This window comes from Medicago truncatula, chromosome 7 (genome assembly GCF_003473485.1).
Source record: "Medicago truncatula cultivar Jemalong A17 chromosome 7, MtrunA17r5.0-ANR, whole genome shotgun sequence".
In the NCBI taxonomy this organism is placed as follows: Eukaryota; Viridiplantae; Streptophyta; class Magnoliopsida; order Fabales; family Fabaceae; genus Medicago; species Medicago truncatula.
In genome coordinates, this window is record NC_053048.1 from 28,117,004 (window position 1) to 28,188,856 (window position 71,853).

At 32.7% G+C, this 71,853-nt stretch overlaps 8 protein-coding genes across 9 annotated transcripts in view; 6 read left to right on the forward strand and 2 right to left on the reverse strand.

Annotated features, from left to right (window-relative positions):
• The first annotated feature begins 4,894 nt into the window (after positions 1 to 4,894).
• Positions 4,895 to 7,035, forward strand: LOC11415494 (UPF0481 protein At3g47200). Of its 2 annotated transcripts, none has more exons than XM_039827460.1 (2): positions 4,895 to 5,737; positions 6,399 to 7,035. In XM_039827460.1, exons 1-2 carry the CDS (start codon positions 5,006 to 5,008, stop codon positions 6,933 to 6,935), a joined length of 1,269 nt encoding a protein of 422 aa, XP_039683394.1. In that variant the 5' UTR covers positions 4,895 to 5,005; the 3' UTR covers positions 6,936 to 7,035. The 2 variants fall into 2 exon arrangements, with proteins under 2 accessions (XP_039683394.1, XP_003623010.2); XM_003622962.3 differs by having other exon boundaries at positions 4,899 to 5,737; positions 6,357 to 7,035.
• A 5,630-nt stretch (positions 7,036 to 12,665) lies between these two features.
• LOC11413442 (putative UPF0481 protein At3g02645) lies at positions 12,666 to 21,927 on the forward strand. The gene is made up of 2 exons (XM_003622965.3): positions 12,666 to 13,567; positions 21,107 to 21,927. Exons 1-2 carry the CDS (start codon positions 12,929 to 12,931, stop codon positions 21,719 to 21,721), a joined length of 1,254 nt encoding a protein of 417 aa, XP_003623013.2. The 5' UTR covers positions 12,666 to 12,928; the 3' UTR covers positions 21,722 to 21,927.
• Positions 21,928 to 27,975: 6,048 nt separating this feature from the next.
• LOC11410885 (UPF0481 protein At3g47200) lies at positions 27,976 to 29,790 on the forward strand. Its single transcript, XM_003622951.4, has 2 exons — positions 27,976 to 28,745; positions 28,967 to 29,790. The coding sequence occupies exons 1-2, from the start codon at positions 28,011 to 28,013 to the stop codon at positions 29,579 to 29,581; spliced, it is 1,350 nt and encodes a 449-aa protein (XP_003622999.2). The 5' UTR covers positions 27,976 to 28,010; the 3' UTR covers positions 29,582 to 29,790.
• A 7,751-nt stretch (positions 29,791 to 37,541) lies between these two features.
• LOC25498465 (uncharacterized) lies at positions 37,542 to 40,885 on the forward strand. Its single transcript, XM_039828348.1, has 2 exons — positions 37,542 to 38,318; positions 40,698 to 40,885. The coding sequence occupies exons 1-2, from the start codon at positions 37,554 to 37,556 to the stop codon at positions 40,734 to 40,736; spliced, it is 804 nt and encodes a 267-aa protein (XP_039684282.1). The 5' UTR covers positions 37,542 to 37,553; the 3' UTR covers positions 40,737 to 40,885.
• A 14,390-nt stretch (positions 40,886 to 55,275) lies between these two features.
• On the forward strand, positions 55,276 to 56,207 carry LOC25480575 (triphosphate tunnel metalloenzyme 3). The gene has a single exon (XM_013586963.3). The coding sequence runs from the start codon at positions 55,633 to 55,635 to the stop codon at positions 56,197 to 56,199; it is 567 nt and encodes a 188-aa protein (XP_013442417.1). The 5' UTR covers positions 55,276 to 55,632; the 3' UTR covers positions 56,200 to 56,207.
• A 10,973-nt stretch (positions 56,208 to 67,180) lies between these two features.
• On the forward strand, positions 67,181 to 69,236 carry LOC25480576 (UPF0481 protein At3g47200). Its single transcript, XM_013586964.3, has 2 exons — positions 67,181 to 68,153; positions 68,462 to 69,236. The coding sequence occupies exons 1-2, from the start codon at positions 67,344 to 67,346 to the stop codon at positions 69,215 to 69,217; spliced, it is 1,566 nt and encodes a 521-aa protein (XP_013442418.1). The 5' UTR covers positions 67,181 to 67,343; the 3' UTR covers positions 69,218 to 69,236.
• A 998-nt stretch (positions 69,237 to 70,234) lies between these two features.
• LOC112418176 (protein FAR1-RELATED SEQUENCE 4-like) lies at positions 70,235 to 71,396 on the reverse strand. Its single transcript, XM_024774466.2, has 2 exons — positions 70,591 to 71,396; positions 70,235 to 70,493 (listed from the first exon to the last, which is right to left on the reverse strand). The coding sequence occupies exons 1-2, from the start codon at positions 71,296 to 71,298 to the stop codon at positions 70,422 to 70,424; spliced, it is 780 nt and encodes a 259-aa protein (XP_024630234.2). The 5' UTR covers positions 71,299 to 71,396; the 3' UTR covers positions 70,235 to 70,421.
• A 6-nt stretch (positions 71,397 to 71,402) lies between these two features.
• The window catches only part of LOC120577048 (protein FAR-RED IMPAIRED RESPONSE 1-like), a 781-nt gene continuing 330 nt past the window's right edge, over positions 71,403 to 71,853 (reverse strand). The window contains exons 1-2 of the mRNA XM_039827950.1: positions 71,533 to 71,853; positions 71,403 to 71,441 (exon numbers count right to left, since the gene is read on the reverse strand). The exon at positions 71,533 to 71,853 is cut by the window's right edge and continues 330 nt beyond it. Coding sequence (XP_039683884.1) covers positions 71,403 to 71,441; positions 71,533 to 71,853 — 360 coding nt within the window. The remainder of the gene's footprint in view (positions 71,442 to 71,532) is intronic.

A 71,853-nucleotide genomic window follows, 5' to 3' on the forward strand; every position in this document is an offset into this window, starting at 1 on the left:
GGAGGGCTACTCTTTTACTTCGGTGATAATGTAAGAGGATGTGTAATCTTACATAAGATGTTCTGTTAGCATCTTGAGGTGACGACCTTTGAGGCGATTTGGTACCACATGCATATATGTGTCGTGTATAGGCGCATATCATATTGCCATGAGTCTTTGTTGTTGCACGTGAAGGATGATTGTTGTTGATAAGTGTGTTTGATGAATACATACTTGTGACATTTGGATTGATTGGTTGATGAATTGTGTCATAATTGAATATGTGACTTAATTAGTTTGTGCATTGGTGAAATTGTTGAATGATGTGATTTATGTGGATTGTGTATATGTACATTAGTGGATTTTGTTGATGGTTGTAAATAAATGATCTATGCTCTAATTGCATATCTTTTTTACTTGTGCTTATACACATTATGAATCTACTTAATGATAAATGTTTTGGTAATAGTGATGAGGTGAGAATTATATATGTGTATATACATATATGTTTTGGTGATTCCTTTGATAATGATAATTACTTGCTTATAACTTTGAAATGATTAATTATACTTGTTGAGTTATGTATGCTAAATGAAAAATAAGGTGAGTAATCCTTTCATTGATTAACTGTTGATAAATGATGAGCTTAGGTCGATGATTTGATTAGTGAGTGAATATGTTCCTATGCTGTGTTAGTAATTTGATAGCTTGAAATGTATGTGGTGGGGGATAATAATCATGTGATGCTAGTATTCTAGGAGGATGGTTATGTATATGTGCTATGCATGAATCCTTGAATGCCTATGTTTATTTATGTTGATTATGATTGATGTGAAGCTTACCCCCATTGGATCTGTAATGGACCGCCTACCTGTTTGTATGAATGGGTAGACTGCGTGCATGATTAGTTGCTTTTGGTGAGTTGCTTGGTGATTGCTTGGATAGCGGGAGCTATCTCCGTTATCGTCTCCGTAGAGTCTTAGGATAGACTCTGATCTAGGATGCCTGTCTGATGATTATTCTATATTGTTTATTCTGGATTTATTTATGTTGAGGAGAATTTCTATGATGATGTATTTGATCTCATGGCATGTATACTTTGAGGTGTATGGTTTATATCCGCTGCAACTGTTGAGAATTCTTATATATGCCTGATATTTGGATTTTGTTGATGGCGTGGCGTCTATTTCTTGAATATTTATATTATTCGCGTGTTTTATCGCTTTAATAGAAATAGGGCGTTACAGACTGTACATAGCTCATGTTGTGAAAGTGCCTCAAAATTGAAGAAATTGGAATCCTGGAAGCTGAAAATCGGTGGCCGATTTTCAGGGCACAGTGGCTGATTTTAACCTGTTTTATTTGAGCTTCAGGTTCGGCAAAAATCGGTGGCCAATTTGGAGCATTCAGTGACTGAATTTGACAGCAGAAAATAAAACAAAAAAATATTTTCGGGCTTAGATTTGTTTCAGTTTTATTGAGGATTCTTTTACTATAAATATAGATATTGTATCAATGTAAACCTTGAGATAGAGGGGGCTGAAACAAGGGTTTAGAAAGGCAACATCAAAACTAGGGTTTGTATAGAGTTTGTCTCTTGGCAACAAACACTAGGGTTTGAGGGTTGATTCACCTTGGGAAACACTATTAGGATTGAGTCTCTTGGTTACGAGAAGATATTGGGACTTTGGGTAGCATTAGGCGGGAGACGTATTCTTGTAACCCATTGATATATCTTTTGTAAGGTTACTTATCATATAGTGAAACAGTGGGCTGCTCTCTCCCCTAGACTAGGTTAATTTGGACCGAACTGGGACAACAAATTCTTGTGTTCTCTCTTCTTTTCTCCCGCTGTTTTCTACTTTTGGCTTGTGTTTATAATTGTTCCTTACACTTTGTTTTGGTTGCTTGATTATTCCTTGCTCCACAAATCAAGTTTGTTATCGGTGTGATTTTTCATCGAATTCACAACAATTGGCGCCCACCATGGGGCAAGGGTCAAAGAATAATCAAGTACCATGGGTTCGAAGTGGGATATTGAGAAGTTTACCGGAGATAACGATTTTGGGTTATGAAAGGTAAAGATGGAAGCGGTTTTAATACAACAAAAGTGTGAGAAAGCTTTGAAGGGTGAAGGTGCGTTACCCGGTCACCATGTCACGAGCGGAAAAGACCGAGATGGTGGACAAGGCCAAGAGTGCCATTGTCTTGTGCCTCGGGAATAAAGTTTTGAGAGAAGTAACGAAAGAACCAACCGCGACATCGATGTGGTCAAAGTTCGAATCTTTGTATTTTACAAAGTCTTTGGCTCATCGGCAGTTCCTAAAGCAACAACTTTACTCATTCAAGATGGTAGAGTCAAAGGCCATCATGGAGCTACTTGTGGAGTTCAACAAAATCATTGGTGATTTGGAGAACATTGAGGTGCGTCTTGAGGATGCGGGTACTCTGATGGCGTAGTGTTGTTTGGAGGATGAAGAAGGTGATGTGTCTCACCTTGAGAATGATGCCTAGTGGAGCGGTGGTCATCTGGAGAGACGCTAAACACTCAACATCATCCAGGAGACGCGGTGGTAAGAATACTCATGATCAGTTCGGAGAGGCGGAGGAACCAATACTCATGATCTACTTGTTAAGATGGAGTTTCAAGGTTGAAGACATAATGGGATATACACATTTTCTAGTTGAGGTAGAGTACACTCAGCGTGAGGTGGAGTTGAACACACCAGTAATGGTACGGCTATGGAGGACCTTGGGTGCTATGCTCTATGGTGAGCAAGGGATTTCTTCATGAAGACGGAAGATATTCCGAAGGTTGAAGAATGTATAGCACGACTTGCGGGATTACCCTAAAAAAAGGCCAAGGGTGATTGGATGCAAGGTGACCTTCAAGGAAGCGGAAGATGTTCTGTGTTGAAGATGTTATGGTGAATGCTTGTCGAACTACATAAAATTCCTAGTGTAGTTGGACTGCAAGGACTCTTCGAGAAGGCGGGAGACGTTCCGATGGCAGAAGAGGTTAAGGTGAATGCTTGTGGAACTACCTAAAATTCCTAGCGTAGTTGGACTGCAAGGACCTTCGAGAAGGCGGAAGACACTCCGATGGCTGAAGGGGTTAGGGTGTAAACTTGTGGAGCTACTTGGTGTGGTGGGAAGCAAGGGAAGGAGCAACATGGTGGTTGATGGTGTGGCATCATCACTAATTTAAAGTCAAGGTGGAGATTATTGTGAAAGTGCCTCAAAAATTAAGAAATTGGAATTCTGGAAGCTGAACATCGGTGGCCGATTTGTAGGGCATGGTGGCCGATTTTGACCTGTTTTATTTGAGCTTCAGGTTCGGAAAAAATTGGTGGCCGATTTTGAGCATTCAGTGGCCGATTTTGACAGCAGAAAATAAAATAGAAACGTATTTTCGGGCCTAGATTTGTTCCAGTTTAATTGAGGATTCTTTTACTATAAATATAGACATTGTATTAGTGTAAACCTTGAGATAGAGGGGGCTGAAACAAGGGTTTAGAAAGGCAACAACAAAACTAGGGTTTGTATAGAGTTTGTCTCTTGGTAACAAACACTAGGGTTTGAGGGTTGATTCATCTTGGGAAACACTATTAGGATTGAGTCTCTTGGTTACCGGAAGAGATTGGGACTTTGGGTAGAATTAGACGGGAGATTTATTCTTGTAACCCAATGATATCTCTTTTGTAAGGTTACTCATCATATAGTGAAACAGAGAGCTGCTCTCTCCCCCAGACTAGGTGAATTTGGACCGAACTGCTGGGTCAACAAATACTTTTTTGTTCTCTCTTCTTTTCTCTCGTTGTTTTCTACTTTTGGCTTGTGTTTATAATTGTTCCATACACTTTGTTTTTGTTGCATGATTATTCCTTGCTTCACACATCAAGCTTGTTATTGGTGTGGGTTTTCATCGAATTCACAACAGCTCAGTTTGTTAGAGGAACCAGGATAATCGCTTGGGTCAACTCTCTCTCTCTCTCTCTCTCTCTCTCTCTCTCTCACTCTCTCTAAACCTTAAACCTTAAACCCTAAACCCTAGGTTGATAGCTAAGAAAAAGGGGAGATATGTTCTTGAAGGAAAGGTTATACCAAGAAGCAGCGTTGGGGATAAGGTATACATAACTAGACTATCATTGACACCTTCAGATACTAGAATTCTTTTTAAATTTTAACATAGACAATTTCCTATAGTTGTACTTCAAATATGATGTGTTAAAGAAATTTTCTGATAACAAGAAGCAGCGTTGGGGAAAGATGTTTGCATTGATTGTACTTCAAGAAAATCGGGTTTAATAACGAGTACATCAAGAAAATCGGGTTTGATAACGAGTACATCAAGAAAATTGGGTTTGATACTCGTTATGATAACAAGAAGCAGCGTTGGGGAAAGGTGTTTGCATTGATTGTACTTCGAATATGATGTATAAAGAAATTTTCTGAAATGTGTAAACATGAGAAACTTCAAATATAATTGTATTTATTCTTATAACATTAAAATTATAAGTTGGGTATGTGCTATATAATTTTATTTTTGTCTACTACATTTACGATGTATATGACCCGTGCGGTAGTCAGGTAAACGTTCTAGTAAGGTTTCTAATCCCAAGGAGTTAAAAGCCAAGCAAGAAGTACCCAAAAAAAAAAAAATAAAAGAAGGAGAAGCCGCATGGCACACAGAGTTAAATTCTAGAATAGTAACAGCAAAGATCCAATTTCCATGAATTTTACTTTTCTTGTCCATTGAGTAAAGTGATAGACATTATATAGTTTGTTCTGAGGACAAGTTGCTTTAGTAGCAAAGAGGACAGGTATAAAAAATCTATTAAAGTGAAGTGTGAGATTTTTTTTTTAAGCAAGCATATTTACTTATCTTGTTTATTAGGTAAAGGTTTGAGAGCATGAAAAACTAAAGCACTACCCTGAGCCCATCAATATATAACTAGACATTTTGATTTATAATTTCGTTAAGTTTGAAAGATCAATATTCCTCAACCATTATTACATTGAATGAATGATGTCATCCCAAACTACCCTTGAAGAAAATATTGTGGAGCTACAAATATACATAGATACAAATCAAACACCCCAAAATTCACGACCAAAGATACAAAGGGTGCCACGGTATGTCAAAAATAGAACAAAATTTAAGGAGCATTACAGCCCCAAGTTTGTGTCAATAGGTCCTATCCATCATGGCAATACAGATCTAAAGTTAGGAGAGAAGTACAAGCTTATGTGGGCAGCAAAATACATCAAAAACACTGGAAGCATTCAAAAGGATCTATACAAAAAAATTGCTGATAACATTGATGAATTGAAGGGCCATTTTAGCGACGATGTTTTAACTTTAACCGGCGAGTCTCTTGAAGGCTATCATAGCCTTGAAGAAAAGTTATCATGGATGTTGTTCGTGGATGGATGTTCTTTGCTACATATCTTGGAGAAAACCATGCTTTATGAACCAGGGCACATGAATGTTAAGGTTGATCAACTGGTTCTTGTGATGATGGATGTGCTTTTGTTGGAGAATCAACTTCCTTATCAAGTACTCAAGCTATTGTGGAAAGATAGCAATGAGAGTGAATTGATAAAAATTATGACGAATTTCCTCGACTGTCATCATTGGGCCACACTAGATAATAAGAGAAGCCGGAGGTGGCAACTCAATCAAGATACAACAACAATACCCGCTCATCTTCTTGATCTTCAGCGTAATATCATCCTCATTAAATCTACACCCAAGGTATAATAGAAATCTTAGAGACAAAAGTAAAGTTTGTTTCTATTTTTTGTCTTATTAAAACTAACGACAAAATTTGAAACAGATTTTGCCTTTTTCCGTTTCTAAATTTGCTACGATTATTATAATTACCAAGTGGAGGATAGTAATTAGAGAGGATTAAACTTAAACTAAAATAAAATAATTAATACTACTTAGAAAAGATAAAATAACACTAGTTTTAAAATATTTTTCTTTTTCCGTTTCTAAATTTCATCACTATTTCAACTTTTCTTTTATTAGTTTAAGTTTACCTATAATTAATTTTCAACTTTTTGAAAGAAAAAAAAAACTGGCATACTTTCTACTTTTGGTATACTAACCTGTGGCCTTAATGCACATGTTACTATCTTCCATATTTTAATTACAAAGTGGAGGATAGGGATTAGAGAGGGGTGTGCATATATAATAGTGATTAGAGGGTTAAACTAAAATAACATAATAATACTACGTAGAAAAGATAAAATAACAATTGTTTTAAAATATTTTTTTCTTTACAAAATGTGGTATTTTATTACTGTAAGACGAATGAAATTTTAAAATTTTATTGTTATGATCCAATCCATTTCTGTTTAAAACATAGATTGAAAACTATAAAGCTAACAAGGAGAATTGGAGAATGAAGACGATATACATGAACATAAAAGATCTAAAAGCACTAGGAATAAGACTTAAGTCAAGCAAGACACGAAGGCCAAAAGACATAGATTTCACCGAAGGATGGTTCACTGCAGAACTAACTCTTCCTGAGATCGTTGTGGACGACACATCAGCCACTACTTTCCTCAACCTGATAGCATATGAGATGTGTCCAAATTTTGACAACGACTACGGAATTTGTTCTTTTGTAGCTTTTATGGACTCGCTCATCGACCATCCTGAAGATGTGAAGGTACTGAGATCAAAAGGAATTTTGCTCAATTCCCTTGGGAGTGATGAGGAAGTTGCCGAACTTTTCAATATCATAGGTACTGACTTGGTACCTAACCCAGAAACATATTTTGAAGTTAAAGCCAAAATGATTGATCATTACTATAAATACAGAACTGGGATAGTGCGGGGTTATTACACTTACTTCAGGATTGCTGCATTTATCGCCATTGCTCTTACTTTCATTCAGACAGTGTTTACAGTTTACCCGGCATTCAAAAAAGATGGTTAGTTATGACAATGTTGTTTTCGTTATGGCACTTCTCTATGGATTGTATACCTTCTTGAGTCTTAACAATGAGTATTTAAAAAATGAGGAGCGTCTTTTTTTTTTTTTTTTTTTTGTGCTATGTATAAGAATTGAAACATGAATTTTCATATTTCAACTTAATTTATTCAAATTATTATTCTCATAAACGATCTACATGTTTCTATATTGTTGAGATTTTGTTTAGATGAGTTATTTAATTTTGTGTTCATTGACATTTCAATAAGTGAATAGATCGAATGAGCTAATAAAACAAGTATATTAAAAGTATTACTAGACATGGGAACAAACAAATTAAAGTATTGGTTACGAAACAACCTGACAACAAAATTCAACTTAAATCTATTCACTAGTTATGAAAATGACAAACTTGATGAATCATTTCTTCATCAACTTCAGCACAACCTTCTTCACTTAGTTTTTTCTCTGTCTTTTCATCGCTTACAGAAGAAAAATGATTATATAATTCTAATATATACCTCTCATGGAAAATTGTACAAATAATTCATGAATGCAAGAAATGATTTCACTACAAGAAAATATGTGATTTGCACGCCCATTTTCGCAGTTCATTTCCAGCTGATTTCTCGCGAACAAGTTTAGCTAGAGATATGCTGCAGAATACCTATTGATTCGGCCGTAGCATAGATTGAGAGACAACATTGCTAGGGAAGTATTTCTTATTACATCCGTAGTAAAAAGAAACAAGTTCCTAGCAAATAATCAGTTGATATATAGCAAATAAGTATTGAAAAAGTATTTTCCATAGCAACATAACTAGGACATATCATAGCAATTTCGCAACAAAACCATAGCTATAATCTAACTAATTTGAAACAAACCATAGCGACATGACTAAAATTTATCGTAGCAAATCCACAACAAATCTATAGCTATAATCTAACTAATTTGCAAATAAAACCTAGCAATTTGGAAGTTTTCATCCAATTTTTTTTTTTTTGCTGTTTTTTTTTTTACTATATTAATTTAAGAAATTTATTACTAAATAATAATGTATATACATAGCTAAACATAACAAGCCAAATTTGCAGAAAATGCAAAGCTAAAATATCACCCTGATTTTAAATTATATTTTTAATAAATAAAAAATCCAACATTCCTAGTAATAGATGATCCTCTTGCATCCATGAACGAATTATGCTCCCTTGAATTCAGAACTGCCACAACCATTTTGAACATGAAAAAGGATAATGAATTAAAAATCCCCTCATCATTTTCTACTCTAGGATACTGTGTTGGAAATGACTGACTTCAACTCATGGCAATTCTCGTCTTTAGCTTCTGTCAAGAAAGAAGTGACCATCAACTCTTAGAAGTGGATAATATATAAGATCATCAGACATTATTTGAATACACTCCCAGGAAACATTCACAAAGCCTGTTGAAGTCAATCTTATGTCATCAAATTAGACGAGATGTGATAACAGATTAAATGTAAATGAATCCCTCTCCATTCTTAATTCCAATTTTTTGTGCTAATACTTTATAAGAAAGATGTTAGCTAAAATAGTTAGGCTTTGAAGAGAACGTTTATGGTTGTCGCTCATATGATATCTAACAAATATTGAACTGGACTAATATTGATGCTATCAAATCTTCATGTGCATAACGAATTTGTGTTACTTTCAACAAACAGTGTATGGTAGTCACATGATAGAAGAAAAATCGTTGATAGTGAGCACTTGTATGGATGTTAAAAAAGCTCACCTTTGCGGTCTCGTTTGGATTTCCATCTCTATCACCTCCTATCCAAATTCTAAACTTTATGGGAGTGCAAGTCAATGGAAGTGGCTTTCCAGTATGCTGCAAAATGGATAGATTGTATGACAAAAAAAATTTATAAAAAAATTACAGCTAATTGACCAAGAATTCAAGATGATAGGTACCTTCTTTAAAGCATTGCTGACACGACGTAAATAATGAGGAGCAACTTTCCAGAGTGACTGCTCCACTATATTCAAACTTGTGAGAAATAAAAATAAAACGAACAGTTCTTAATCTTACACGCCAAATTGTTATTATTTTCTTTTAATGTGAACCAGAAGAGCTGAGATATCCAATACTAGATCCTGAAGCAACTTACCAGCTCTAGCTTCATCAACTGGAGTGGTTTTTGGCGCCTAAGCTCATCTGTCTGCCGTATTGAAGTTAACTCGCTCACCTACCAAATCGCAATGACACAAGAGAATATAAGAAATATTTCCACTTAATAATTAAACATGAAGTCTCTATCCTCTCACAGTACGGTGGCTTTTTAGAGTGAAAATACAGTAGAGAAGAAATACTAGATCCTCAATCAGCATCTAAGATCAGGTCGATCGTTATAATCCAAAGGATGCTACATGTTGAGATGTGAAAGTAGTTACAGACAAATACTTATATTATCTTTGAATTTGAAAACTTCAATCCATTGAATTTTTTAATGGCCAAACAAAGTAAAATACTCAGCAATCCAAATGTGTTTGTACTGCAGTGTTTGTCGATTACTTTGTGTGGGATGAGCTTCTTCTAAAGACATCTTTGACAACTCTGAAGCTAACTGCTTCTCAATTAACTCAGCCATGTTCACTATACCTGCTTGCCTCATATTACATCCACTCTGCCAGAAACAAAAATAGAAACATCATTCACAATTACACAATTTTCACCTCTGTAGCATCGACACTTCTAATCAAAGGTGTGTCTGGTGTCTGTGTCAGTGCTTTGTAGATTTTCACATTTAGGGAAAAAAGTGAAACCCCATAAAAGGAAACAGAGCAATGTTTGCCATCACGGAGGAAGTTAAAAAATGGCGCCAACACTTGTTAGGCCGCCATTTCAGAATTTTCACCGATCAAAAGAGTCTACGTAGCCTTATGCCACAAACAATCCAGACACCAACACAACAAAAGAGGCTTACCGAGCTTTTAGGATTTTATTTTGAAATTCTCTACATTCCAGGGAGAGACAATAATGATGCACAGGCCCTTTTAGGCTTGATTTTGAAACAGAGCAAGGCATTCTATACTACAAGGGTCTTATTTAAAGCAGTGTAAAGGGGGAAGGGCATAACCATACAAACCAAGAGCAAGTGAAAGATATAAACCAGACATAAATGCACATAGAAATATAGTTGACCAAAAAATGTCATAAAAATGAAGTTATTTAATGGAGTAAATTGTAAGGAATGTTTAGCACAAATAAGCTACAAATAAGCTACTTATCCAAACAGACCCTAACTCAATAGTTCTCTAAAGTTTTATGCACCATAACAACAACTCATTAGATTGAAGATCATGGTGATCATCACAATAACCTGAGCTACTATTAGGGAATTAACTAGAGTTGTGGACTGGCATGGATAGACCATTCCGCTTGACTGTTCAAGTCAGGCCAGCTCAGCTCGTCTTCAGTCAACACTGGTGTGATTGTTCAAGTCAGACCAGCCAGTTCAGCTCGTCTTCAGTCAACACTAGTTTGATTGTTCAAGTCAGCCAGCTCAGCTCGTCTCATCTTCACTTTATACCACGTGTCATGTACAGATGATCAGCGCGTCTCGACTCCACGCGCCTGGTACGGATGAGTTGCACCCTAGTCCACGTGCGGCCATACAGAAAGCAGACAACCAATGGGAGGCTATGGATCACAACTTAATGGGCTTTGAATGATCAAAGAAAGACCCATTAGACCAACACTTTAATGAACATAAAAGGGGGACAATTTTATAGACTTATCTTAGATTGGCCAATGTAAAATTGTTCATGGAACAGCCTCTCTAATTGAGTCCAATGTTGAATGGAATGTGGTTCAAGCGTGGTGAACCACGTAAAGACATTTTTTGTTAGAGAATTTGCAAAGAACTTCAATCTCAAATTCTCATTGTTTGCAATATTTTCTTCAAAATATACAACTTTCCTCATTTGGAGGAACTAAAAAATTGTAATGAAGAAGGGTTATCGGGGCTTAGGAGGGTTTATATAAATTCTTCAAATTTAATATAAGTTGTTATAATATTTTTAAAATTAAAAATATATTAAATATAATCATTAATTTATCACTCTTTAATAAAAATACTCTTTTAAAAGATGTAAAAGATTTTTCAATTTTTCCCTATATTTCTATCCCTCCAAAACCTTTCCTTCCCCTCCTCTTCTAACTCCCAAACAAAATCTAAGTGTCTCTTAACCACAACGATCAGAAGGAAGTTACTAATCGAAAGATGGAAGTACACATAATCTACCTTAAATGACCCTCAACCACAATGCTCACAGACAATAGATCTTAAGCCTGGCGTTTAAATTGACAAGATATTTTGTGTAGTTTTTTTTTTGATTAATTGATTGATCTCACAAACAATGTTATTAAAATTAAAGCCACTAACACATTGCAGAGGAATCAACTAATTTCAATATATATATATATATATAGGATTGTAACTTACTTTCTTTTAAGAACATCAAAGAGTGAGTTAATTAGCATACTCCCACTTGAGGAATAAGTTAACAACCTTGATAACTTACTTTTTTACCAAAAAAAAACCAACTTCTATAATTTAAACCAACTGTAAACGGGGCGGAGCGACCCCGCTAGTCCAGTCATTACTAGAACTTTTAGCTTTTCCTGCGGATTTTTGTGTAAATTCCGCAGGAAACACATTTCCTGCAGATTTTGCGAAGGATTTAGGTTATCAGGTGAGATAATACCTTAGGATTTTAAGATCCGCAGGAAAGATATATCCGTATTAAAATGTGAAATTATCTGCAGGAAATGTGAAATTATTCACAGAATAGCAGTAACATTTTGTGATAAATTTTTTGCCTAGATTCTATAAAATTCCTGACTCCGCCACTTACTGTAAATGTAATGATTGTACAAAATCATGCACGTGTAACATATTTATTATTTATAAACTTACATGAAAAAACGTAAATATTTGTATGTATAAAAAATACGAGACTCATTAACGTCATCTTTATATTTAATAATGAGATCTTTATTATTCGGTAATATTTTGACATATTTCTAATCTACCATTTTATAATATTTTATAACAATTATTTCTTTGTTTCTATCATTAACATATTTTTTAACATTAATTTTTTCTTATTTTTCAATACAAGTAACAACCGCTCAGTAATGCCAAGAATCCCTCAGTAATTCAAGGTAGATTGGTCATTTACATTACTGACGGAATTATCTGTCAGTAAAGTTTTTGTCTAAGGTATTGAGGGTTTATTCCTTCAGTAGCGTTATTGAGGGTTTAAATGCCTCAGTAATGCAATTTTGAATTGGTTAGTAATTTGAGAAATTCTTGTAGTGATCGCAAATAACTTTATAATGTTTTCTTTTTTTGACGCATAAACGGTCTGTTGCAAGTTATTATATATTAAAACGTGATGCTTAGCCCGTGGAAAAACGTTAACTATGTTTCTTATCCTAAAGAATGAAAATCCAAGGAAGAATTAAAAGGAGAAGCCGCATGGCACACATGATTAAATTCTAGAACAGTAAAAGCAAATATCCCTTTTCCATGAATTTTACTTTTCTTCCCCATTGAGTTAAGTGGTGGACGTGTAGTTCGTTCCGAGAACAAGTTACTTTAGCAGTGAAGAGGACAGGTATAAAAATCATTTAAAGTGGAAGTGTAATATTTTAAGCAAGCATATTTACTTATCTTGTTCATTAGGTAAAGGTTTGAGAGCATGAAAATCTAAAGCACTACACTGAGCCCATATTATATTATATATGCATTAGGTAAAAGTTTCAACCATTATTATATTGAATGAATGATGGCATCCCAACCTACCCTTGTAAAAAAGGTTGTGGGGTTACAAATGGAGCTACAAAGGTACATAGATACAAATCCAACACCCGAAAGTTCACGACCAAAGATACAAAGGGTGCAAGAGTATCTCAGAAATAGAGAAAAATTTGAGAAGCATTAGACCCCGAGGTTGATGTCAAAAGGTCCTATCCATCATGGCAATAAATCTCTAAAGTTAGGAGAGAAGTACAAGCTTATGTGGGCAGCAAAATACATCAAAAACACTGGAAGCATTCAGAGGGATCTACACAAAAACATTGTTGATAACATTGATAAACTGAAGGGTCATTTTGATGACGATGTTTTAACATTGACCGGAAATTCTCTCGAAGGCTTTGATAGTCTTGAAGAAAAGCTATCGTGGATGTTGTTGGTGGATGGATGCTCTTTGCTTTATATCTTGGAGAAAGACAGGCTTGTTGAACCAGGGCCTATGGATATTAAGGTTGATCAACTAGCTATTGTGATGGTGGATGTGCTTTTGTTAGAGAATCAACTTCCTTATGAAGTACTCGAGCTATTGTGGAAAGATAACAACAAGAGTGAATTGATAAAAAGCACGACGAATTTCCTCGAGTGTCTCTGGGCCAGACCAGGTAAGTCACAGCCAGAGAAGGAGAAAGACGTGGTTCCAAATGAGTCACAGTTAGAGAAGGAGGATGACGAAGAAGGACAACACAATGTATCAATACCAAATGAATCACATTCGAAGACACCCACTCATCTTCTTGATCTTCAGCACAAAATGATCGCCACGGCATCTAAACCCAAGGTAAAATAGAATCTATTAACAATTAACAATATATAAAAATCGTAGTCCATTTAAATTTTATAATTGTCTTTTTTAAATTCATGATCTTTTTAATTTTATGTGTTTAATGGTTAGTTTTAAAAATATAAAACTAATTTGTGGCTTAATTATAACAAAAATAATTTATTATCCTCTCTTATGCCTTAAATATAGAAAAAATAGTTTTTTTTAACCTTTCTTATGTCATGGATTTAGGAAAACAGTTTATTCTTATATCTATTAATATTTTAATCTAACTAGTTTACATATAAAATAGGCTAAACTACACTTTTCGTCCCCTATGTTTCAAAATCTTGCAATTTTGGCCCCTTATTAAAAAAATGGCAAAAGTGATATTTTAAGAAAAATCATTAGTTTTCAAAATTAAAGTTGATATTTTAAGAAAAATCATTAGTTTTCAAAATTTTATCATATCGACTTTCACCTATTGGTACATACAATTTTTTTTATAGGGATGGTACATACAAATTTTCTTCCGTAGATTTAAGCACGTAAAATATGCAAGGAGTGGGACAAAAATATTAAATGTTGTTTCGCATATAAAATAGAATATATATTTAATAGAAACACTACATCTAGTAATATAATAATATTTCCAAAAAAAATCTACTACTAATATAATAATATAATAAAATTGCAATCCATCAAAATTTCATAGTTATCCTTGGTTAAACTAAATATTCCCTATATCACTAATTTTGTGGGCTTCACGATCACTTTTCTATTAAATATAATAAGAAAAAACAATGTATTATGACATAAATATTGGAAAACAATTTATATTCTCATCTTTTTTAATCTTTTAATCTGACTAATTTTTATTTTTTTTAAATAGAAACGCTAAATTAATGTTGATATTTTAAAATAATCATTAGTTTTTAAAATTTCAAAAAAGAAAAAAAATTCATATCGGACAGATAAAAAAATTCTTATATCGGTACATAAAATTTGATTTTTGGAGATATAAGCACATAAAATCTGCAATGAAAGCAATACAAATATTTTCTGGTGTTTTGTATAAACAATAAAAAATACTTAATAGAAACACTGCATTAATGTTGATATTTAAAAATAGTCACGGATTTTTTAAATTTTATCATATCGACTATCGCATAGCGGTACATGAAATTTTTCTTCTACATATACAAGCATATAAAATCCTCAACGAGTGGGGTATAAATATTTAATGGTGTTTTAAAAAAATTCATGAGTTTTCAAAAATTTATTATACTAACTTTCTCATTTATGTATACAAAAATTTGTTTCTGCATAAGGATGGCAAATCGGACCCGCCTACCCCGTTTAGGCCCGTCATATCTAAGCCTGCTTAAAAAGGAACGAGACGATCAAAGTCAAATTAGGTGACCCGAGTCAAAAACTTCAACTCAGCCCATCGAAAATAGCTGGTTAAACGAACTGGTCCGATGGGTTGGGCCCGTTTTCCCACCCCTATTTCTGAAGGTGAGAAAAACACAAGAAAGGGGGGGTTGAATTGTGTTGGCTTTTTCTACATTTTCTCCTAAGCTGAAAACACTGATCAGAAGCAGATAAAGTTCTACTTCTGAAGTGATGTTCAGGACTAGATTGCAGCGGAAGTAGTCCTGTCCCCCTTGAACTTCCAAGGAGAGTTCACTAAAATGTTATATCTGATTACAACTGCTCACTGCTAAACTTAGCAAGAGACTTCAAAATACTCAAGCACAACTGCAAGAGATTTCCTATGCTCCTGAACACAATCAAAAGACTTCTAATTCAAACAGAATTACACAGAAAATTGTTTGAGGTTGAACACTTGAAATACAATCAGTGGTGTTCACAATACAAATCAGATACAAACTCTTAAGACTCTAGAATTTCTAAGATATGAACTTTCATATGAAATTCTAAGTGAACTTTTGTTGTAGAGTCTTGTCATTCTCTAAGTCTTCACTCCTTTATATAGTGGTGTGAAAGAGACGTTGTGAATTGCCAGCACATCAAAATAGAGTCGTTCAAGCTTTGATCAATCACCGATGATCTTTTGCCTGATATGGTTATTGTCCTATGAAGGATCAATTTCAAATCCATTCCAAGTATGAAGGAACAATGTTGCAGGCAGAGCTGTTATTCTTGTCTTGTAGCAGAGACACAAACTGAGTAGTGGAGGTAGTGGTTGTACACTTCATACAATTGTACTTTGTCAACGCTCTTCAAAGAACAAGCATCCAATGCCTTCAAATCCTTTCAAAACAGTCGTTGCTTCACTCTTCTGGTCTTCTGCAATGCTTAGAAGAGATTAAAATCATTGAATAACTTTTGAAGCTTTAAGTCTTGCATCTCCTAATGAACTTCAGCTTCTGATGATATGCTTCTGATGACATCATCACTTCATGAGCACTTTGCTTCAGACGCTTCAAGCTTCTTTTATGTTGATTTCTTAACTCTCTTTTGTTCTTGCAAAACTCTTAAAGGGTAATATTAAACACATTTTGTTCTAACAATCTCCCCCTCTTTGATTCTTTCTTCTTCAAGTTTATCTTATTTGGAGGACTTGTATTCAAGCAGAAGTAGTTTCTGATCTAGAAGTTCTTTCTTCAGCTGCTTGTTTTCTCTTTATAGTGCAACATTTCTTTGCAACAAGTCTAGTTCAGTAGAAGCTAATTTGAAGTTAATCTTGTTCAGCAAAGTCAAATCCAATTCCTTGGGATGAATTCAGTAGCAGTTCTAGCTTCTAGACACAATGGTGTTCTCACAAGAGTCAACCTCTTCAACTTTACTGACAACCCCTTTTAGCCAGTCTTGAAGATTGTTCTGAGCAGTGTCTTGAGCATCCAAGCATGATCTCTGAAGTTCAGTCAAGACAAAATCCACTCTCTCCTTCAATCTTCTCCAATTCTTCACATAGTTGTCTTCATGCACCAGATTGTTCTTTGCCTGAACTAGCTTAATCAGCTCCTAAAAGAGATTCTCATACAAATCTGTTAGTATAGAAGAATCTAGAAACAGGGTGGGTGGAGAGGGTATATTTGTGGATATGGCAGGAGCACAAGCTTGAATGGCTTGGCTGGAAGATGAAGGTTGGTCATTTGTGGAGGATGCAGTTTGAATATTGGTCTCTGAAGGTTGATCAGGAACAGATGTTAAGACCATAAAGTATGAGTTAGATTGCTCAACCTCAACATCAGAATCTTTAGATGTGATCATAAAATCAGGTTCGCTGACCTTTTTAGAAGATGAAGGAGACTCAATATGATCAGAAAGGGTTTGTTCAGGAACAATTTGTTTAGGAACAAGGATATTTGGACAGGTGATTGAGGCTATTTGTAAGTTTGGTGCTTGTTGTTGGGGGCTTTCTACAGTAATTTCCTCAGAAATAACTCTAGAAGCTTTTTCTAGATTGGGCTCAACACCTGGTAATTCACCAGAGTAGTGACTGACCAGATTCTCCAAAACAGACGGTTCTGAAGTATGGGTGATTGAAGTGGGATGAGATGACGATGACTCATTGAGATTTGAAGACTCAACCTATGATTGGTGGTTTTATCATTGGTGGTTGAAAAGGATGATTTGCAGGTAGTCTTTCACAAACTTTGATTCTCATCTCAGACATTTCTCCTATGCTGTTTAGGATAGAGAGATACACAGACTCATAGGAAATCTTGTCAGCATGCTTTTTATGGAGTTTGGTGGATGGTGAAAGACCTTTGTTTAAGGTTGTATAGATTCTGCCTAGAGGAACATTATCATAGTCAGATGAAGTTGAGGAGGATGACAATGTGGTTGACAGAGAAAGAGGTGGAACTAGATTCTATTTCTATAACAGTAGCATTATGTGGAGAATCATGATTACCTCTTGAAGCTTCTGAATCACGAGCTTCTGAACAACCTGCATGTTCCTTCAGAACTTCTTCAGCAAGATCTTTCAACACTTCACAAGATGCTACCAGTTGTTGAAGATCCTCTGTAAGCTCAATCCCCAGTTGAGCAGCTTCAACAGTTGATTCTTTCATTAGTTGCTCAGCAGGAACTTTAATTTCCTTTGCTAACTCCAGGACCTTCTGAAGTGTAGCAGCATCTTCAGCCTTCTGTAGTTCTCTTGCTTCTTATCTCCCTTGTGACTAGATAGTAGTAGCTTTTATTTGATCTTCTTCTTCCATCACATAGTTTGCTACTTTCAGCTTCCTGACTTCTTGATTTATTTTCTTTTTAGGAACTAATTGAGCAGGTTGTGACTGTGATTAAGAAAAGCCAACTATCTTGCCACTTCTAGTTCTCTTATTCAGCACCTTATCAGCATCAAGGTCCTGAACTTCTTCTAGGATGGTTGGCACATTTGAATCAGTTGCTTTTTCCATAGGAGCAACTTGAGCTTTCTTGGCTTTCTTTGCCTTCTTCTTTTGAGGATCAGAAGCTTTCTCATCATCGTTAGCTTCCTTTTCTTCTTAGAAGCAACACGAAAAGCAACACCATACATGTTCTCTAGAACATCTTCCATCTTGATGGCTTCTCCTATTAACTCAAAATGTTTCATGATGTAGTTTACTCTCACATCCAGAGGGTCTTTCATGCATATAAGAGGAAAGTCTTCCATCAAGTTTGATACAACATCAGATTCTTTCAAGTATGTGTCCAGCTTCTTGTAATCATCTTTGCCAATTAACTTCATGTGCCTCAGAGTACTCCCATTGATTACTTTCCCTGTTACTGTACCAAGATCTTTATCATAGAAGATCTTTGTTTCACTCAATGCTTCCAAAATTCCTCCTTGATGAAGGATTTTAGAGATTAGTCTTCCATAGGGAATCCAGACTCTGTTGATTTTGGAACTGAACTTGAAGAAGCCATTGATGTTGAAGAAGTTTCAGGGTTCTAGGGTTCTGAGTGAGGAAGTTACGTTTTACTTCGCAGAGAATAAGTTGTGAAAAGAAGAAAGTGTAGGTTGTGAAGTGAGTAGTGTGTGATTTGTCTAAGTGTTTTGAGCAAAAACGTTTGCAATTCAGAAGGGGACAAATAAACACATCATTAATGACATTGGGGGCGCGAGATAGTACATTCAAAGCTGAAATTCATCATTGCTCTCTTAAGTTATACACCAATACAAATAAGCCATGTCAGAATAGAGTCGTTTGAGCTTTTATCAATCACCAATAATCTTTTGCCTGATATGGTTATTGTCCTATGAAGGATCAATTTCAAATCCATTCCAAGTATGAAGGAACAATGTTGCAGGCAGAGCTGTTATTCTTGTCTTGTAGCAGAGACACAAACTGAGTAGTTGAGGTACTGGTTGTACACTTCGTACAATTGTACTTTGTCAACGCTCTTCAAAGAACAAGCATCCAATGCCTTCAAATCATTTTGAAATAGTCGTTGCTTCACTCTTCTGGTCTTCTGCAATGCTTAGACGAGATTAAATCCATTGAACAACTTTTGAAGCTTTAAGTCTTGCATCTCTTGATGAACTTCAGCTTCTGGTGATCTTCAGCTTCTGATGAACTTGCTTATGATGACGTCATCACTTCAAGAGCACTTCTCTTCAAACGATTCAAGCTTCCTTTTTGTTGATTCCTTAACTCTCTTTTGTTCTTCCAGAACCTAATAAAGATACCAAATTTTTGTCTATGGTTCTGTACATTTGAACAAATATTAGCATATCCAATTAACAATTTTTAATATCTTGTTATCATCAAAACTCTTAAAGGGTAATGTTAAACACATTTTGTTCCAACAATCTCCCCCATTAGTATTTAAAATGTGCAATTGTTGTTAATCTAATTAACAAGTTGACTGTAAGGGTTTGAGGTTTGTAATCTCCCCCTAAGTCGAATAGTACTTTAAGGTGAGGTTTGTAAGCTCCCCCTGAGTTTTATCCAAGTTAATTAAATTCATCATTAGAAACAAAATACACTCAGAATAATCTCACATTAATAGATTAGAAGATAAAAAGAATGTCCTATTAATTTAACTTGATTAAAATTAAATTAATGGGGCTCAGAGCCTATAAATACTATACATATACTCCCCCTTTTGTCATCAACAAAAAGTATAAAAACTAAAGAGAAAAAGAAAGGGATGAGAAAAACATAGTGAGAAATTCTAATAAAAACATTTCACAAGCAAAATATTAGTTCAGTAGCACAAAAACTGTTCAGAAGCACATAATCATTGATCAGAAACAGTAATTCAGAAGTATATAAACATAAGTTCTGAAGCAGAAACATGCAAAGATACAGACAAAAGAAATAAACAAGTAAATGGTGTGCAACTAAGGCTTGGCTTGGTTTTGAAACATATAGTTGAATCTTTTGAAACATATGGTAATCACTTTTTTAAATAAATAGTTTAGTTTGTTTGGATACAACTATATAAAAGGATTTTTTGTTACAAAATTAGTTCAATCTTTTGAATCATATTTTCTCTCTCTAAAAAAATCTATTTTTTGATAAGCTTCTCCTAACAGCTTCTTAAAGCCCCGTTTCTTATAGTTTTTTTTTCATGAAAAAAATCAATTTTTAAAAAAAAATAATCACTTTTAAGAATTTTCATCCGTTTGTTACATAATTTTAAAAAAATCATAATCTAAAAAAAATTTAAAAACAGTTCAAATGAAAAGCTATTAAGAGCAGCTTCTCAAAAAAATATATTTTTTTGAGGAAAGGGAAAATATGGTTTAAAAGATTGTTCTAATTTTGTAACAAAAAATCTCTTTTATATAGTTGTATCAAACAAAGTAAATTATTTGTTTAAAAAAAGTGATTTTTATTGTGGTAAACAAACGTAAAATAGATTCTGATTTTTTATTAAATCTCTAAAATATAATCTCTTAATGATTTTATGTGAAAATCAATTTTATTTTAGTCCGTAACAAACATACCCTTATTTGAAGTTGTTTTTAGATATTTTTGAGATTCTGATTTAAAAAAAGAAAAACTATAATAAAAGGATGCAATATTTTTAATAGTGATTTTTTTCTTAAAATTTTTTAACAAACGGGCTCAAAATAAAAAGTTACTTATTAAAATAGTCATGAGTTTCCAAAATTTTATCATATCATCTTTCTTCAATATGTATATAAATTTTTTTTTATTCATATATAGCACATAAAAATCTACAGCATGTACAAATACAAACATTCAACGGTGTTTTGCGAAGAAAATAAAATTTATTTAATAGAAAAATAACCACATTAATTTTTATATTTTAAAAATATTTACGATTTTCAAAATTTAATCGTATATATATTGACTACATAAACATTTATTTTCACATAAAAATTTCAATGGATTTGAAATTAAAATATTAATTTTTTTAAAAAAATATTTCTTGATTTTGAATCCTATGTCCGATGCCACTCCTTAGCATTTACCTTTTTTTTGGGGGGTTATAACACTTTTTTTTTTTTTTAAATATTTTTCTTTGCAAATGTGATAATTATTACTGTACACAGGAAGTATAATTATGAATTTTTTTTACTATCTTAATAGTAAGATGATCCAATCCATTTCTGATAAAAACATGTAGACTAAAAGCAATGAAACTGCCGACATGAAAGGGAGTCAGGAGAAGAATAAGTTCGAGATGATTACATATAGGAACATACAAGATCTAAAAGCAGTAGGAATAAGACTTAAGTCAAGCAAGACACAAAGCCCAAGAGACATGGATTTCTGCGAAGGATGGTTCGCTGCGACACTGACTCTACCTGAGATCGTTGTGGACGACACATTAGCCTTTACTTATCTCAATCTGATAGCATATGAGATGTGTCCCGATTTTAAGAACGACTACGTAATTTGTTCTTATGTAGCTTTCATGGAGTCACTCATTGACCATCCTGAAGATGTGAAGGAATTGAGATCAAAACGGATTTTGCTCAATTGCCTTGGGAGTGATGAGGAAGTTGCCAAACTTTTCAATATCATAGGCACTGACTTGACGACTAACATAGACACATATTATGATGTTAGATGCAAAATAAATAAGCATTATAGTAACAGATACAAGACTTGGATAGCGAAGGGTTTTGAGAATCATTTCAGCAGTCCTTGGACCATTATTGCATTCAGTGCTGCGTCTATCGCCCTTGTTCTTACTCTCATTCAGACATTGTTTACGATTCACCCGGCTTGCAAATAAAGGAGATTCCCTATGACAATGTTGTTTTCCGTTATGGCACTCATCATACTTCTCTGGAATTTTAATAGGTTGAGTTTTTTTAATGAATAAATTTTAGGTTAAGTTTGTGTGTACGTCGTCATGACTATGAGTACTCAAAAATAAAGAGTGCCTTTTTCTGTGTTGTGTGTTGAATTGAAACATGAATAAATTAATATTCTCATTGATGATCTATGTGTTACTATATTGTTGCGATAATACTGATTTTGTTTAGATGAGTTGTTTAATATTGTATTCATCGACATCGTAATAAGTGAATAGACCAAATGAGTTAATGGGCCCGTTTGTTATAAAAAAAATTTAAAATATATTTTTGTTATAATTTTTTTAACAATTAAATTTTCAAGAAAAACTTCAATTGAAAAATTCGTTTGAATAGATTATTTTAAAATGTCATTCTATGTAATTCATCATTTTGTTACAAATTTTTTTGCATAATAAAATTTTGAAAAAAAAATGTCTAAAATAAAAGCTATTTCAAATAGCTTTTCATAGAAATCATTTTTGAAAGATGTCATGTTGATAAAATATACGATTTTTACTATGTAAAATCTGAAACAATTAATATTTAAATTAGTGAATGTCCCAATCTCTTTTTTAACTTATACCAAATGAGTTTAAAATTATTTCTACTATTTTTGATGAAATTTCCAAAACATCCATTTTTAGAAATAAAAAAAGAAATCTATTTTTTTTTTAAATCCAAAACAAACGGTCCCAATAAGACAAGCAATTAATCGCTTTAGTCTTTGAATTTGTAAGGAGTTGTGAGAAAAGTCTCTAAATGCAGCGAAATTGAAAAACAAAATATAAACTCTGTTACTCGATTTAGTCCCTAACATTAAATAGGTATGTTAATGATGACATGATATCTAATGAGGCAATATAACAACTGCGACGTAAGATTGTGACATAGCAAAGCTTAAACACGTGGCAAGGACTAAAATAAAGAAATAAAGAATATATTAATAATTAAGGGAATTTCTATGGTACACTCGCAAATTAAGGTGTACCGATACTCTCGTTTACATTTTTATAAATTAATTATCATTTTTTTATGAAAGAAATAGGTGTTTGTTGACATATATATTTTAGAAAATATCATTTTATAAGAAAAAACATCATTTCATTTTTTAGAAAAATCATACTAAATTTTTCTACATTTTATTGTAAATAATAATCAAAATTCTCTATTATGAGTAATAGGAATTCAGAAAAATCAAATTTTATTGTGTTGACGTTTTTGGTAAATAAGATTTAGTTATTATAATTATAGGTGATAGAATTTTTTTTTCTACAAAAAATGACTCATTTAACTATTAATTTAAGGATTTGGTGTACCAATACACTTAAATTGTTGGGTGTACCATAGAATTCGCCAAAATATTAAACCTAAATTTGATAAATAGAATGGTCATTTTAGTTCCTTATTTATGACTATACTTTCATTATGCTCCCTGAGTAATAAAAAAAATGGGCATAGTAGCCTCTGATTTATGACTATATATAATTTAATTATGGTCATGAGCTTCCAAATACCAATTTGAAGCAATCTATCAATGCAATTGAAATCAAATATTTGTTACAAAACATGTCTTTCCTAGCAAATACCATAGATAATACTCATTAATAATCTAAACACGAAGTAAAATCCAAACACCAAATTACATAGATTCATAGGAAAATATAAATTACGGAAAGACATTCATCTTGAAAAAAATCATTCATTTTCATGCTCATGCTTCCTCTAACGCCATGACCATAACCACTACATCTATTCATGTTGTGACCTTCAAGATCACAGCTTGGGCAATGCAAGGTTTAGTATGCCTTCTTAATTTTTGTTCTTTTAGAAGATGTTCCTTCGTCATTTATATATTTTCTTCTTGTTTTTTTGGGCCTTCCTGGACGCTTCCTGATTGGTGCGGGAACCGTTCTGAAATAGTCAGTTGGTTTCCAATATTCTTGACCTTCAGTAGGTCTGACACAAAAGTTGTATTTTGCTTCCAATGTGAGTCATCCATGATAATAATCTTCTGATTTTTCCCGAATCCATGCAATGGCTGAACATGCATGTTCACATGGCATGCCTAAACAAAATTAATAAAAAATAAAATATGTGTTATGCTTATAATTTCTAGTCAAACATAGATGAAATTATTTAAATTAAAGTTGTATTGTTTGATAGAATGTGAGATGTGGCAAATTATTTAAATTAATTTTGTATACTATAACGACAGAAACCATTTGAATCATATTATTTTGTTTGATTCATAGGTTTGAAAGGTAGCAAACCATGCACAACTCCTTTGACTGTAAGTTAATTTTTGATTAATTCTTATCTCACTCAACAAGATTTTTTTTTTAATGTTACATTACATCCCCAATATATAAGAGTCAATTTTGTAGCTTTGTGCTCTCATCATACCACAGTCACACATAAAGGAGCAAAACAAATAAATTATATGATACTCTTTGGTCTCATAATTCATTTTGCCTGAACCTTATACATGAGAATTCCAAGCATTTGAAACTTGAAACTGAAATTCCAAGCTTTATCTAATAAGACAAGTATATATTATAGGGTGGGTATTCACAAACATGACAACATCACAAAGTATTCTTTTTGTAAAAAAAAAACGCATAAATTTTTTTTTTTTGGAATGAAAAACGCATAATGTATTTGTTTACGAAATATCCTAACAACAAAATTCAACTCAAATCTAATCGCTAGCTATGAAAATACATACTTGATGAATAATTTCTTTATCAACTTCAACACAAGTATTTTTATTTTTTTTTCAAGGAAACTTCAGGATGAGCTTCACTTGGTTTTTTTTTTTCTTTTTTTTTCTGTCTTTTCCTCGATCACAAAGAAAAATTATTATATAATTATTCTAGACTCGCATATATACCTTTGGTCGAAAATTGTTTCAATGACTCATGAATGGAACAAATGATTTGTTTATCAAAATTATTTAAGTATGATACATGTTAAAAAATTTTGATAGCTAGTTACACACGATAGTTATTAGATTAAAGAATCTTCTAGATCTTCAATATATATCCATTTTTTTCAACTCGTTTCCGCATCATAATAAATCCGGGATAACCCAAAGAGTCTTGCCAACGATATATTTAATACAATTTGTAAATTTCTGGTTTACAATAATATATGTTTCCACTCCTTAAAAAAATAATATGTGCTTCCATTGCACTAATAATATAATATGTAAACTTCAGGTTTACAATAATATGTGATTCAATTGCACTAATATAAGTGTAGTATAAATCAAGAGATAAAGATATATATTTTTCACTACACTTATTTTCTTCAGAGTATATCTCTTAACATAAAGATAATTAACATTTTTTTTTCTTCTATATGATATGAATTTAGAATGATATACTTGAAACGGAATAAATTTTTATGAAATTAGTTTCATATAATGCTCTACTGGATATCATATAATGCATTCTCAATGCGTAATTCTATTACTCTGTATAACAATATATTTTCTCTTCTGGAACCTTCAATATTTTTTATTTATTTTTTAGCATCAAATGTAATAATAAAATTAGTTTCTTTGTATCACTCATCTAAACATTTTTATATTCTTTTGCATAAGAAATCTTTCAAACAACATCCAACAAAATATACCTAAAATTATTGTGCTCCTTAGTGAATCCAAATTCTAGGAGCAATACTTGCTCGAAACTTCGAAATAGTTTATGCATACTTTTTAGAAGGAATTTAAAATACAAATCTAATTTACAGTGATTCTGTCAACTAACAAGAATTCCATTTCAAAACAATATAGTTCGTAAATCTCAATTGTTTCAAAAATAGCAATAATATCAAATTCATAAGCACGGTACCTACTATTTCCTTAGAAAAAGAAATTATGTGGATCACAAATGAGTGTTGAATGTGCACAAAGATGATATAGATGACAATACCTCTTATTTATATGTCTTGTGAGAACTAGGCATGGCAATGGGGAGGGGTGGGGACGGGTTTTACCTTCCCCATCCCCATACCCGATTCTCATATACTTACCCGCTACCCTACCCATACTCAACGGGGATGAGAAATTGAATCCTATCCCCGTCCCCGACGGGTTCGGGTATCCCCGCCCCATCCCCGTCCCCGCATTGAATAATTTTTTTAATAAAAAATATAAGTTTTTTTGCATCCCGTAGATCAACAATAAGCTCACTTTCACATTTGTTAGACAAAATTATTTAGTTGATCCTTTAAATATAAATGGTAGTTTTTATTAACATGACAATTATCAAACAAAATAACATAACATATCAACATAAAGTAGTTTTTTACATTTGGGACGGGTTGGGGTATGGGTTCGGGGTGGGTACCTATATACCCGTTACCCGTCCCATACCCGTGTTTCGAGATCGGGGAAAACCCATACTCATACCCAAACCCAGTCAAAACGGGAAAAATCCGTCAAATTGGGTTTGGTTCGGGCGGGTAACCACGGATATGGGTTTTGTTGCCATGCCTAATGAGAACTCATTAGTAGCAAAAATCATAATCATCATAAGTCATAAAAAACTTTTGCAATCTTCACGTGTATCATATTAATGATAATCTCTGTTATATCAATTCTTGACATTATTTTCCCAATTTTGCTACTTTGGGAGCATATTCAATTGACAATATTTTTTTTTGTTCAACTTATACTAAGATCAAATAGATCTGGTTCTTTGAGAACTCATCCACAAACCTCTATCGACAATGACAAAGGAAAATCATGATATTTTTATTTTGCAATATTTCACAAATGCTTGATGGTAAATTATCAGTTCTTCTAGAACCATATCTCAAATCTTCATAATAAATAAAATTCATTCTTTGAGGAATCCTTCAGAGATGCAATTTAATATTAAATTTTAGTTCTTCAGAACTATCTCTCAAATCTTCATAAAGAATGATCGAGAAAATTCCTTGTTTGAGCGATCCTTCAAAGATTCTTTAATATTACAAGAAAATTAGTTCTTCAAGAACTATATTACATGTGATCTTCATATCAAGAAAAATTCTTTCCTTGCACAATCTTTCAGGAATACTTAATATTAAATTATTCAAAAACTTCTTATGATTTCAATCTTAAAGGAACTATATTACTAGAATTTTTTTCCCGAAATATTAAGAGCCTCAAAATCAAGTTTTGTAAGGTTCGACATAATGAGTACTATAATAAAAGTTTAAACAAGTTCGATAATATAAAAAGTAATTGGATAAAATTTGAGTTAATCATTTCTAACTCGGCCGGCCTCAATTGAAGAATATAGGGAAAATTAAAGTATTGATACTGATCACCAACTAGTTTTCCAAATACAAGGAACCTATGAGTGTAACATTGTTGAATAATTCATACAAAATTTGGAGTTTGATTGACCATACGCACACTCCCATTGAGTCTCTAACTAGTATAAAACCGGTTAACTTCCTATGTCTTATGCACCAACACTAATATTAATATCACTTCTTAAAATGGCTAATTCTTTTTTCTTGTCCTTACTAGTGGTATTCCACGCTGCTCTTATGCTTGTCCCATTGAGTTTTTTTTTTTTTTTTTTTTTTTTTAAAATTGCTATGGCCGTTAAGTGTCGATAAAACCTCGGCAAATAACTACCGCTGGTTAGGTTCCACGACAATTAACTATCAATGGGGACATTTTGATCATTTACGAGTATTTTCAATCTTATTAAGTGTGTGAACATCAATTTTCATGATGCTTAGCCCGTGGAAAAACGTTAATAAAGTTTCAAGAGAAATTCTTAGATGGGAATGTAAGTAACATGTCAGTATTTACAAACAACCAATAAAACATTACACCTCATTTAATTTATTAAAAAAATAAAAAATAAAATAAAGATGAAACATGTCCTCCTTATTGCTTGCTCTTCTTCCGCCATTATTTTTTTGAGGAATTAATACTGACACAGTTAAATTAAATTCGCCAAGATCCTGTTTCCGAGAATTTTACTTTTCTTGTACATTGAGTAAAGTGATGGACATTATATATTTGTTCTGAGGACAAGTTACTTTAGTAACAAAGAGGACAGGTATAAAAAATATATTAAGCAAGCATATTTAGTTATCTTGTTCATTAGGTAAAGGTTTGAGAATGAAAAACTAAAGCACTACGCTGAGCCCATATTATATAATACTATATAAAACGCATTTTGATTTATATTCCTCAACCATTATTATATTGAATGAATGATGGCATCCCAAACTATTAAAGAAAAATTTGTCGAGTTAAAAAATTCAAAGCAAACACCTCCAAATGCACGACCAAAGATACAAAGGGTGCAAGAGTATCTCAGAAGTAGAAAAAACTTTGAGCAGCATTACTCACCCAAGTTAGTGTCGATAGGTCCTATCCATCATGACAATCCAACTCTGAAGTTAGGAGAGAAGTACAAGCTTATGTGGGCAGCAAAATACATAGAAAACACCGGACTTATTCCAGAGGAACTACACAAAAAGATTGCAGATAACATTGATGAACTGAAGGGTCGTTTTAGCGATGATGTTTTAACTCTAACCGGAAACTCTCTTCAAGGCTTTGAGTGCCTTGATGAAAAGCTGTCGTGGATATTGTTCATGGATGGATGTTCTTTGCTCCATATCTTGGATAACATTATGTACCTACTGCCGATGAATATTAAGGTTGATCAACTGGCTCTTGTGAGGGAGGATGTGCTTTTGTTGGAGAATCAACTGCCTTATGAAGTACTCAAGCTTTTGTGGAAAGATGAAGATGAGAGTGGATTAATAAAAAGCATGAGGAGTTTTCACAACTGTATTTATTTTGTAGGGTCAGAGGCAGAGAAAGAGAAGGAGGGAAATGGAGAACATAGTGTATCAATACCAAATGAGTCACAGTCAGAAACACCCACACATCTTCTTGATCTTCAACGTAAAATCATCCTCACCACATCTAATTCCAAGGTACATTAGAATTAACAATAAAATGTACTAAAATAAATTGAAATAACAAAAGAAATTAGAGACAAAAAATATTTGGTTACACAATTAGAAAGGGAGTTTGTCTTTGTTCGGTTTCTAAATAATCTTTCCTTTGCAAAATATATTTATTATTGTATAGAGGAAGTATAATTTTGAATTTTTTTTATCATCATATGATCCAATCCATTTCTGATTAAACATAGAAAAAAATCAATGAAGCTAAAATCAGAGAATGGAGATGGAAGAATTCCGAGGAAAACATCCCGATTACATACAGGGGCATAGAAGATCTAAGAGCAGTAGGAATAAGACTTAAGGCAAGCGCAACAGGGAGGCCAACAGACGTAGATTTCACTGCAGGATGGTTTACTGCAAAACTGACTATTCCTGTAATCTATGTGAACAACCTTGCAGCCTCTACTTTACTCAACCTGATAGCATATGAGATGTGTCCAGATTTTGACAACGACTGTGGGATCTGTTCTTATGTAGCTTTGATGGACTCACTCATCGACCATCCGGAAGATGTGAAGGTATTGAGATCAAAAGGGATTTTGTGCACGGTTTGGAGTGATGAGGAAGTTGCCAGTCTTTTCAATATCATAGGTACTGACTTGGTAGCTAACATAGACAAATATTTTTATGTCCAACTGAAATTACGTGAGCATTACTTTAATAAATACAAGACTTGGATAGCGCTGGGTTTTCGTACTTACTTAAACAATCCTTGGGCCGTTATTGCCTTCCTTGCTGCTTTTACTGCCCTTGCTCTTACTTTCATTCAGACATGGTTTACAGTTCACCCGGCTAACAAATAAAGGTGCTTCGTTATGACAATGTTGTTTTCGTTATGGCATTCATCACTTCTCTGTGGATTTTTAATAGGTTGAGTTTTTTATATGAATAAATTTTAGGTTAAGTTTGTGTGTACGTCGCCATGACTATGAGTACTAATAAATAAATAGTGACTTTTTCTTTGTGCTGAGCGTTTCAATTGAAAACATGAATAAATTAATATTCTCATTGATGATCTACTGTTACTCTATTGGTGCGATTATTTTGATTTTGTTAGATGAGTTATTTAATATTGTGTTTATCGACATTGCAATAAGTGACTAGACCAAATGAGTTAATAAGACAATTATATATTATAGGGTATTCATAGACATGACAACACACAAAGTATACTCGTTTAGGAAATAAGCTAACAACAAAATTCAACTCAAATCTAATCACTACAAGTTATAAAAATGATAATATTTTTAGGTTAAATATGTTTTTGGTCCGTATAAATATATAAACTATTCTGCAAAATTTTGTTAAAATATAAATTCTATGGATTCAGAGTCGAAGAATTATTTTACAGAGACTAAAACGAAAAGTTTGTATATTTACAAGAAACAAAAACATATATATTTAAGCATTTCATTATCAACTTCCGCAAAGAGGTTTTTTTTTTGTTAAATATGTTTTTGATTCCTATAAAAATACCAACTTTTTTACTTTGGTCCCTCTAAAATTTTCCTTCGACATTTAGTCATTATAAAATTTTCAATCACACCTTTTGGTCCCTATTTTAAAATCAACTCATGTTTTTTTAATGAAATTGTGCAAAAATGTGTAAAATATTGTAAAAATCTCTTCCAATTATTTTTTTAACAAAACATGAAACAAATATGAATTTTAAACCATAAAAAATTCATATTTAATTCATGTTTTGTTAAAAAATTATAACTTTTTTTTAGAGAAATGCTTATAATATTATAAACTTTTATGCAAAATTTCATTCAAAAATATGAATTATACATACGAGTTTACTTAAAATGAGGGATAAAAAATGAAGATGGAAAACTTTTGGGAGACTATAAAGATCGACGAAAAGTTTTAGAGAGACTAAAACGAAAAGTTGATATATTTATTGGGACCAAAAATATATTTAACCCTTTTTTTTTTTACCGAAACTTTGGCACAAGCTTCTTCACTGTATGATTATATAATTCTAGACTCACACATATACTTAATGACACGTCATCTTACGTTATTCTTAGCATATTTTTCAATCATTTTTAGTAGGTTTTACCAGTATAACAGAAGAGTATTTAGAACAATTGCCTATGAGTTCGAGACATTTGTAATGTTTTCTATATTTGAATCTGTAATTCTATTCTTCCTGAAACATAGCAATTCTAGGGTGTTTTCTATATCAAATGCAATGACAACTCCAAATCTTCTTTTGGTTTGGTCGTTGCAAAATCTCAAAGTTGATGATCACGCTAAATTCTCTTTTAGTTTGATCATCGCAAATTTAAATATGAATACAATCAAACTCCCGTAATAAGTTTTTGCACAATCAATTTATTTTTGCTCGCATTTATCACAACAAAACATTTACCTTAAATTCAACAAAAAATCATTTTATGACCCAAAACTGCGTAGCTGTGAATTTTCAATCGCACTCATAGACACGTCCAAGCAATATACCACTTTTGTCAAGCACAATAATAACAAAAATATTCCCTCAGTTTAAAACCAAACCATTTTCATTTAAAAATCATATTTTAATTCGCATTTAATGATAAGAAGAAATAAATATTTTTGAAGTTAACAAAATCATGCACAAGCGATTCTCCATTAGGCTTATTTAACTTCTTAGAAACAAACAATTTTTTTGTTTTAAAGTATTTTTCCAACGTTTTCCCTATTTTAATAAACATCGCTTGCAACTTCATTGTACTTCATGCAATCCTCGAATTTTTAGACCGCTACACCTACTTATACTAATCCATGAGACTACTTTTTAACCTTTATGTTACCCTGTTAAGGGAATTACTATTACGAGTAATCATAACTCATTCATAAAATATACAAGACTATATAATAAAAGAGTCTTATTAATCAAAGTCCCCGGGACACTAGTTAAGAAAACAAAAAAGTAAATATTTACATTGAAAACATCATTCTTTACACTTCTTAAACTTTGATTATACAAATTCAAAGCATATACTATATTTGGTTCAGTTAACATTTTCCATTATAAAATTGCAACACATATTATTATCTTATTCATTTTACTTGCTATAGAAACTTGAGTGTACAGTCTAGAGTAACCCCTCTTCTGACATAGCAAGCCAGAAACACTTACAAATGCATGTCTTGTTACCAACAGGTCCGTCCAGAGTATACCGTTTGCATCTATCACACACAACTACATGTTGAATACAAGCAATTTTAAGACTCCATCAGCCAACAACTTAGGGGTAATTGTTTTGGACTAAGCCAAGCCAAGGCCCATATACCCTTGCGGACTGGGTCCACCCCCTCCCTTGCTTAACGCGTGAACGAACCATAATGTACACCTTCCCAAACTCTACTAAATCAGAGTCGGGTAGGCCAATCTAGATCTTCCAAATTTGATCTAAGGCTAACTCGTCATAATCAGCTCACAGGTGTCCACTAAGGACAATTTTCCGGGTAAAGGCTTGAGTGCTAGAACCCCTAGTTTCTTAATATAAAGGCTAACTCATAAGTGTCTCTTAACCACAACACTTGCTGACTTGACCATGGAATGTTTGTAGGTACACCACCTCCCTCCATAGAAAAAGGAAGTTACTGATTGAAAGAAGGAAGTACACACCATCTACCCCAAATGCCCCTCAACCACAGTGCTCTCAAACAATAGATCTCAAGTCTGGTAAACAATTAATGAGTTAGAGATACCTGCTCATCTTTTTGATCTTCAGCATAATATCCTCCTCACTACTTCTAATTCCAAGGTACAATAGAAATTAGAGATAAAAGTAAAAATTATATTGTTACTAAATTTGTCTTATTAAAATTTAGGCTTAATTGCTATTTTCGTCCCTTAACTAATTTTTTAGTATCGCTTTGGTCCCATAATTAATAAAAAGTCCGTTTAAGTCCTTTAAATATGTCTTCGTTACATAAATTGGTCCCTTCCGTTAATTTTATTAAAAAAAACGTTAACTCAAGCACACGTGTCATTTTTGCATTGGTTAGAATTTATATTCATCTTCTTCCAACTCACCTTCATCTTTTTCAACAAATCTTTTTTTTACCCAGAAGAATTTTTTTTTTTTTTACCTTTATCATATGAAATCCAAATCTAAACACTTTATTTTTTTCTCTTTTTCTTCATCTTCTTCCATCATCTTTTCATCATCATCAATAAAATTTCCAAGAAACACAGAAAATCAAAATAAAATAAAATTAAGTCTTATTCTTTAATTACTACACCATCAACACACACTTTTTCTTTATTGTATTTTCCCATCAAAACCATTTTGTAACAATAGGTAAACTTTCTCAATCACAACCATGCAATCTCATCATCAAGGTTATGAACACCAATTATATGTTTTGTTGTTGTTCTTGTCTTGAACCCCAATTTTCATTATTTGTTGATTTTTAACACAAACATGCAAACACAAAGCCAACATTAGCGTGCATCACAAAATCAACACACATCACACACAAATCTTCATTAACATTTTTTTCTTCAAATTTCAACCTTCTTCCATTCTTTATTTGTTGTTCCTCTTCTTTCTTCCTCTTTGTTCCTGTTCTCTTCTTCCAATCTTTCATAAAAAAACTCATTTTCGAATGCCAATCATTCATCATCAATAGCAATCCTTTCAAATTCCAATCTAAACCCATTTTTGGATCTAATCTAAATTCTTCCAAATCCCAATCTAAACCCATTTTGTTGTTGTTGTTGCTGTTGTGTTTTTGTTGGGGAGCAAATTTGGACCAGATTTATTGTGTTGTGTTGTTATTGCAACTTGATTTTCTTTTCCACAGATTGAACCAAAAAGAAGGAAATTTTCTGCAGATTTTTATTTCTGCAGATTTGAATGAACAACAAAACACATCAAAAAAACTTTACATTTATCATATGAAATCCAAATCTAAACCCTTTATCATGGTGATGGGTTTAGATCAGAAAATGAGTTTTTGTGAAGATTGATGATGATGATGAAGGGTTTAGATTGAATTTGAAAATGAATTTTTTTTTCTCCATTTTCTATTTCCATGCTTAAGAATCAATTTGTTTTCTTCCAATTTCAATTTCAAGGTTCGATTTTTTTTCTTCAGTTTTTTGTTTTGCTGGGTTTTTTTCATGAAGGTTGATGAGGAAGAAGATGAAGAAGTTGAATGAAGGTGATGACTTGTACAAACCCTAACAGTTTTTTAATAAAATTGACGGAAGGGACCAATTTATGTAACGGAGACATATTTAAAGGACTCAAACGGACTTTTTATTAATTATGGGACCAAAGCGATACCAAAAAATAAGTTAAGGGACAAAAATATCAATTCAGCCTAAAACTTAACAACAAAATTAGAAACAGATTTTTTGCCTTTTCCCGTTTCTAAATTTGCTACCATGTGGAGGATAGTAATTAGAGAGGGTTGCCATTAAAAGAAAAAGGTAATTAGAGAGGGTTAAACTAAAATAAATTAATTAATACTAGGTAGAAAGATAAAATAACACTAGTTTTAAAATAATTTTTCTTTGCAAAATGTAATGTTTATTATTGTAAGAGGAAATAAATTTTTAAATTTTATTGTTCTAATCCAATCCATTTCTGTTTAAAACATAGAATAAAACCAATGAAGCTAACAAAAAGAAATGGAGAAATAAGAGTTTAGATGTAAACGTCAAGATGATGACATACAGGAGCATAAAAGATCTAAGAAAAATAGGAATAAGACTTAAGTCTAGCAAGACACAAAGTCCAAGAGACATGGATTTCTCCGAAGGATGATTGGTTGCAAAACTGACATTACCTGAGATCGTTGTGGACGACACATCAGCTGCTACTTTCCTCAACTTAATAGCGTATGAGATGTGTCCAGATTTTAAGAACGACTATGGATTTTGTTCTTTTGCAGCTTTCATGGACTCACTCATTGAGCATCCTGAAGAAGTGAAGCTATTGAGATCAAAAGGGATTTTGCTCAATTCCCTTGGGAGTGATGAGGAAATTGCCGATCTTTTCAAAATCATAGGTACTGACTTGATACCTAATACTGAAACATACTTTGAAGTAAGAGCCAAAATAGATGAACATTACATGTGAATTCGAAGCATTTGAAACACGAGAATTTCAAGCATTTGAAACTTCAATTCCAAGCTTTATCTAATAAGACAAGTATATATTATAGGGTGGGTATTCATAGACATGATAACGCACAAAGTATTTTTTTTCAAAAATAAAAAGCACAAAAGTATTTATTTACGAAATAACTTAACAACAAAATTCAACTCAAATCTAATCACTAGCTATGAAAATGACAGACTTGATGATGATGAATAATTTCTTTATCAACTTCAGCACAAGCATTTTTTATTTTTTTAAGGAAACTTCAGCACAAGCTTCACTTAGTTTTTTTCCGGTCTTTTCCTCGATCACTGAAGAAGAAAAATGATTATATAATTGGAATATGGTTTCAATAATTCATGAATGGAACAAATGACTTATTTATCAAAATTATTTAAGTGTGGTACATGTTAAAAATTTATAATCAAATGCAATAAAATAGAGATGCGATTAAGTGCAATAGAAAAGCGGAGAAACGGGACTTCCCATCTTCCACTAGTAGAGCTTAAAAAAAAACTCAATTATTTTAAGGCTCCAATGGTTAGAAGTAGTAAGGTAACAATGACATATTTATAGATTTGATGAAATTAAGCGACTTCGTATATTTTACGAGAGCCAAAACTCTATATAGGTTGATATATGAGCTATAACAGATGTTCTTTGGCAAATGAGCACCTTCGATTGATGTCGACGATGATTGTGGAACAAAAAAAAATGACACAATCATGTAAAGGGATAATGCAAATTGACCTGGTGTATTCTTTATATTTGAGTATGGTGGAACATGAAAAAAAAAATTATTTGGAGAGCTCTATCATTTGCAATGTGCTCAAGAGGGAATATTATGTTGACCGTTGCTTCAAGCGGTATTGTAGCATTGCTCATACTTGGGGAAGAACAACACATTTGAGGTTTAATCTTACAATAATTGTTGATAAATTTTTAACTTGCGGCATACATCCCAAAAGTCCATTAGCCGAGCTGATTGTTAATACAAAGCTTATCATATGGGATGATGCACACATTTTTTTGAAGCTCTTGATCGTAGTTTAAGGGATATTCTTAGACATAAAAAACAACTATAGGTTGGAATTCCTTTTGGTGGAAAAGTTGTTGTGCTAGGTGGAGATTTTCGACAAATTCTTCCAGTTATACCCAAAGGAACAAGACAAGAAGTTGTTCATGCAAGCATTAATTCTTCGTATCTTTGGCATTATTATGAACTTTTAACACTAACAACTAATATGAGGCTCTTACATGATTATTCAAGTCATGACCTTCGTAAAAGAAAAGAATTAGGCGAGTGGGTCCTCAAAATTGGTGATGGGAGTATTGGGGAAGTGAATGATGAAGATATAAAGCTTCAAATTCCAGGTGATTTGCCTATTCACAACACAGGAGATCATATTGCATCTATTGTTGACTGCATATATCCATCTCTTTTACGTAACATGCATGATCCCTCGTTTTTCTAAGATAGAGTTATTTTGACACCTAAAATTGTCACTGTTGATGAGATTAATGATTATAATTTGTCTCTCATTCTTGGTGAAGAAAAGACATATTTGAGTTGTGATTCTTCTTGCTTAAGCCCATCAACGGTCAATAGGCCAGATGATATCCATACACCATAATTTTTTAACTCAATTAATTCTTCTAATCTCCAAAATAAAAAAGTAAATTTAAAGTTGGAGTTTATGTGATGTTATTGATAAATTTGAACCAAACGGCAGGCCTATGGAATAGAACTAGGATGATAAAAGATGGGAGATGTGTTCTTGAAGGAAAGGTGATAACATGAAGCAACATTGGCGATAAGGTATGGATGCCTAGGTTATCATTGACACCTTCTGATACATGAATTCCTTTTAAATTTTAACGTAGACAATTTCTTATATATAGGTGTATGTTATGCAATGACTATTAACAAAAATCAAGGACAATCACTCAAACAAATTGGCGTATATCTTCCACAACTCGTATTCTTGCATGGTAAACTGTGTATGTTGCAATATCATGAGTTACAATATTGGTCCGAAAATTTTGCTAATAGATGAAGGTGTTTGCATTTATAGTACTTTGAATGTAGTGTATAAAGAAATTTTTCGAAGAATGTGTAAACATGGGAAACTTCAAATATAATATTGTATTTATTATTATAACATTAAAATTATAAAATTGGTATGTACTATATAATTTTGCTTTTATCTACTACATCTACGGTGTATATGACCCATGCGGTAGCACGCACATGTCGATGATCTAGTTAGGTTTCTAATCCCAAGGAGTTAAAAGGCAAGCAAGAAGTACCAAACAAACAAAAAAAAAGTAAGAAATAGAAGAAGAAGAAGCTGCATGTGCATGGATTTAAATTCTAGAACAGTAAAAGCAAAGATCTTTTTTCCATGAATTTTACTTTTCTTGTCCATTGAGTAAAGCGGTGGACATATAGTTCGTTCCGAGGACAAGTTACTTTAGCAGTGAAGAGGACAAGTATAAAAATTTATTAAAGTCGAAATTTAAGATAGTTTTTTTAAGAAAGCAGATTTACTTAACTTGTTCATTAGGTAAAGGTTTGAGAGCATGAAAATTTAAAGCACTACACTGATCCCTTATAATCGTTAATTTTGAAAGATCAATATCCCTCAAATATTATATTGAATGAAGGATGGCATCCCAAACTATTAAAGAAAAATTTGTGGAGCTACAAAAATCAATGCAAACACCCCAAAATTCACGACCGAAGATACAAAGGGTGGTTGACCGTTTCAGAAATAGAACAAATTTTGAGAAGCATTACTCACCCAAGTTTGTGTCATTAGGTCCTATCCATCATGACAATCCAAATCTGAAGAAAGGAGAGAAGTACAAACTTATGTGGGCAGCAAAATACATAGAAAACACCAGACACATTCCAGAGGATCTACACAAAAAGATTGCAGATAACATTGATGAACTGAAGGGTCATTTTGACAACGATGTTTTAGCTTCAACCAGTTGGTCTCTTGAAGGCTTTGGTAGCCTTGAAGAAAAGCTATCGTGGATGTTGTTCGTGGATGGATGTTCTTTGCTTCATATCTTGGAGAGAGCCAAGCTTGATGAACCAGGGCAAATGAATATCAAGGTTGATCAACTTGTTCTTGTAATGATGGATGTGCTTTTGTTGGAGAATCAACTTCCTTATCAAGTACTCAAGCTATTGTGGAAAGATGAAGACCAGAGTGGATTGATAAAAAGCATGATGAATTTCCTCGCCTGTCATCATTGGGCCACACCAGATGAGTCACAGTCAGAGAAGAAGAAGGACATGGTTCCAAAAAGAAAAGCAGAAAGAGAGCATAGTTTATCAATACGAAATGAGTCACAGTTAGAGACACCCTTTCATCTTCTTGATCTTCAACGTAATATCATCCTCATTACATCTACAACCAAGGTACAACAGAAATATTAGAGAAAAAAATTAAAATTTGTCACTAAATTATTTGTCTTTAAAACTTAATGCAAAATTAATAAAATATTTTTCCTTTTTCCGTTTCTAAATTTCATCACTATTTCAACTTTTTTTGTATTAGTTAAAGTTTAACTATCATTAATTTTCAACTTTTTGAGAAATAAACTGACATAATTTTTAGGCTTAAATATGTAAATCGTCCCTGTAATTTGGCGTGTTTTTGATTTTCGTCCCTGTATCTTTTTTTGTTTTAAAACAATCCCTATAAGTTAATAACTTTTTGATTTTCGTCCCTCCCGTCAACTTCCGTTACAAAAACGCACATGTGGCAAACGGACGATGACGTGGTAGTGCCTGACGTGGCAGACGATGCTGACGTGGAAAACTTATTGATGAGTCACACAGTGAGAGGGACCAAAATCAAAAAACGAAATTTGTCGAAGGACCAAAGCCAAAAAAACAAAATTCGTGAAGGGACCAAAACCAAAACCAAAAAACGAAATTTGTAGATGAACTTGACTATTTCCAGGACCAAAACCAAAAAACGAAATTTGTAGAGGGACCAAAACCAAAAAACGAGGAGACGAAAAATTCAAATTTAATTACATTTCTTCATCTTTTTCCCACATCTTCTTCTTTATTACTATATATCATTGTCTTCATAAACTTCATCATCATCATCAACCAAACACAGAAATTCATCACTTCAAAATCCAAAAATCCATCAACTCAAAACAACAACAAACTCAATCCAACACATTCAATTATAACTTCTCTTTTATTTCTTCTCACAAACAACAAAATCAAATTAAACCAATATACCCACTGTTCAACGTGCAATCTAATTTCACACACTTTAAAATAAAACTTATCTCAATTCAACATTCCAACATATTTTTCAATTCTATTTATTATCCCTCTAGAACTTCAAATGAAAAGAATATTCATATCAAACTTGAACCTTTCTCTTACAATCCAATTTCACACAACAATCTTCCAAATCAATCGGAAATAAAGAACACGACCCAAATGTTCGAAACAAAAATGATGATATTAGAGTTCAAAGAATTGACGAAGAAAGCATTTGGAGTGACCAAGAAACAGCAGAGATGCGAGATCAATGATGAGACGAGAGTTGGTAATGAAAAAAAATCATTCTTTAGGTTTTTCAATTTGAGAATTTTGTGAATTTTTTCAATATTGGGAATTCGAGCATTCACAATGAGGATTTTGTTGTTATAATTTGATTTCGATATTATCAATAAAAGTTTAGTTGTGGATTTTAGTGTTGAGATGTCAATCTGACCATTGTCAATGGGAATTTTGTTTGGGTTTGTGAGAAGTTGTCTATTGAGAGTGAGATGATGATTTTGAGTTTTTTTTTAATCTCTTTTCTGAGTATTTTTTCCTGGGTTTTTTGATGAATTTATGAAGACAATGATGAAGATGTTAAAGAGGTGGAAGGAAGAAGATGAAGAAAGCTATTTTTTCTCGCTTTTTGGTTTTGGTCCCTTTACGAATTTTGTTTTTTTGGCTTTGGTCCCTCTACAAATTTCGTTTTTTGGTTTTGGTCCCTCTCACTGTGTGACTCATCAATAAGTTTGCCACGTCAGGCACTGCCACGTCATCCTCCGTTTGCCACATGTGCGTTTTTGTAACGGAAGTTGACGGGAGGGACGAAAATCAAAAAGTTATTAACTTACAGGGATTGTTTTAAAACAAAAAAAGATACAGGGACGAAAACCAAAAACACGCCAAATTACAGGAACGATTTACATATTTAAGCCTAATTTTTATATTTGGTATATTATGAACATGTGCCCTTAGTGCGCATGTTATTATTTTCCATATTTTAATTACAAAGTGGAGATAGTGATTAGAGAGGGGTGTGCATAATAGTGATTAGAGGGTTAAACTAAACTAAAATATTTAATACTAAGTATAAAGGATGAAATAACAACTGTTTTAAAATGTTTTTCTTTGCAAAATGTGATATTTTATTATTGCACGAGGAATGAAATTTTGAAATTTTAATGTTATGATCCAATTCGTTTCTGTTTGAAACATAGATTAAAAACAATGAAGCTAACAAAGAGAATATAAGTAAGAAGAGTCGAGATATTGAAAAGGTCAAGATGATATACACGAACATAAAAGATCTAAAAGCATTAGGAATAAGACTTAAGTCAAGCAAGACACGAAGGCCAAGAGACATAGATTTCTCCGAAGGATGGTTCACTGCTGAACTGACTCTTCCTGAGATCGTTGTGGACGACACTTCAGCCGCTACTTTCCTCAACCTGATTGCATATGAGATGTGTCCAGATTTTAACAACGACTATGGGTTTTGTTCTTTTGCAGCTTTTATGTGCTCGCTTATCAACCATCCTGAAGATGTGAAGGTACTGAGATCAAAAGGGATTTTGCTCAATTCCCTTGGGAGTGATGAGGAAGTTGCCGAACTTTTCAATATCATAGGTTCTGACTTGGTACCGAACTCAGAAACATATTTTGAAGTTAAAGCCAAAATGAATGATCATTACAATAAATACAAGACTTGGATAGTGCAGGGTTATTACAGTTACTTCAGCATCGCTGCATTTATAGCCCTTGCTCTTACTTTCATTCAGACAGTGTTTACAGTTTACCCGGCTTTCAAAAAAGATGGTTAGTTATGACAATGTTGTTTTTATTATGGCACTTCTCTATGGATTGTATACCTTCTTGAGTCTTAACAATGAGTATTTAAAAAATGAGGAGCGTCTTTTTCTTTGTGCTATGTTTAAGAATTGAAACATGAATTTTCATATATTAAGTTAATTTATTCAAATTATTATTCTTACAGACGATCTACGTATTTCTATATTGTTGAGATTATGTTGATTTTGTTTAGATGAGTTATTTAATCTTGTGTTTTATCGACATTGCAATAAGTGAATACACGAAATGAGTTAATAAGACAAGTATATCATAGGGTATTCATTCATAAACATGGCAACACACAAAGTATTTGTTACAAAATAAATAACCTAACAATAAAATACAATTATCACTATTTATGATAATGACAGACATGATGAATTATTTCTTCATCAACTTCAGCATTGTCTTTTCACATTTTATGTATGTAGTTGCACGTTTTTGTTTGTTTATTTGTTTTTTTTTTTTTGGGTGGTGATCGGGGTTTTAACCCCAGACCTTGTATATTTTATACATTATTCTTACGGTTTTTTCTAAATTACCTTTGAATAACGGTGGGTAATTTACCCATCAACCAATGAAAATGAGCAATTTATTTGTGGGGTCAAGATAGTTCATGAATATGTGCTTATGTGGCTAATGTGTATTGGTTGAGGTAAATTACCCATTATTTTTCATGGGTAGCCTAGTTGTCACCTATTCTTACCAACTGAGTTATGCTCACGAAAACTTATGGTTATTTGCTTATGTACATTTTAGAAGTGCACGTAGATAGTAAAACCCAAGGAAAATTATCAATAATTTTAGAGGTAAATTAAAATAATATTAGTATTTGTGTAATTTGTAATATGTTTATTGAAAATTCATATAACTTAGAGGTAATAAAAAAAGAAATTGCTCATATTATAACCCGATTTTCTTTTGTTGTGATGATATAACCCGTAAATTATAAAATAAACTATTAATATATATCTACAATATAAAATAAATAAATCATAAGAACCTTTTAAGTTGAAAAATTATCAAGAGCGCGTGTTTAGAATTAAAAGGTTTAACACCCTAAATTGATTTTCTAGAATATCATTTAGAGTGTTATATCTAATATCGGAAAACTGGAATTTTTTTGGTCGAAATACAAGGAAAATTAAAATTTGTCTTAATTACACAAGACAAGATGCAAATTATAGGGGATTATATGAAACAAATTCCATCAATAATCAAAAGAAACTAAATAAACTACTGCTTTAGTCCTCAACCTATAAGCTACTACAATCTTTATCTTCCTCACCTATTTATGTGTAACCTTAAATACAAATAGTGTCAGGTGAGACTAACTTGTCTCAAGAATTTCTACTACACCATAAGTGGCCTCTAATCATGTTAAGCCTAAAATATACTTTTTTTTTTCTTCACAAAGTAACATGCATGTTCAATAAACAATTCACATAAAGTATAGACGACGTTCAAGATAGAATGATTTAGGAATAATTAAGGTTGAACAAACAATTATTATCTTGTCAATTTTACATATGATATTGGATGTGAGACGCATCCAATGTTACCTTCTATATCCGAAATGCGTTAGGTATAGTAAATCAACTAGGGAGACAACCCGTGCGTTGCACGGGTTTGCTTAAATTTTGTAACATAAATGAAAAGAAAATGTTGGTAATTTTTTATTTTTAAAATAAGATTATTTTTGCAAAGGTTTATTTATTTATTTTGGAGTTGGGTTTGATGAAGCAAAAGCGCATTTGCATGCTATTAGATGTAAATTTGCCTTGATTTTAAGTAGTTAAGAATTAGAGATTATATGTTAAAGTTGTTTTATGTCATGATTTCAAGTAAAACGTGATTTACAGGCCGCCTATCTAAAGAGACACTAACCATATTTAAAAATTATTGTGTCTGAGTGGATAGAAATGAAAAGAATGAAAGTGTACTTGACAATAAAAAAATTAAATAAAGATTTAAGGTAAAAACTTAGATTTTACCTTGTAGGCCTATATTTTAAAGGTAAAACATTCAAAATTACCAATAGCATATGTTCTATCCTAAAAAGTTAGCATATATTCTATCAAAATTAAATAGTGACTTTTTTAAAATAAAAAAATAAAAAAATACGAACACATAAAAAGACAGTTTTTCACATTAAAAAAATTATAAAAGGAATTGAAAAAAAAAAAAAAAAAACACAACTCAAACCCTAAAAACATTAAAAATTTTAAATCATAAAATCCTTCTACCCAATCTGAACTCTGCATGTTATGATTGACAGTTTCCAAGGCTAAATCAATCCTTGATCCGTATTCACCATCATAAACGATGTCGGCGGTGTTATTGTCGTAGATTGCTCTCTGTTGATGTCGAGTGAACGAACCATGGTTCCACTACATAATTGTTGAGCACCGAGAAGAAGGTGATCTCAACATGTAATCATTGGTAAGAGCGAGAAATCCATCCCTTTTTTTATGAATCATTTCCCTCTTCTTTCTCTTTTGTTCTTCATTTGTGGGTTATTTTTCGTTGAGCTCTCACTTGAATCCATTACTGAGTTCGGCAACAATTGTCCTCCCACTATTGTTGTACACATGTTGTTCCTTGTAGCTCAATGAAGCTAGGCATATAACCCGTGCGTTGTAGAGATTTCAATAGAGTTATGTAACTTTTTTTAGAAGTTAAACATTATGTCAGTGTTTTTTCAAGAAGAATTTTAATTAGTTTACAATGAAGTTAGCTAAATATTAATAAGGAAAAATATGTCATTTATATTGGTCTTGATATGAGAGCAATAAGCACAAAGAGGCTTTGTCATACCCCAAATTTTGACCTAAGGTCCCACTGACACACGTCTCTGAACTCGGACCAGACTCACATTTCAGTGAAAAACTCGGCAGGGAGGTATTTTGAAATACCTCATAAAGTTCCGAATCGGACCTGTTATACCCTGTTTTTGGACCTAAAAATACTGGGCCCAATTTCATTTCAAACTTTGTCAATTATCAAATTTCAACTGCACAGTTCAAATTGTCTCTGCCTCGCAGTATTTTCAATCACAATTTTACCTATGTTTTTCTTGCATAAAATCTTTCGAAATGTCTTTACTTGTCTTGTAAGTCATTCAAAAGTGTCTCTGAATCATTACATTGCTTTTTCTACAGTTTATTTCAAAATTTGCAAAAAGTCATACAGAAGGGTATTTTGGTCATTTCCTGCAGTGGGACCCATTTTCATCCTTGTGACTGTCTCTGAGCCTTTTCAGATTGATTTTTAACGTTTCATCAGTAAGCCTTGTTAAATTCATTTCAAACTTGCATCTGAGTCAGTGTCAAGTCAATTTGAATCTGTTTAGGTCAATTTTAGCCCTAGGGGCATTTTGGTCATTTCACACAAAATTTTGGCATAGAGAGGTTACTTTGAAGTACCTCATTTAAGCCATTGGTTCGTTTTAGTCCGTTTTGTCAATTTTATTTTTGTTTCGCTTTACGTTTTGTCAAGTTACCAATTTTATTTCAATTTTATTTTTATTTTTGCATTTTGGTCCTCGAAGAGGTCCAAAATTGCATTCCAGTCCAGTTTTCTTTCCAATTTACATTTCAGTCCTTTTTGGTTAATTGCAGTTTAGTCCTTAAAGTTCTTATTTTTGCAGAAAGGTCCAAATTTCATTTTTTGTCCAAAGCCGTGCCATTTTTTTTTTCAAGTCCAGGTGTCCTTTTCTCATTGGTTCAGAAGCACACATGTCAAGCTATAAAAGGTGTACAGTGTCACGCAGAGCCATCAATCACACGCCAACTCATAAACACAAATCCAATTTTCTCTCTCTGGGCTATTGAATCAAAACAGAAAATCTCTCAAAATTTCTCAAGAACACCAAGAACAAAAACCCTAACCGTTTTCCAGAAACTCAAAAAGTTCATCAGAATCAATAATTTTTGGATCAATTCTCAGAGATTCTGTGGAATCTTCATCATCGAATTGATCATTTCTCTGCAATTCAAAACGCGAGCTCGCATTGAAGCAAGCTCAAGCGTTGATCACAGAGGGGAGATCAGAAGAGGGAAAGAAGCAAGGTTTACACCGGCGAAGAAGATGAAGAAGCAGAATCAGTGAAATCACCGGTTTATTTTCGGTCCAGCAACCAAATCAACAACACAGAAAACGAAGAATCGAGTGTTTCCGAAGAAATTCAACAGAATCTCCAATCAAAAACTTCAGGTAAAACTCAGAACAGAATTTCTTTTCAAAAAATAATATCATAGCTTAAACCTGTAAAAATCACGCAAGCAAACAGATCTAAAATTTCCAGAATTCAAAGATAAAACCGTAACCGTAAACACAAAACCTAGATCCATAAGGATCTAAGTTTTGAAAGCAAGAACAAGCATCAAAGAAGTAATAAACGACGAAACGATGTAGATCTTCAAGGATCTAAACGCTTTATTTCAAAAAGATCAAAAAAGATCAATTTCAAAACCGTACGAAATTTTCAGATCTACGTCGTTTCAAGCTGTGTTTGAGAAAATAATTGCTGGATTCGTGTTTAGGGTTAAAGGACGAATCAAAAGATGTGAAAATCTTTAAGTTCTGGAAATTTCAGGTCACCGGAGGTGCTAGGTCTCGCCGGAGAAGATGAAGTTTTCGGCGGACCTTCAAGGTCTCCGCCGTAGCTTCATCCTCACCGGCGGTGAGGTTCTAGAGAGAGGTGAGAGATGAGAGAAGAGAGAAGAGTTTAGAGAGAGAAAGGAGTGTAAAGAATGAAAAAACCGGTGCTGATGTACTTATATAGCCAGTGAACCGGACCGGTCCAGGACCGGTCCAATCTCCTTCATCCCTGGCCGTTGGATCTAGGGTTTCCTACCCTGGATCAATCCAACGTCTCCTGTGCAATCTGAGTTTTGTGTGTTGGGCTTTGGGTTGGGCTTAGGTTTCTTTTACGTTTTTGTTTATTTTCCTGCTATTTGCACCATATTTCTTTGCTGTTTGAACCCCTGCATGCTTAAATTTTCTCTAAAAAATCTCCAAAAATTATCACATGTTTCTTGATATATTTTCATGTCTTTTTTATATTTCTCAATGGTTTAAAAATGGTAAAAAAAAGCATGTGATATTTCTTGGTTAATTAGTGTGTTTAGACATAAACTTGTGCATTTTTTAGTAGCATATCCCTCATGAATTGTTGGCATGTGATTTGAACTTTTGGAATGCAATTTTGTGATAAATTTGTTGCTGATTACATGTTTGATTCGCTGCTTGTATGTCTCAATTTCATCTCCCTTCTTGGCTTGCAATTAGTATGCATTTTTGCTAGTAAATAAAGTGCCACAATATTTTGAAAGTGTGCTATAAACTTTAGCATCAAATATGTCCCATTTTTTTTCACATTATGGCACAAAACAAGACTTCTAAAAATGCCATAATGAAGGGATTATGGGTCATATCTATGCTAGAGCCTTATGACCATTCTCATGCACATTTTGTCACTTTATTAGTTTCTTTTATGTCTTTCCTCTTAATAATTTTTTTTTTGTGCACTTCTTTTATTCTATGCTTTATTTTACTAACTATTTCATCTCATGTGACACACATTTCATAGCATTTCACTACCTCCTCCACTTCCTTTAGCTTAGCATTTATTTTTGCAAGTTTTAATCCATTTGGTGATGTAATTTGTTATCATTGGTTTGTAGCTTGGCAAAGGGGCCGTAGAATGTATTTAGGCAATTTTTGTAATATGGACTATGGACACTATGGCGCACCGGCACGCACACACTCACCCTAGATGTATGCCTAGGATTGCATGTGTAGATGTATGGCTAGGATTGCATGGTTAGATGAATGCTTAGGTTTAAACACTTAGAGAAAATCCAACTTTTTTCCAAAAAATATGCAAACAAACTCGCTTCAAATATTTTTCATAAAAATGGAGTCAAAACTCCAACAACTTTTCACCTTTTATTTTCTTAATAAAATTCTCAAATAAATCTAATCATTTAGACTTTTTTGCAAAATCACTAAACAAACCCCCACTTTTTCATACTCTAATGCTCATGAAGCCTCTCAATCCCCTTCTTCAAAATCATTTTCAAAATTTAAAATCAAACAATTAAAACAAAAAAACAACAAGTCTTTTTAGCAAGAACTACGCCGGTTTTGATCCCGTAAAACGGTACGTAGGCAAGGGACTTTAACCCCTCCAAGCCGAAATAAAATCAAATCCTACTTCTTCTCACCCCCATTCTTCACTCAAATAAAACTTCTTTTCTTTCAATAAGTAGGCAATAAAAATAAAGCGTAGAAATCAACTTAGGAGAGCGGCTCTTATGGAGTACCATAATCGCTCCGGGTGCCTAACACCTTCCCGTAGCGAAAACGACCCCCGAACTTAGAATCTAAGGGTTTTTCTCAATTTTGCCCTTCCCAAGAAAAAAGAGAGATATCAACGGTCAAAAGGTTCAAGTCCAATTAATGGCTTGGCACCCAAAAACCATGATAACAGGACCTCCTTCTCTTAGTCCTCAATCATTTATTTCCATCTTTTATTTTCTTTTTTTTATTTTTTATTAATTAACTTTAATTTCGTTTTAAATCTTTTTTATTTTATCTAATCATTTAGTCCCCATCTTTTTATTTTATTGTTTATTTATTTTTTTCTTTTGTCCATAAGTCGGTCCAAGTTCACACGCATCGATCCAAACTCCCTGTCTCACGCGTTTCAATCAGGCTTTTCAATCCAAAGAACATAAAGCTTCTCATCATCCAAATCCTATTCCAACCCAATCCAGCTTTCACCAACTGCAGAAACTCAGGAACAGAATCACACTCCTCTCTCCATCCCAATCACCTAAATTCTGCGGATTTTTAACAAACCCTAGCCTCAGCCCAGCACTATAAATATAGAGCCTGCACAACGCAAGAATCACACAACAGAAGGAGGGGAAACGCACAGAGAAAGCAAACGCGTACAAGAAAGCAGAATCACACATCAAGTAGCCGGAGTCCAACCGACCGCGCCTTACAACATCAAAACCGTGACACAACAGCACCGGCAGCCGTTTCCAACATCAAGGAGACCGTGAAACGCTTCAATACAGGCCGATTCAACACCGTTCAAAAAAATCCGAATTAAAAAGGTATAAAAAATTTCTTCCCTTTTTAGATCTAGGTTGAACCGTGCCTGTTTTGAAAGTTTCAGACATAAAATTGGAACCAGAAGAAGGAATAGAGTAGGTTTAGAGAAAAAAAAAATAAAAAAATATAAGTTTAGGGTTCTGGCACGGTGGCGCCGCCGCACCGGCCGGCCAACCGCCGCCGGAACCCACCTTACCTCCGTCGGTGAAGATGAAGTTCCACCGGAAACTTCATAAGCAACCCAGAATTGAAGAACATTCATGAGGGAGAGATGAGAGAAATCTAGAGAGAAGAGAGAGGTTTTGAATGCTAGAGAGAGAAACAACATGTTAAAATGAAAAAACCAGCCACTGCCTATATATATCTAGGCTGAACCGTTTCAGCCATTGAACCGAACCGGACCAAAACCGTTTCCCTTTAAGCCCATGCGCCCGCTGCACCCAGTAGGCCCAATTCTCTTTCTGCTTGCTATTCTGCACACCCTTGAATACTGCTGCACCCCACCTTGTGATTGAACCCATTTTATTTTAAATTCTGCATGCATTTTAGAATTAATTATGTCATTTATTTCACAGCAAGGATATGAGAATGTATATATAGGTTTAATGTAAATTATTTATTTTTTCGTCATTTACTTTTCGCAGACCATAGCATGTATCTAGGTTTTAATGTAAATCATGCATGTGTGCGTGTGTGGGTGAATGCTCTACTTTTCTGCTTAGGTTATTACGTTTTATTTTCTTGCTCCGTTAGTTTAGCAATTATTCAAAAACAACGAAAACATGCAAATAACAAAAATCACAAAAAAAACATTTTTCATAATAAACCTTGATCCAAATCAAGTGATCGTCTTTTATTTTATTTCTTTCATAAATCAAAATTGCAATCAACTTTAAATCTACTTTAAGTCATTTTCTTTTAAACCTAAAAAATACAAACCAATTCTTATTTGCCACTTGGCTTTTCAATTTAAAACCTTTTTCAAAACTAATAAAAAACACACCACCAATCAAACGTCAATTTCTATCCCGAACTACGAGGTTTTGATCCTTCACGGGTACGTAGGCAGAGGACACTCGTCCTTCCAAACAATAAAAAATGTAGATAATTAGGTCTTTATATTTCCACTTTAATTCCTTCTTTTCAAAATAAGCAAGCAAGTTATAGCACAAAAAAGTAAATAAAACCAAGAGGTTCCCGTAGAGTACTACGGACATAAAAGGTGCTAATACCTTCCCTTTGTGTAACTAACCCCCGAACCCTAAATCTTTTCAAATAGGGGTAGTTTGAACTTTTTTCCCCTTTTTTTAAAAAAAATTAAATGTTCAGTCGTGAAATAATTAGTGAGTCAAAAGCTAATCAAATAGCCTTGATCTCCAAAAAATGACGCGACAGGCTTGAATATTATTTATTTTTTAGTACAAAGGATGGCCATTGCCCAATTATTTTTTTAATCTTTCTTATTTAACTAATTTTGTAAAGGATAAAACATATTAAGAAGTGTTACTTGAAATTACTTTTGTTATTATAGTTATTAGATAGAATAAGAAAGAGTGAGAGGTTATAAGATATGAGAAGATTTTTTTATATGTGAGAATGTTTTTTGAAAAAGGAATTACACTTGATGATCATTAAAACCCACTTTCAAATTCATCCAAGAGTTGTATTAGGTAATAGAGTTTTTGTTGGCTACTATATTAGATAGAATAATAGTCGTGAAACTTGTTTAGATCTTACACATTATGACAATATTTTCTGAAGAACAACCAAATTTAGTTTACAAAGAATTTAGCTAAATACTAATAAAAAAATGTGCAACATATATTGGTCTTGATATGAGAACGATAAGCTCAAAAAACCTTCGATATTAATTTTTTTAATCTTTTTTTTATATCCTTTTTTTAATCTATTCATTTACTCTTATTAAATTAATTTAATGAATGGTAAATAATAACAACAAATTTATTAAAAAAGGATGATAAGTTTTGTCACTTAAAATTGCTTTCATTCTCATAATTATTAGATAGATATATTAGATAGAATAAGAAAGGGTGAGAAGTTATACTATATTTTAAGAATATATTTTTAGAGGTGACACATATGCATAATTATAACTTCAGAATAATGAATGACTCAAGTTTAGTTTATGGGAAGGTCTTAGAGGTGCCACATCAACATCATCACAATTTTGCACCCAAATTTACTCTCAATTTTAAGAAACTCAATTGATGGAAAGTATGAATGTCAATCAATTCCATGGTCAAGGGTTAAATTTCCATGTTGCCGCGTTCAAATCATCAAAACATGACTTTGTCTCTCTAATTTCAGAAAGATCAAGAGCGTTCCATTAGAGTTTGAGTAGATATGTGCTTCTACGGTTAGTTACCGAGGCATTGATGCTTATTTTTTTTTGAAAGAATGCATTCATGCTAATAACTCTTTTAAGAAACTATTCAATTAAAAACATAACACACGGGCTTGGAATGAAAATGAATAAAAAATATTACTTTTTTAATGCATTTTTAATATGTTCCCTTTCACTTCTTTATTAGACTCTTGATCTTATAACAATGTTAAATAAAAAATAAAAACTTTAATTTCAATGAAAACAGCCACCTTTTCATATATGAAGTGCACTCTCAACAAAACCCTCCATTTTCTCAAAACTTACGTATGTGAAATCAAAGAAAGGATATTCATTAGAGAAAACAAAAAATTATAGAAATATACTGTTGGAACATGTGTGGAAATTGAGTTAAAAAGACTAAACACAAATTCCCATGTTGGGTAGAACTAGTGTTGTGTGAATTGAAAAAAGTGGAAATCCCACATCGGATGGAACACACACATTAGTAGTGTTTATATAGTGGGGGTGTACCTCTAAGAGGTACATAGTTATGTGAACGAAGTAAGCACTAGAGAAAAAATATATTGTTATATATTTTATTATATGGAAATGATAAATTAAATAATTAATTTAATCATTATTAGAAAGTGTTTTCTTAGTCCCCAAGTTTTGCTAAAAATATTTTGGAACGCAATCTAGAATATTTTTGGAATACAATCTGAAATATTTTGGTAAGCAATCTAATATATTTTAGTGCATAATCTGAAATATATTTTGATAGTCAATAATATATTTCTGTAGTCAATAATATATTCATGTATTGAATAATATAATTTGAGACTCAATTTGAGATATTTTTGTACTAGATCTAATATGAGAATTACTTGCTCCTAAAGTTTCTCACTTATTAGTTGTGAACTTTCTCTATAAATAGAGAGCTCACACAGTGCATTCCACACACCGAAATTCACAGTTGATGCTTCCTGTGTTTTTTCCTCTCTTCTCCCTCCTTCGACTTGTGTTGACAAGTTCTTCTCCTTTTTCTACTCCTTTCTGTCCCTTCGGAATTAAGAGTGTTCTTAAGACCATAGTCCCTTTTCGGTTTAATGTCCATTCGGAATTAAGAATGGTCTTAAGAGCATAGTCCCTTCGATAATTCATTCTCTTTGGAATAAATAATGTTTTAAGATCATAGTCCCTTTTCGGTATAATAAGAATGATCTTAAACATATATATTCTTCTTCAACTCATGGAGAAGTTAGATGTTAGAATGGTCGTAGCACCATATTTGAGTGGTTGAAATGCCTATTGATATTTGGAGAAGTTAAAAAATTAGAATGGTGGTAACACCATATTTGAGTGGTCTCAACACCATAACAGAGTGGTAACAATACCATATTAAAGTGGTTTCAGTATTATAGAGTGGTCTTAGTACCATATTTGGAGGTGTAATTCTCGAACGGTTTTCTACAGTGCAGTAGTTAATCGAACAGTTGTAGCTGGGCTTGTTTTATCCTGGAGGCGGCGTGGTTGATAGTCTGCCTTGCACAATTTTGGGCAGTGCCACGAAACGTCTTAAAGAGAGCGACCTGGTCGTGACTCAACCTAGTAACAACTTCGGTAGATAATAGAATTTGGAAATCCAAATACAACTGTTTGGAAATCCAAAAACAACATATACATATACGAAGCTTGAACAGAAAATCAGAACTATCAAAAAATGAAATGGAAGAAGAAAATGAGAAGCTTTGTAGTAAACTTGTGTGTGTAAGAGGATAGAATAAAAATATATTATAATGCATTCATTGCACAACTTGCATGAAGTGAAGTAAATGCAGTGCTTTTGCAAAAAGAAAATAAATATAGACATAAGCAATTATCATTACATTTCATAACGTTTCATTAACTAATCAAAATAACTTTTTAGTTTTTTTAATTTTTTCTTCTTCAGAAATATAAACTATTTGGTCAACCTAAAAGTAACTTGAGTCTCTATTAAGTCATAAAACCAATGAATAGCCAAGAGATGATAAGTAAGAAATAGAAAAGAAATATAATACCAAATTGAAAGGTACCATCCAATATTTTCTTAGAAAAATTAATGATGAACAACCATTTTTTATAAACTTCTTCATGAGTAACAATAGTGCAACAAAATAAAAAATAGAATAATTATCTATCCTATTTTTCTAATGCACATAAAAATTTTCCACATACACATTAAGGAATAAAAGAAAATATAAAAGAAAGTCGGAAAAATAGACTAACAAACATCATATAAAAAAAATAGAGCTTAAATATTTGACCAATCTAAAAGTAATTTGACTCCCTATCATGCCAAAGAAAAAATTAATAGTCAAGAGATGAAAAGTTAAAATGAGTGGAAAAAACAGTAAGACAATATTGAAGATGAACTAACCAATTGTTGCTTGAATGTGGTGATGAACAAAACCCAAAATTTGGTGCACAAAATCACATATTTATATACACAATGTTTCTCAATGACATGATAGTAAAAAACATGATATAAGATTAGAACATTTAGATAGCATGGTAGAGGAAAAGTGTAGAAAGATGGTTTGGTGTTATTGACATCAATAGTAGACATGGTGGAATGGTTTGGTGTTATTGACATCAATAGTAGACATGGTGGAAAAGTAAGAAAAAATGAGGTAAATGATAAAATTGATCATCAAATATTACAGAATGAGCAGAAAAGGAATGAGCAGAAAAGGAAAAGGAATATTTGTTATCATATAGGTGAAAGGGAAAAAGGGAAATATGGATGAGCTAAAATGTAACATCTTTTTAACCTTTATGTGGAAGAATGTAAACAGACAAATTCAATGGTGATGGTGTAAATATTATAACAAATAATCAATGTTTTTAAAAAATAGTAGTTGAAGGGGTTATAAGAATGAAGGATGTAAAAGTTCTGTTTTTTTTTTTAATTAAAATAATAATGTTCAGTTACATTTGGTTAACATTAATGTGTATATTCCTATTAAAAATAATAATGTTCTTTCTTATTAAGATTGCAATTGATTATTGTAACTCTTTTTATTTTTATCAAAACTATGATGTATAATGGATTGAGGAAGTGACACATAAGCAAAGTAGAAGAATGATCAAGAATAAAAGTTAAAAAGAGGGTCATTGGTGAGGTGACATGTAATCAAAATGTAGCTTAGAATACATATATATATATATATATATATATATATATATATATATATATATATATAGATAGATAGATATAGATATAGATATAGATACCCACCAACCCTAATCTCACATCTAATTATTAAGCTTTGGATCTTGTTTTTTAAAGATATTAAGCTTTGGATCTTAACTATCGGTTATATTGCATCTTAATTAATTTGAGACCACAACCGTTAATTAACCTTTACAAATATACATAATGACTATCTAACGATCATGATGCCCTTCATGAACTTGTCATCATCATATCTTTCAAATAAACATTTTTATTCATCCAAATATGGATATAATTTCAGTTTCAAGTGCTTATGTTCAACAAGGTTAAACCATTGTTCATTTATCAATGTCAATACTTGTCAAACTGTCTGGACAAACAACATATTCAAGAAAATAAATAATATATAATTCAATATTCGTCTATTTTGCAATATAATTTATTATTGGTTTAATTGCACTTTTGGACCTCTATCTTTTCAAAAGTTGCGGTTATGGACCCCTAATTAATTTAAATACAAAATAGTCCCCCTATGTTTTGATTCTTTGGCAGCGAGACTGTCCAGTGCTGGAACTGCCCACACCTGCTGCTACATCCGTGGGAATAGCAGAATTCCTTCCCTGCTCCAAGCTAACTGTCATACCTGAACTGTTATGAGTAGAAATTTTTGCCTGCGGGTTCCTCACAGCTGGGGAGTAGTTGTTAGCTAGCTGCCAATCTTCTAGCATCCGCACCGCACGCTCCGCCACTTGAGCCACTGTTTCTGAAACGTCTTGCGACAACTTTTGATTGCGGTACTTCCAAATACTCCAAATGGTAACAGCCAAGCGTTGTGAATCAGCAATTGATAAATCCTGCAGCAACTAGAAAACAATTTCACTTGCTGAATCCGTATGAAGCATCGCCCGGTTGACAAAATTCCACAAACCACTACGCTGCCAGACCTGCACAGCAAGAGAGCATTCGAAAAATACATGTTTCGAGTCCTCGTATAAACTCTCACAAGAAACACAGTTCGTCGGACAGTGTACCCCTTTGTCCTAGAGCCTTACACGCGTAGGAAAACAATCTCGACAAATACGCCAACATAAAGGTTTAACCTTCGGAAGACACTTCAGACGACAGATACCACTCCAATAACCTGGTTGTTGAAGATGTGACGTATCCACTAAGTCTGTCACACACAAACGATAAGAACTCTTCACCGAGTACAAATTTATTCAACTCACATTTAACTGTATACAAAGTATAGATGAGTGTTTTACGCGCCCTTCATCCTTTTTTTTTTTGGTCTAGCCCTTCATCCATTTTTGTTTTAAAGTATTTTTCCGAAATTTTCCCTATTTTAATAAATATTGGTGGCGACTTCATTGTACTTCAAAAAATCCTCGAATTTTTAGACCGCTCCACCTACTTATAATAATCCATGAGACTACTTTTTTCTTATTTAACCTTTGTGTTACCCCGGTTAAGGGAATTACTATTACGAGTAATTAATCATAATTCATAAAATATGCAACACTAATATAATAAAGGCTTAAATATGCTTTTCATCCCTGTAAATATAGACCATTTGATTTTTCATCTCTGAGTTTAGTAATCCTCCCATTTTGCCCCTGCAATTACTAATCATTTGAAAATTCGTCCTAATTAAAAAAAATTGCTGAGGTGGAGGGTAATTAGATACGTGGCATCTGGCGAATGGTTTTTTTTCAGGACACGTCAGCAGAAGGGGAGGGCAATGACATTTTTGCCCTTAATGAATCTGGACTCATGCGCAATGACCATTTTACCCCCTGCCTCCATCTTTTCTTCCCAATGAACCATGAGTTGACCAAATATCCAAAGCTCGTGACAACGCTACCGCCGCCGTTTCTCTCCTCTGTCAGTTTAATCGCACCGAAATGGAAGTGGAAGTCACCGCTTTGCTCTCTCCCTTCCACGTCATCACCCATCATCAACACAACCACTTCTTCGACGGCGCCGCCTCCGAACTCTCTTCTCGTCGAGCCACATTTCGTTTTCGATTCTACAATGATGATGAACGGTGTGTCGTTTCACTTAAAGCAAAAGGGGTTCTAGTCAACGGCGTGCGTCGTGTAGAGGAAGACGAGGAAGATTTGGATCCGAAGATTGGTCGAGATTCCGTTGATGAACTGGGGAAGTTGGGTTTTGTGGATTCGAGGATTATGGGGAGAGTGAAGGAGGAATTTGGGGTGGTGGGTAAAAATGGGTTTGTGGGATTAGGGAAGTTTAGGAATGTGAGGAATGTTTATGAATGGAAAGGTTTGAAATTGGAAGTTGATGAAACTGGTTTTGATTTTGGGACTTTGTTTGAGATTGAGTGTGAAAGCTCTGATCCTGAAGAAGCTAAACAGATTCTGGAGGAGTTTTTGAAGGAGAATGAAATTGATTATTCATACTCTGTTGCTTCTAAATTCTCAATTTTTCGATCTGGGAAATTGCCATAGTGTGTCAATTTTCTATCATTTTTTGAGTTGAGTTGAATTAGTTTATAAGTTATGCTTTTGTTGTTGATAATATATGAGTGTAAGATTTTCTGTTTGTTGTGTTGCCATATTGTGCAAGTTACTGTTAATCTCATGTTCCTACTTATATTGTTAATATATGAGTGTAAGATTTATTAATGGCAAAAATGTCATTGCCCCCCCCCCCCCCCCCCCTTCTGCTGACGTGTCCTGACAAAAAACCATTCGTCAGATGCCACATATCTAATTACCCTCCACCTCAGCATTTTTTTTAATTAGGATGAATTTTCAAATGATTAGTAATTGCAGGGGTAAAATGGGAGGATTAGTAAGCTCAGGGATGAAAAATCAAATGGCCTATAATTACAGGGGTGAAAAGCATATTTAAGCCTATAATAAAATTGCAACACATGTTATTATCTTATTCATTTTACTTGCTCTAGAAACTTGAGTGTAAATAGTCTCAGAGTAACAAGTCCGTCTAGAGTATACCGTTTGCACCCATCACAAACAACTACATGTTGAATACAAGCAATTTTCAGACTCCATCAGCCAACAACTTAGGGGCAAGGCTCCTATCCCTTTGCAGACTAGGTTCACCCCCCCCCCCCCCCCCCCCACAACCACACACACACTTAATGCGTGAACATACCATAATTTACACCTTCCCATACTCTACTGAATCAGAGTCGGGTAGGCCAAATCTTAATCGTCCAAATTTGATCCAAGGCTAATTGATCATGATTTTCACTCAGGCGTCCACTAAGGACAATTTTTCAGGTAAAGGCTTGAGAGCTAGAACCCAATTCCTCAATTTAAAAGTTTATACTCTCCTAACAAGTACACACAATTTCTAATCTTAAGTGTCGCTCAAGTCTTAACCACAACGCTTACTGGCTTGACCATAAAATAATTTCAATAGTATTGTTATATATATATATATATATATATATATATATATATGAGCTTGTAACTTACTTTCACCTAAAAATATGAAAGAGTGAGTTAGTTAGCCTACTTCCACTTTGGAGTAAGTTAACAACCTTGTTAACTTACTTTTAAATTAAAAATAAAAAAAAAAACATCTATAATTTAAACCAATTGTAAATGTAATGGTTTTATGCACGTGCATGTAACATATTTATTATTTATGAACTAATTACATGAGAAATGTAAATATTTTTCAACGATGTATAAAAAATACAGGATTAATTAACGTCATCTTTATCATTAATGAGAATTTTATTATTCAATAATATTTTGACATATTTCCAATCTACCATTTTATAATATTTAATAACAACTTTTTCTTTGTTTTTATCGTTAACATCCACTACTACAAAATACCCTCTTTAATAGCATTCATTTTAGCGTTTAATAACGCTTTTGAAACGCTAAGAAAGCCCCTGATATTATAGGTCTGAACCCCTATAATAGCGCTATCAAATATCAGTGTTTCAATAGCACTTTCAAAAAAGTGCTAACATAGCCTTATTTTGCATGCACTTGAGTTATTTTAAACTGTTGGCTATGCTGAAAATTGAATGATACTTGATTAATTTTTCTTTCCATATGACACATGAGAATATGCTCGGGGTAGATCTATTGAGTAAACGTTGGATTGATTGTCATGAGTCCTCTCAATGTTTGGTTTTTTTTTTTTTTTGTGTGCCTGCTTTTCATATATATGTATTGTGCATGACCTTTTCATTTTTATATAATTATATATTAGATGTCATTTAGGATTGATTAATATTATAACATTTGTAATTAAGTTTCTGATCAACACAAAACTAGTGTTTATTTCTACCAATGGATTACTAGTGTTTCTAACTAGTATCTTTTTTTTATTGTCTCATCAGCATTTTATTATAATGCTTTTGGTTGTAGATTTAATTAAAAAAAATAAAAATAGGGACTTTTGTTAGCGCTTTCCGTAAAATGCTGAGAAACACCAGTTTAAAAATAGCACAAAATTAAGGTTGTATTAACGCTTTTCTGAAAGCTCTATTGAAATGTTGCTATTTAATAGCACTTAGAAAACGATATTATAGCGTTTTGACTTTTAATAGCAGGGGCTTTCCTAGCGCTTCACAAATATTATTAAAATGCTCAAATGAGCGCTATTAAAGAGATTATTTTGTAGTAGTGAGATTTGAGGTCTGATGTTGTTGCTTTTCTTTTTGCCATATTAGTGTTGCGAAGTCATTTTTCTTTTTTGTGATAAGGCTGGGAAGAAGTCGTATGCTTCTTACCATTCTTTACAAGTTTATTTTTCTGCATAATATGTATGCTTTTTTGTTACTTTTCTAATTATTGTTCTTCTCTGCCTTTTGGTATTTAAGTCCTAAAGCATTCGGTGTACTCATGCTTAATTTCGAGATACAAGTGTGGTTATTTGTTTTGTTGACACATACAATACAACAGGAGGAGTTGTAATTTTGTAGGCCAAAGTTTTAGTTTATTGGGTCGAATGGGTTCTTAAGTAATACGTAGGCATGGCAACGGGATGGGATGGGGACAGGTTTTGCCTTCCTCATCCTCATTTTTACTCTCATATATTTACATGTTACCTACTCGTATCCAACATGGATGAGAAATTGAATTTCATCCCGCCCCCAATGGGTTCGGGTATTTCCGTCCCCGCATTGAATCAATTTTTTTTAATAAAAAAAAAAAGTTTTTTTAAGCTTCAATGACAATGTTGTAATGCATTGTCCAACAATTTGTGTTCATTTTAACATTTTTTTATCAAATAATTCGGTTGGTCTTTTAACTATCAATGAAAGTTCTTATATCATGATAATTATCAAACCAAATAACATGGCATATCATTATCAATCCCCTCAATAAAAAAAAAAAATGACCTTTCTAGATTCGGGTATGGTTTGGATATGAGTTCGGGGTGGGTACATATATCCCCGTCACCCGTCCCATACACGTATTTTGAAATCGGGAAAAGCTCAATCCAATCAAATCGGAAAAAATCCGTCAAATCAAAGTTGGTTTGGGCGGGTGCCCTTAGACACGGGTTTTATTGTCATGCCTAGTAATACGGGGTCATAGGGTTTTTAAGCAGTATGGTTTTTGAAATTTACAAATCTTTATCATATTAGTCTGTTGTATACCTTTCAGTTTGTTCCTGATCATATGTAATTGATTTTTGTTTTTGTTTTTGTTTTTTTTTTTTAAGGTTCATTTTACCACCCATGAAATAGTCCGGTGGAGGTTGTCTTCTCTATTTTTTTGAGCATATCGAATTGCTATTCTGATGGATGATCAACGAACAAAATTGTAAAGATGCAAAATAATTATTCAAATTGCACATGAAATTTTAATCCTTTTGGATGCTATGTGCTTTGATTATTAAACATTATTTAAGATATAGCATGAAGATTACAAATCGTATTATCATCTTATGTTCGTTTTTCGCGTTAAATTTTTGCGTCAATTTTAAAATTTGAAGTTTAAATATTTATTTTTAATTCAAGGGTTAAATATGTTTTGATCCCTATAAATATGTCAGCTTTTCGTTTTAACCCCTATAAAAAATTTCTTCAATTTTTAGTCATCAAAAAAAATTTCATCTTCACTTTTGGTTTCTTCATTGAGGTAAACTCATATATAGAATTCATATTTTTGAATAAATTTTTGCAGAATTTTTTTTTTTTTTTTTTGTGGTTGTCGAAGTTTGAAACTCAAACCTTGCATATATTATGCATTTTCCCTACCAACTAAGTTAAGTTCAGGAGAACTGCAGAAAAATGTATTGTAATATAAGGATCTCTCCCAAAAAAATTTATAATTTTTTTAACCAAAACATGAATTAAATATCAATTTTTATATTTTTTATGGTAAAAAATTCATATTTAATTTATGTTTTGTTAAAAAATTCTTATTTTTTGGAGTGATTTTTACAATATTCTATACATTTATGCTCAATTAGATTAAGAAATACAAAAATTTACATAAAAATAGGGACCAAAATTGTTGGTTGAAAATTTTACGGGGACTAAAAGTTGAAGGAAAATTAAGAGCTACTGAAATAAAAAGTTGATATATTTATAGGGACCAAAAACATATTTAACCCTTAATTTAATTCAAAATAAATTCTCCCGGTGCTCTGCACTAGTATACACACTAGTTAAATAAAAGAAAGAAAAATGTTATTTTATCAAATTATTTTAATCAACTATTGGTTTGTTTTTCATTAAAGATAAAATAATACTTTGAAAATAGTGTATATAATGTTAATTGAAGGGTACAATTGAAAAGAAAAAGTTATTATTGCATTGGAAACTGAAAATGACATTCATTTTGAACCAATTTTTTTTTACTAAAACGACACTTATTTTGAAACGGATAAAGTAGTTTATTGGCCTTACCAAATAGAGTCATAGTATTTATAGTTGATTGACGAAAAAGATACAAAATAAATAAGGGTATGTTAGTAAAAAAATAATTAATGTAATTCAAAATATCGAAAGGGTCTTATAAAAAAGGACAAAAAAAATTCTTAAAATGTCTTTATAATCAAGGACGGTAGTTAATTTACTCCCTTCGTCCCTGCTTGTAAACGGCTAAACGCCCTTAATTTGTTAATGCAATTAATTCTTAAAAAAAGTTGTTAATGCAATTAATTTGTTTATTTTGTGGGTTAATATTACCAAATTGTCATTTGTTTCTATGTGTTTTAAATTTGACTTTTCTTTCAAAACAGTAAATAGTATTAAGGGAAAATTGCATTCACCTCCCTTAAGATTTGTTAAAATGTCACATACATCCCCTCTATTTTATAAACCAACACTTAACACCCTTGTTTAATTTTACATCCATTCAAAGATAACTCTGTTAGACTATATGCGATGAAAACAAAATTCAATTTGTCTTTGTCCATCACCCCATCGTTCTAGACTTCCACTGCAAAGCTTCTACAAATTTGTTGTTTCGAAATTGGATAGTGTATGCGGTTTCTTGAAATATGACTATATCCAAGAACAAATTGGAATGATAGAACGAATTCTTAGAGAAAGTAAAAATTGTGAATGATTCGAGAGAACATATTTTTCCAAAACTTTGTAGGGAATCAACACGTAGTTTATCATTGAATGAATTGGTATCTCGTCGAATTACCAATTGGTTATTCAAAACAAGAAAATAGATAATCCATAATATATGAATTTGTGATTGAATCAATTGGTTATGCTTGAATTGAAAAGGTGTAAATCTTATACGAAATTAAACAACCATGTATGAGTGACCTTGATGTTAATATATCTTAGTTTCAAAGCTACGTGATTCAACAATGTTGGAGTAGAAAGGGCTTGAGTATAGTATTTGGCGTTGTTCAGTAAAAGGAAACAAAGAGCTTCACAATGTTTGTTAGGTTTTCAGAGTTTTAACGTGTTAACCTTCAAGGGAGGTACGTGTCATTTATAGAATAAAATAAGGGAGATCAGGTCAGTTTATAAGATAGATGGGGTGTATGTGACATTTTAACAAAACTTATGGGAGGTTAATGTAATTTACTCTAGTATTATTTAGGGGTATGTTTAAGAGAATTAATAATAAACAGGGTCTTGTTAACGAGTGCCCTTAGGGCACTCTTTAAGGATTTCAAAAAAGGTTAAATTACCTTTTTGGTCCTCTAACTATTTAGTTGGTATTGGATTAGTCCTCTAACTAAAAATTGATTTATTTCGGTCCTCTAAGTTTCTTACCGTTACTACATTTAGTCATTTCTGTTAGTTTTATTCAAATAAACGTTAGAGTTTGTATTATGTGGGTCCTCTAACTTTATTTATTAGCATCATTTTGGTCATATTCCTTGTTAAGGTTTTATGATTAAATAGTGACGGATATTATTGATAACTGTTATGGTTCATATGTATGTGTGAAATAGGAGGTCAGGTACCCATATAACACAAACCCTAACGTTTATTTGAATAAAACTAACAGAAATGACTAAATGTAGTAACGGTGAGAAACTTAGAGGACAAAAAATAATCAATTTTTAGTTAGAGGACCAATCCGATACCAACTAAATAGTTAGAGGACCAAAAATGTAATTAAAAGAAAAATTTCTCAAATGTATTTATTTAAAAAGTTAAACATTTCAATTTCAAATGCATTGAATGCACACATTTTCATAAAATATTACTATTTTAAACCCATAAAGAGTGCCCTAAGGGCACTCGTTAAAATTTTCCTAAATGTGTCTAGTACTCCCTCCATCTCTAAATAATAGTACTTTAAGGGTTGTGCAAGATTATTAATTAAATGATTAATTGTGTTGATTTTGATTGTAAAATTAGTATCATTTAGTAAAATACCCTTATTAATTGCAGTTAGTGAAGTAGTTAAGTTGGATGAAATTCAATAAATGAGGGTATAATAAAGGAAAAAAATTAATAAATGTTCCATTGATAATGCAAGGTGACAATTAATTTTAGAAAAAGAAAAAATGGTAAAGAGACAAAAGGAGTAATTTAAAAAAAAAGTTTATATTTAAGGCTTAATTGCACTTTTGGACCCCTATCTTTTCAAAAGTTGCGGTTATGAACCCCTAACTAATTTAAATACAAAACAGCCCCCTATGTTTTGATTCTTTGGCAGTTTTGGACCCCCAGTCCATTGTTGACTCGGTCAACGCTGACGTGGCACCCTAAGTGAGGTGCCACGTGTCAATTTTTTTTTTTTTTGCCTTGGGGGTCCAAAACTGCCAAAGAATCAAAACATAGGGGCTGTTTTGTATTTAAATTAGTTAAGGGTCCATAACCGCAACTTTTGGAAAGATAGGGGTCCAAAAGTGCAAATAAGCCTATATTTAAAAACAAATTTCTAATAAAAATGTATTGACACGAAAGGACTAACTTTTATATAATGTTGCATTGGTATTCTAAAGACAATTATTTTGAGAAAGGAAAATGATAAAGAGACAAAATTGTGAGACAGAAGGAGTAATTTAAAAAAAAAAGTTTATATGTAAAGACAAATTTCTAATAAAAATGTATTGACATGAAAGGACTAACTTTTATACATGAAGTTCCAAAACAAAAAGGCTTAATTGCAGTTTTGACCCCTATGTTTCAAGAAATTGTAATTTTGGTCTCCTAACTAAATAAACTACAAAATTGCCCCTTAAGTATTGACTTTTTTTGCAGTTTTGACCCCAGACTAATTTTGACAAAGTCAATGCACACATGGACGCCACTTATGTATTTTTTAAATTAATTTTTTTAATATTTTTAATTAATAAATAAAAAATTATATATATTTTTATTTTTTAATAAAAAATAAATAAATAAATACATATGTGGCGTCCACGTCAACTTTGACTTGATCAAAATTGACATGGGGCCAAAACTGCAAAAAATCAATACTTAGAGGACAGTTTTATAATTTATTTAATTAAAGGACTAAAATCGCAACTTTTTAAAACATAAGCAGCAAAAATATTTGGGTGCCGACAAAAATCTTTCCTGACCTCATCATATGATGTGATCCAAAAAAAAATTCTGACCTCATATGTGATCCAAAAGATAAAAAAAAAAGAAGCTGGTGGCCGAATTCAATGGCATTTAAAACGCGAGACAAAGGTGATTATTGTGCATTTATACCTAGGACCCCTCTTATCAGCCTATTCAACGTTTAGAGAAAATTGTTGTTCACAAATAAATAGTATACGGCTTAAAAAGAGACACTAGTAAAATATCGAAATATCTCCTTGACAGTAAGTTAACCGACGGTAGTTAACTTTTGTAGAACTTCGACAGTTAATTACACGGAACTTCGGCAATTAACTGTTGCGGAATTTCAAACCTCATTTTTTTTCAAAATGAAATTAAATACAAATTAATTGTTTCTTCCTCTCATTTTCTCCATAACAAATAATCAATGAAATTAAATGCAAATTAAGTACTCCCTCCGTCCCTTAATGTAGGCACATATTGTCTTTTTCACATTTGAAATGTTATCAGTGTAATTAATGTGTTTGTTTTGTGTATTAATATTACCATATTGTCCTTTGTTTGTATGTATATTAAATTTAACTTTTCATATTTGAAGACAAGTTAGTATTATTAAGGCCAAGTATCTCCCTGGGTCCTTTAAGTTTCATATTTGTTTCAGATAGATCCTTTAAGTTTCTAAGTCTTCAGATAGTTCCTTTAAGTATGGAGTTTGTTTCGGATAGGTCCTTTAAGTTTCGAGTTTCTTTCAGATAAGTCATTTCTACCAACCTCCGTTAAGCCAAAGTTGATTTGATAGAAATGACCTATCTGAAACAAACTCGTAACTTAAAAAACATATCTGAAACCTTAGAAATTTAAAGGACATATTCGAAACAAACTCGAAACTTAAAGAATCTATCTGAAACTTTAGAAATTTAAAGGACCTATCTGAAACAAACGTTAAACTTAAAAGACCCAGAGAGGTATTTGGCCTATTATTAATTAGGGGTATGTTTAGGAAAAAAATTAATAAATGCATCTAGTAATTTGAAAGTGTGTTTACATGTAGAGACAAAAATAAAGTCAAATGGAGGACTTAGATATATAGACGGATGGAGTATAAAAAAAGTAAATATGATTTTTTTTTGCATATTTGATTGATTTTTTGAAATAACATAATTAAGTATAACAAAAGTTTGTCTTTTTTGCTTATAATTTGAGACAGAAAATAAGATTTGTTGCTTATAATTTAAAACGGAAGGAGTTTATACGTAAAAATAATCGAACTATATATTAATAAAATTATAATATTAATTAATTTTATTTAATTTTTTGAAGAAAAATAAATTAAACTTTAATTATCAAACTACTGATCAATCTAATAGAGTCTATATTAAACACCCTATCAATTAATTTTGAGCATTACTTTTCCAATGTCTTTCTTCGCGCGCCCTATTTTTTTTTCTTTCAAAATTACCCTCGGAGTATTCCAGATTATATAATCCGTAATTATGTTTTCTTTTGTTGAAGGGTGAAAAATGAGTAACGGATTTTTCCGAATTTTATAATCCGGAAACTTCAAAAAATAGGGTGCATTACATGATGTTTCCGGATTATATAATCCGGAAACCCCCTAAACACCTTTTTTCAAAATAAAACAGTTAGGATTACACAAATTCGAAACATGTTTGTAACATGGATAGTCATTTTAGGGACAATATTAATCTTCCTAACTCTCATCCTTCTTACGGGACTCCGCCCCTCAAAATCCAAAATTCCATCGTTTAGACCCATTTTTCATTTTTTTTAATTTTTCATATTCTTAGAAAAATCCGAAAAAGGACCTATCCGAAACAAACTCCAAACTTAAAGGACCTATCTGAAATCTTAGAAACTTAAAGGATCTATTTGAAACAAACTCGAAACTTAAAGGACCCGGGGAGGTATTTGACCTAAATTATATAAATATATGAATTTTCCTTTAAAGAAAAAAAAAACTAAATATATGGCTTTTATGCGGTGGTGAAAGCACCGACAATTTATGTGGTTATTACTGTATCGTATTTTGTATAAATATATGTCTCCAGTTAATCAACAATTTATTTTATCTTTAATTTAGTTTTATTATGATATTTGCTCTTGTATCTACTTTTTTCTAGTGAATCATGTCTCAGGATGAAAAAGTTGAAACCCATGTCTGATACTCCAACTTTAAGAGGACGATTAATGTTTTTTTTATTTATTGATGTGAATATGTTGGCGAAAATCCGTAATGTTGCACTTTTATTGAATTTCATTTTTGATGTATTGTGAAGGTAATGTCAAATTCTTGAATAATTTAGTTCAATTATGAATGATTATCAGGACCGTTCCTACGAATTTGGAGGCTCGGTTCTCTAAGTGAAAAGAGGCTCATAATAAAAAATAAAATTTTTAAAGAACAATATTCTATTTAAATTTTTTAAAAGATAAATACAAGGTGTCGTATATATGCGGTACACCCAAAAGTGAAAATCATTACCGTATGCATAAGGAATCTCAAACCACCCTCCCAAAAAACATCCACCTAACACTTAGTAGTACTGTTGGGCTATAATTTTTTTTAAGCTCATACCTTAAGGAGGCCGAGCTCCCATTGTTATCAAAAACACGACTTAAGTCTCAAAATCCTGGTTCTTGCGACTTTGCGTAACTTCAATGACTCAAATCCATAGCAAAGTCCCAAAAACAAACAAAATCCTATCAAAATCGCACAAAATCGTGAAATCCATTCAAAATCACAGGATTTTAATGGATTTTGTTCAATTTTTTTATAAGGGTTAATTTTTTACCCGGTTCATAAATTGACCCGCTTTGAATCCATGACCCGTTCTATAAATACTCGAAAGGCCAAAAAATTTCATTCCTTCACTTCCCCCACATTTATGTATATGTATTTTGTGGACTTTGAACTTCAGTCATTTAATGTTAAATATATGCAATTTATAACATATATTTAACATTATTTTTTTTTTGGTAGAATCTTCGATTTTGATTGCGATTTTATGAGTCTCGACTTTGCTATCCTACATCGATTCTACAAAAAAATTTGAGTAAAATCTTTTGATTTTGATTACAATTTTACGAGTCCCGATTTTGCTACTCCCTTTCGACTTGAAGTAAAGTTTTGATTTTGATATGGCCTATGCGACAGGCCCATTGAACTGTTTGCACACCCTAAGGTCCGGCTCTAATGATTATGTAATGATATGGCTTATGATTGAGTTTTAATTTGTCGTCGAACCTGTTGTATGTTGATGCAAATTGTGTTTATAAATTACAGGTCATTTGTGTCCTTTGTATAGAGGTAATAAATACTACCTGCATGCATATCAGAACTCAAAGGTAATTGCCGTTGGAAGCGAGCGGGGTATCAATGAACAATTTCTTAAGTTAAAAGAGTAATTACTCTGCCAAAAAAAAAAAAAAAAGAGTAATTTTCTCTTGTTCTTATCCCTTTCACATGTGGTTCTCCTTTTCACCAAAGAGCCGTACCCTTCACTTATTAGATAAATGTGTGAGTGAGTGCATTGAAAAAACTACAGCACTATCACCGAGTCCATAATATATAATCCGCATTTTGATTTTCGTAACTTTGCAAGATCAATATCCCTCAACCATTAGTGTATTGAATGAATGATGGCAGCCCAAACTCTTAAAGAAAAAATTGAGGAGCTACAAAAATCAAAGCAAACACCCCAAAATTCACCACCCAAGATACAAAGGGTGGCATATTACCGCAGAAAGATACCAAATTTGAGGAAGTACTACAAACCCAAGTTGGTGTCAATAGGTCCTATCCATCATGACAATAAAAATCTGAAGTTAGGAGAGAAGTACAAGCTTAAGTGGGCAGCAGAATACATAGAAAACACTCCACTTAATCCAGAAAACACTGCACTTCATGCAGAAAACACTGCACTTAATGCAGAAAACTTTGCACTTAAAGCAGAGAAACTATACAAAAAGATTGATGAAGACATCAATAATTTGAAGGGTCATTTTAGCGAGGATGTTTTAACTTTAACTAAAAAGTCTCTTGAAGGCTTTGGTACCCTTGAAGAAAAGCTGTCGTTGATGTTGTTCGTGGATGGATGTTCTTTGCTACATATCTTGGAGAATGCCAGACGTAATAACCCAGGGAAAATGAATATTAAGGTTGATCAACTTTTTCTTGTGATGGTGGATGTGGTTTTGTTGGAAAATCAACTTCCTTATGAAGTACTCAAGCTATTGTGGAAAAACGAGAATGAGAGTGAATTGATACAAAGCATGACGGATTTCTTCAAATATAATCATTGGGCACAGTCAGAGAAGGAGAAGGACATGGGTCCAAAGAAAAACGGAGAAGGAGAATATAGTGTATCAATACCATTACCAAATGAGTCACCCACTCATCTTCTTGATCATCTGCGTAAACTCAACCTCACTACACCCAAGTCCAAGGTACAAGTTAACAATAAAAAGCACTAGAAAAGATTGAAACAACAATAGCAATTACAGACAAAAAAATATTTGATCACTAAATTTTGTCTCTAACACTTAAGGGCAGAATTTGAAACAGTGATTATCTTGTTCCGTTTTTATATTTTCATCATAATTTCAACTTTTTTTTTTATTAGTTTAAGTCTATCTACTGTTATCATAAGTAGTTCAACTTTTTATTAGAAAATTTGTGTATTCAATAAATTTGAAATTAAAATATTTTTGGAATAATTTCTTAATTTCTTAATTTTGGAACGGGTCTCTTCTAGCTTAACCAAGGTCCTGGGTTCGAATCCAGCCTTGGGCATGCAGCAGTGTTAAAACTCTTAGGGAGAGCCTGCCGCCCATTTGGGTCCCACAATGTTCGAGAGATTAGTCTCCGCAGTTGCGCGCGGAGGATACCCGGTTTACACCAAAAAAGCAATGAAGCTAAATCCAAAGAATGCAGTCAGAAGAAAAATGAGTCCAAGCCGATTACATACAGGGGCATAGAAGATCTAAGAGCAGTAGGAATAAGTCTTAAGGCAAGCTTTACACCAAAGCCAACAGACATAGATTTCTCTGCAGGATGGTTTTCTGCGAAACTGACTATTCCTAGGATCCCAGTGAACAACTTTACAGCCGCTATTTTCCTCAACCTGGTGGCATATGAGATGTGTCCAGATTTTGACAACGACTATCAGATTTGTTCTTATGTAGCTCTCATGGACTCGCTCATCGACCATCCTGAAGATGTGAAGGTACTGAGATCAAAAAGGATTTTGTCCACCTTATGGAGTGATGAGGAAGTTGCCAACCTTTTCAATATCATAGGTACCGACCTGGTAGCTAACATCGACAAATATTTTTATGTCCAAGATAAATTATGTGAGCATTACTTTAATAAATACAAGAGTTGGATAGCGTTGGGTTTTCGCACTTACTTCAACAATCCTTGGACCGTTATTGCATTCCTTGTTGCATTTACTGCCCTTGCTCTTACTTTCATTCAGACATGGTTTACGGTTCACCCGGCTAGCAAATAAAGGTTGTTCGTTATGACAATGTTGTTTTTGTTATGGCTTTCATCACTTCTCTCGATTCTTAATAGGTTGAATTTTTTTAATGAATAAATATTAGGTTAAGTTTTCATCGACGTCTTGATTATGAGTATGTATTTCAAAGATAAAGAGTGTCTTTTTCTTGATTCTGTGTGTTTCAATTGAAACATGAATAAATTAATATTCTCATTGATGATCTACATGTTACTATATTGGTGTGATTATGTTGATTTTGTTTAGACGAGTTATTCAATAGAGCACTGCTAGCATCAGTCGCTTCCTCAGTTGCTTTTCAACACTTTCCCGTACAAATCGCCACGTCATCTTATTTTTCAACGCCTTTACTTGTTACCGGATGAATAGGTTGAGTTGCTAACTGCTTCAATTGCATTTATTTTTTTTATTTTATTTCACTACTTTTTTTTTGTTTTTTTCCGTTGAAGAATTCAACACCACTTTTCACCTCATATAAAGACAAAAAAATCATTTTAATTCTTTCCCACCTTAACGAGGAAAAATCTGAAACACCTAGCTACCATTTTATTTTCTCCACACTCATAATCAATACCCAAAAAAAATTAAAACCAACCACTTTTTAGTGGTCCACGTCATACACAGTCTAATACTGTTAAAATAAGATTTAACAGGGTACTCTATTCTTGTTAAAAAAAAACAGGGTACTCAATCATAAACACACACCTTCTATCATATATTACATGCATATAACAGTATACCTCACGAACAAAAATTGGAGCCACTCTAGTAGATTTTGATTGACCATCATCTGCTACAGCAGAATTAAAAAATCCAACAAGAGTTCAAAGGATGATAAATATGTTTTCCATTTTATTTTAACGAGATAAATATGCACAGCCAAAATAGTCATAAATCATAATAGGATAACAAATGTAATATAGGATCCAATCCTTTAACACAACAAAACTATAAAGTTAAACCAATGAAAACATCTTTTAGTCTAAAATGAAACATAAACAAGCTTATATAAACTTAGGAGAGTATTGTTGAGTAAAACTAAAAATTTAAAATAAATATCTTAAAGATTCTTCAACTCCTTGAACTCTACTGTTTTGCCTGACAAATGAGCAGAAAATGGGAGATAATTAACAGGGTACTCAAAGTGCAGCCACTTAATATGAAATCTATAAAGTCACCTACATAATATGAACTTTTATATCATTGATGTTGATGCAGCCACAACTTCATCAGTGACAAATATTGCTTCTTTTTCAACGATTGCAGCCTTCATTTCACATAATCACAGAACAAAAATCACAACAATCAGAAATCATGTTAAATAATAATATGTTAAGAAGTTTGATAAAATAATAAATTCCAACCTTTTTCACGCTACCAGTAGATTTTCTCTTTCGACCTCTTTCAATGCCGCTCTTTATTCTTTTCGGTGCCCCTTTTGTTTTTGAATCTTGAGGATCAAGTAGTTTCTTGTCAAGCAAAGTGCTCTTCCTGCTATTTTCTTGGCTATTTTTTAAGGATCGGTTAAGGAATGCACATTGTTTCAAGGCCTCTTCCAGTGCATGACATGCAAAGTTATAACTCTCATTGGTTAATGATCCTTCCTCCAACAATTGAGAGGCCTTTGGATACAAACGATCATATCTCTCCTTCTTCGAACAAATATCTTCATTAACTTTTCTTTTATGATGCCGACTTCTGATATCCTTTGTCCATCTTTTCAATATGTAGTGTGATGGGACAGCAAAGATACCACTATATTGGAGGGCCATCAATGAATGTCTACAAAGATACCCATTATACTCAAACAAACGACATATGCAAGAAATTTTCTCTTTCGATGCATCCCACTCTACAACAAATTCTTCCCTATTTCCAAAGTCGAATATTGTAAAAGAGGTGAGCTGACTATCTTCATTCCTTTTCTTGACATGACATCCAGATAATCCCATAATTTCAACTTGGAACTTTTTGAATACTTCATGCGTATAAATCATTGACATTTGCTTCTCAAAAGGTGATGGAGTTTTAAGAACTGGTTGTTTATGCCATGTATTAAAATCAGCATGCATTTCTGCTTCTTCCCTATCTTGCAAAGCAACTTCATATTTTTCAACAAATTCTTTCAATGTAGTTTTCTTGCCTACATATTTGTCAAAAAAAGAGTTGATGCTCTCTAATCTTTGAGTTGTTGACATGCCAGCGAAAAAGGTATCTTTCATGTAAACAGGAACCCAATGTTTACGTTCTTCATATAAAGACTGAATCCACCCATCCTCTGAGTTTGATAGTTGAAATTTCTCTACCATTTCTGCCCAATTAACTTCAAACTGTTGTATTGACAGAGACTTGTATATGCATGCGTCAAAATATCCCATGAAATCTTCATTATTTCTTATTACATGACCAAGCTTCTCAGGCACCTTTCTAAGTATATGCCAAAGACAAAAACGATGTCGGGTATTTGGAAATACCTCTTCAATAGCCACTTTCATTGCTCTGTCTTGGTAAGTTATCATTGGATTTGGAGGTTTCCCACATATTGCCTTAAGCCATGTTTTCATCAACCATTCGAAACTCTCAGAGGTCTCATTTGCTAGTAATGCACAACCGATTAATCTTGACTG

What these genes read in the sequence shown, in the direction of transcription:
- LOC11415494 (XM_003622962.3), top strand. Translation starts at nt 5,006, where the DNA reads ATGATGTCATCCCAAACTACCCTTGAAGAAAATATTGTGGAGCTACAA. An exon ending in TCATTAAATCTACACCCAAG is followed by an intron (nt 5,738 to 6,356) that starts GTATAATAGAAA and finishes TTTAAAACATAG; the next exon opens with ATTGAAAACTATAAAGCTAA.
- LOC11413442 (XM_003622965.3), top strand. Translation starts at nt 12,929, where the DNA reads ATGTCAAAAGGTCCTATCCATCATGGCAATAAATCTCTAAAGTTAGGA. An exon ending in CCACGGCATCTAAACCCAAG is followed by an intron (nt 13,568 to 21,106) that starts GTAAAATAGAAT and finishes AAAAACATGTAG; the next exon opens with ACTAAAAGCAATGAAACTGC.
- LOC11410885 (XM_003622951.4), top strand. Translation starts at nt 28,011, where the DNA reads ATGATGGCATCCCAAACTATTAAAGAAAAATTTGTCGAGTTAAAAAAT. An exon ending in TCACCACATCTAATTCCAAG is followed by an intron (nt 28,746 to 28,966) that starts GTACATTAGAAT and finishes GATTAAACATAG; the next exon opens with AAAAAAATCAATGAAGCTAA.
- LOC25498465 (XM_039828348.1), top strand. Translation starts at nt 37,554, where the DNA reads ATGGCATCCCAAACTATTAAAGAAAAATTTGTGGAGCTACAAAAATCA. An exon ending in TCATTACATCTACAACCAAG is followed by an intron (nt 38,319 to 40,697) that starts GTACAACAGAAA and finishes GTTCTTTTGCAG; the next exon opens with CTTTTATGTGCTCGCTTATC.
- LOC25480575 (XM_013586963.3), top strand. Translation starts at nt 55,633, where the DNA reads ATGGAAGTGGAAGTCACCGCTTTGCTCTCTCCCTTCCACGTCATCACC.
- LOC25480576 (XM_013586964.3), top strand. Translation starts at nt 67,344, where the DNA reads ATGATGGCAGCCCAAACTCTTAAAGAAAAAATTGAGGAGCTACAAAAA. An exon ending in TCACTACACCCAAGTCCAAG is followed by an intron (nt 68,154 to 68,461) that starts GTACAAGTTAAC and finishes GGTCTCTTCTAG; the next exon opens with CTTAACCAAGGTCCTGGGTT.
- LOC112418176 (XM_024774466.2), bottom strand. Translation starts at nt 71,298, where the DNA reads ATGCATGCTGATTTTAATACATGGCATAAACAACCAGTTCTTAAAACT. An exon ending in CTACTGGTAGCGTGAAAAAG is followed by an intron (nt 70,494 to 70,590) that starts GTTGGAATTTAT and finishes TGTGAAATGAAG; the next exon opens with GCTGCAATCGTTGAAAAAGA.